Source organism: Stylophora pistillata, chromosome 2 (genome assembly GCF_964205215.1).
Source record: "Stylophora pistillata chromosome 2, jaStyPist1.2, whole genome shotgun sequence".
NCBI lineage: Eukaryota > Metazoa > Cnidaria > Anthozoa > Scleractinia > Pocilloporidae > Stylophora > Stylophora pistillata.
In genome coordinates this window covers 41,803,654-41,874,561 of record NC_142520.1, presented here as the reverse complement: position 1 = coordinate 41,874,561, position 70,908 = coordinate 41,803,654, and the positions used below count along the sequence as shown (strand labels likewise).

Sequence of the window (70,908 nt, the reverse complement as noted above, 5' to 3'; positions counted from 1 at the left end):
TTTTTGTTCGAAAATCAACTTCTTCTACGTTGCTCATCCTCTAACTTAGAGTATGCATCTTTGGACCGAGAGGCCGATAGGTAAATAAACCTCGCACCAATAATGGAGCTACGTTATTTTCTGCCTTTAAAAGCACACACAACCCACAATTCCTCTATTCGCTCCGACGAAGGGCTAACGCTCGAAACGTCAGCTTTTGTAATCGTTACGGTGGCCAATTTACCATTTGAACTTTGTTGATATATCCAAATTATTTCGTTACTCCCACCGACGCAGCCCCAAACAGTTTCTTTAGAAACTATCAGCCTTTAGTCATTGGTAAATAAACCTGTTTGGTTTGGTAGAAAAAACTGAGAACGAGGCGAGCTAGAAACGAAGTCCAGTGAGGTTCTTTTGATTTCAGGTTTTTCGTTTTACAATTTTAACGATAAGTTTGACATATTTCTAAAAGACTTGTGAAAGATCTTAATATATTGATCTCTGAAAATATAATGATTGCAGGGGGCTTTTCTCATTTGACTGTGCAAATAGACCCCAAGGGCTCCAGTTGCGTCAATGCATTAGCATGACATCTTAGTCTTTACCAGCATTTGAATACAGAATAGCTGGAGATATAATCTGTTTGGCTACTGTCTCCGCTTCATTTTTTTTCTGAAATTTCTAGCCTTCTTAGAAATGAATGATCCCCACCCATCTGACTAAATTCCAAATACAGGTTTATCTACTGAATTTTCGCCGTAGTCCTTGGTCGATCGGTCTACGGCCAGTAAAATTCGGAGAAACCTTGGCAGATAACTTGGCGCGAATTTCACAAGACAGCAAACGTCGAAATTCTGCTTTGAACGAGTTGTTCATTCCAGCATAAATGAATACATTAGTAGAGCTGCTTAGGAAGACTAGTGCAGTGTGAATTAGAAAAAATTCTCTGGGCAAAGATGGAAAAGCACTAAAGCGCATAACCAAAGCGAGAATCCATGCGGGTATCCAACACATTCCGAATCCTAACACTACCACGAACAGAGATTTTGAAATTTTGATCTCTTGGGCGGTGATGTGAGCGTCGCGAATTCTCGACTGTAAATTTGGGGCTACTTCGAGATTGTGGTTCTTAATGGTCCTAAACACCTTGACGTAACAGAATGTCGCCAAACTGAATGGAAAAACAAGAAAGAAGAATACAACAATGCAATAATGAACTATCATGCCTTCCTCACTCGCGTGAGTCACATGGCAGGTGGCATACTCGGGAACAAATTCAAAATTTTGCAATCCAGTCAAGCCTGGTATGGCGATATACGAGGCTATAATGATACAAAACGTCCCCAGTAATATGCGAGATTTAAATCTCGAAAATAAAGTATTGTATCTGTTTGTATGGACAATTCTCATGTATCTGTTGAAGGCTGTGAGTCCCATGATTGAAGTGGAAGTAAATAGTCCAAAATTGACCAGAAACGCTTGTATGTTGCAGTAGAAATTTCCAAACGGCCATTTTCTTGTTACGAGGACGCCAGCAGTAAACGGCATCACGAACATGGCTGAAAGCAAGTCGGTTAGTGCCAATCCGATAATGTAGATGTTAGTCGTGGTTCGCAAGCGAGGGTTTTTATAAACAGCTAAACACACTAAAAGATTCCCGTTTAGCGATATGAAGTTCATGAGAAGACAAACGCTGGTTTCGGCGATTGTAACTGTTGGACCAAGATCAGCCATTTTGGAACTTGTGTCATTTTGCATGTTGTTCGTTCTGTATGCAGTGCTCATGCTTTTGACCGACAACAACTGAACGATTACAGTTTTTGGATTTTGTCGGTGCTTCGGTCAGCCAAAGTGAGAATATCAATGTTGCAACCTGTCTCGTCAAGACGAGGATTCAGTCTTCGTGAGCTCAAATTACCGTTTTCATTTTAAATTTAGGTACCAGTTAGCGTTTCTTCTGCTAAAAGGTAGCTTATGTGAAAGGCATAATTGTTGGGGTGAACGCTGTTCTTCAAGAAAACTTTGAAGCAAAACTTTCCACTATCATTCTAGCCAACTTGCTCAGTTATCTTTTCACTCTTGCACATAACCGCAGCAACTCTACATTGATTAAAAATTTATATATAGTTTGTCTTTCTCTGTATGTCCAGAACACAGGTGCCGACGAGAAGCTTTCTCACACTTTGACAGCATGTCCACTTGTAAATGGAAAACGAGATGACAAAAGGGTCACTTTGACAGAAGCGCCATTACAAATTGCCGACGTAATATTGTTAGAAATGAAGCACTAATTAGAGAATGCCATACGGCTTCACCTCTTTGTCAATTTGATCGTTATCACGCAAATATAGACTGTAAATATTTTAAATTTAATAGACGGCGAATTTTTCGTATTTATTCAGCGACTGACGTGAACAACAAAGACAGATTAGCCACTAACTAAAAAGAACATAAATTACATTGTGTTCCCTTTTGACGTAACCTCCAGATGTTGGTTCATTTGCGAGTATAGTTTTTTTAAAGGATTTTTATTGCAAGGGAAAGGAAATCAACAAAGATGATAATAAATGAGAACTAAATTAATTTAGCACTTTTAGTCAAGCTAAGCGATCTGGATGTAAGGTCATTTTATCCATCAAGCAAATGACCAAAACAATTGTTAATTTTCAGAGCGACCTTCCCTTTGCAATAACAACAAAATTAATATTGCGCTAGTAGATAGGTACTTACAATAGTTTTAGGAATTCTATCTTCTTTGTTGTCACCTCTCTAGGCTACGTCTATCCTTAATTTAAAAGTTAATGAAAACAATTAATTTTGACAGCTACCTTTGAAGTAGATCGGCAAACAAAAATTGAGGAGGAACCAAAACAAGAACACGTAAACTACTTCTTTAAAACCAATTAGAGACAACCTCGGAATTTATCTCGGCAGGTTAGACAAAGTGGAACGACATCTTGTGTCAACTAAATAAAGCCGATAAAAATCGAGAGCGAATCTTCTAATTTTCTTCATTTCCCATCACTATCGAGCAGTCTTTACGTAAAAGCTACAATAGCGTTTGCACCTGCCCAGAAAAACTCATGATTTGCACTTAAAAAATCAGTAGAACTTAGCATCTTGACAAACGAGAAAAAAAAATATAATGATCTGTTATAGAAATGTCATAAGAATATCTCTCACGGGAAATATTTGGCTTTTCCATCCTTCTATTTTTTAACAGCATAAATTCTCAGATTTGCCATGTGGGATACGCTCCTGTCACTTCAAGGGCACTGACAGTCAGGAAAGAGCTATTATATTGTATAACCAGAGTTCCCTCTATTAACTCTGGTATAACGAATTAAAAAACACAATGCATATGAACCTACTAAATTACTAACGAGAGAAACACTTAACAATTGTAATTTGGGGGTCTAGTTTCCTTCGATAAGAGAAACCCACGTCAGTTCAGTATTTCTTAGTGAAAGGATCCGATTGGTTCGCCCACGAAGGTTAATTGCGAGAACTAGCAAAAAAACATAATGTATATGTTCCCACTAATTTACAAGCGAGGGAAAACTTTAAAATGTAAAAAACATAATTGGGGAGGCTAGTTTTCTTCCATAAGAGGAACCCACGTCAGTTCAATAATTGTTAGACCAAGGATCCGATTAGTTCGCCCACGAAGGTTCATTGTGACAACTAGTGAAGTTAATAAAACTTTTAATTCATTCTTAAAAGAAGAGATTGAGAATCCGTTCTAGAAATGATAGGATTATTGCAAAGTAATAGTATTGTAACCACGTTTTTTACAAACTAACTGTGCAGCATCATAAAATTGACAAGGCCAAAGAGTACTTTACAAAAGTTTCGCGAACATCGATCGTGATCTGTTAATTTCTCTCTCGTTAATAGCAATGGTCTGATCGTCCGTGTAAGAGTAATCCTCATAATGGAGTATTGTCGATGATAGCATCCGGTGTTACAAGAGCGTTAGAGGAGGTCATTATGTGAGCACATATTTTCAAAACAACAAATCCTGTCTTCGAAAGGGAAAACTTTTTCCGCTCCGGCCCAACCCAACTCAGTTAATAAGCATTTTATCATATAACCTCTGTATCTTCTTCTCCTTGATATGTACTCGTAAGAGTTGCATCTCGCTGAGCCAAACACAGGGTCTGCAGCCTCTCCCGGCCTTGCTTGCCCCATCACCTTCGACCCTAATACGAGGATTTTTGTATTATGTGTTCATATGAAGCGCATGCAGGCCTTGCTGCCAGTGGCCACTAGGGGCCGTTTTGTGATTTTGGCCACTAGTGGCCGTTTAGCGATTTTGTCCACTAGTGGCTATTTGGCAATTTTCGCTTCTAGTGGCCGTCTGCCGATTTTGTCCACTAGTGGTCGTTTTGTGATTTTGGCCACTAGTGGCCGTAATTTGGCAATTTTGTCCACTTGTGGCCGTTTGACGATTTTTTTCAGTAGTAGCCGTTTGGTGATTTTGTCCACTAGTGGTCGTTTTGCGATTATGGCCACTAGTGGCCATAATTTGGCAATTTTGGCCACTTGTGGCCGTTTGGCGATTTTTTTCACTAGTGGCCGTTTGATGATTATGTCCACTAGTGGCCGTTTGCCGATTTTGTCCACTAGTGGTCGTTTCGCGATTTTGGCCACTAGTGGCCGTAATTTGGCAATTTTGTCCACTTGTTTGGCGATTTTTTCCACTAGTGGCCGTTTGGTGATTTTATCCACTAGTGGCCGTTTAGCGATTTTGTCCACTAGTGGCCATTTGGCGATTTTTTCCACTAGTGGCCGTTTGCCGATTTTGTCCACCAGTGGTCGTTTTGTGATTTTGGCCACTAGTGGCCGTAATTTGCCAATTTTGTCCACTTGTGGCCGTTTGCCGATTTTGTCCACTGGGAGCCGTGTGCCGATTTATTCCACTAGTGGTCGTTTTGCGATTTTGGCCACTAGTGGCCGTAATTTGGCAATTTTGGACACTTGTGGCCGTTTGGCGATTTTTTCCACTAGTGGCCGTTTGGCGATTTTGTCCACTAGTGGCCGTTTGGCGATTTTTTCCACTAGTGGCCGTTTGGTGATTTTGTTCACTAGTGGCCGGTTAGCGACTTTGGCCAATAGTGGCCTTCTGGCGGTTTTGTCCACTAGTGGCCGTTTGGCGGTTTTGTCCACTAGTGGCCGTTTGGTGATTTTTTCCACTAGCGACCGTTTGGTGACTTTGTCCATTAGTTGCTGTTTGGCGATTTTGTCCCCACTAGTTGCCGTTTGGTGATTTTGTCCACTATTGGCCTTTTGGCGATTTTGTCCATTAATGGCAGTTTTGCGATTTTGGCCACCAGTGGCCGTTTGGTGATTTTGGCCACTAGTGGCCGTTTGGCAATTTTGTCCACTAGTGGCCGTTTGATCACTTTATCCACTAGTGGCCGTTAGACGATTTTGGCCACTAGTGGCCGTTTGGCGATTTTGTCGACTAGTGGCTATGAGGCGATTTCGTCCACTAGTAGCCGTTAGGCGATTTTGTCCACTAGTGGCCGTTTGGCTATTTTTTCCACTTGTGGCCGTTTTGCCATCAGTGGCCACTAGTGGCCGTTTGGTGATTTTATCCACTAGTGACCGTTTGGCGATTTTGGCCAGTTGTGGCCGTTTTCCGATTTTGTCCAATAGTGGACAAAAGTGGCCGTTTGGTGATTTTGGCTAAGGTGGCCGTTTGGTGATTTTGTCCAATAGTAGGCATATGGCACTTTTGTCCACTTGTGGCCGTTTGGTAATTTTTTTTTACTAGAGGCCCTTTGGCGATTTTGTCCACTAATTGCCGTTTGGTGATTTTATCCACTAGTGGCCGCTTGGAAGTTTGGCCAATAGTGGCCGTTAGGCGATTTTGTCCACTAGTAGCCGTTTGATGATTTTATTCACTCGTGTCCGTTTGGCGATTTTGGCCAATAGTGGCCGTTAGGCGATTTTGGCCACTAGTGGCCGTTAGGCGATTTTGTCCACTAGTAGCCGTTTGATGATTTTATCCACTCGTGTCCGTTTGGCGATTTTGTCCATTAGTGGCCGTTTGATGATTTTGTCCACTAGTGGCCGTTTGGCGATTTTGTCTATTAGTGGCTATTTGCCGATTTTGTCCACTAGTGGCCGTTTGATGTTTTTGTCCACTATTTCCCGTTTTGCGATTTAGGCTACTAGTGGCCGTTTGGTGATTTTGGCCACCAGGGGCCGTTTGGCGATTTTGTCGACTAGTGGCTGTTAGGCGATTTCGTCCACTAGTGGCCGTTAGGCGACTTTGTCCACTAGTGGCCGTTTGGCTATTTTTTCCACTTGTGGCCGTTTTGCGATTAGTGGCCACTAGTGGCCGTTTGGCGATTTTGTCCACTAGTGTCCGTTTGGTAATTTTGTTCCCTTGTGGTCCTTTGGCGATTTTGTCCACTAGTGGCCGTTTGGTGATTTTGGCCGATTGTGGCGTTTCGCGATTTTGTCCACTAGTGGCCGTTTGGCGATGTTGTCCTCTAGTAGCCGTTTGGTGATTTTATCCACTAGTGTCTGTTTGGCGACTTTTTCCATTAGTGGCTTTTTGGCGATTTTGTCTACTCATGGCCGCTTGGTGATTTTGTCCACCAGTGGCCTTATGGCAATTTTGTCCACTAGTGGATGTTTGGCGATTTTGGCCACTAGTGGCCGTTTGATGATTTTGTCCATTAGTGGCTATTTGGCGATTTTGTCCACTAGTGGCCGTTTGATGATTTTGTCCACTATTGCACGTTTTGCGATTTAGGCTACTAGTGGCCGTTTGGTGATTCTGGCCACTATTGGCTGTTTGGTGATTTTGTCCCTTAGTGGCCGATTGGCGATTTTGGCCAATAGTGGCCGTTTGGTGATTTTGGCTACTAGTGGCCGTTTGGTGACTTTGGCCACTAGTGGCCGCTTGGTGATTTTGGCCACTAGTGGTCGTTTGGGAATTTTGGCCACTAGTGGCCGTTTTGTGATTTTGGCCACTAGTAGCCGTTTGGTGATTTTGGCCACTAGTGGCCGTAATTTGGCAATTTTGTCAAATTGTGGCTGTTTTTCGATTTTGTCCACTAGTAGCCGTTTGGTGATTTTGGCCACTAGTAGCCGTTTGTTGATTTTGGCCACTAGTGGCCGTTTGGTGATTTTGGCCGCTAGCATCCTCGGAGACTGAGGGGCAGCTCTGAGTCGATTTCAAGTTTGGGGGGAAGACCCCCTGGGACATTGTGTTACAAGACGAGTTCCAAACGGTCGTAGTCGTCCTGGCATCTAAATGGTGCGAGAAAATCTTTGTGTTTTTCTGCCCAATCAGAGTGAAGTGTGGTTTAGAGTCCTTTCGTGTATTACGCATCTTTCTGTGCGCGCCAAAATCTAATCTCCTTCGGCTAGTTGTTTAGGTAAGGTTCAAGATTTTTTCTTGCGATAATGAAAATTTTTCAGATCGTTGTCGAGTATGCTCTTCCGTTTTTATCACCATTAAGAGAAAAAGAAATTTTAGTGGCGAGTTCATGAAAATATTTTGAAGAAGTTTTGAATCAAAAGGTCCTTCCAGACGATGGTCTTCGGCGTGCAGTTTGGGACACTCGTTGCTATAGAATTGAAACATCATGGAAACGTAATTGTAACAAAGAGGCATCGATACAAATTTCCCGTGGACAGAGTATCCAAACAAGAAAATCGAACTGTTGCTGTTTCCCAGTTTCTACTAGAGGAACATTTGTCAAGGTATATGCAATACAACCTATGTTGAAAAAAAAAAAAGAAAAGCTAAGCGTGGAAGCTTTTGTTTATTAGATGTGGGTAGATGACCCTGTACTAAGCTGACAATTACAATAAAGAAAACCCGTCCTTTCCATCCAATATTTCTTGGTCTTTGGCTTTGTTTTCCCCAATGAAAGCAGCATCGATTCCCAATGATCTAAGGTATTTAACTTGGTCTTCAACAATCCACAAAAAAATGTGAAATGACAATGACCAAGGGACTAGAAGAGAATCCGTGGCCTTTCGAGCTCAAGAATTTTGAACACTCTAGGCCGCAGTTGAAAGATTAAACTCCTTCCAAACCCTGTCGGTAACTGTCCGATAACATCTCTCCTTCCCACGATTTTCTCGATAATACGTTTTGTTCAGATTTCAATCCGTTGACCGAAAAGACAGCTAAGCTTTCTCTAATCGCTTGCTGGAGGTCGTCCACGAACTTAACGTTCTCTGCAACCTTGGCCATATTGCGAAAGACTTTACTACAAAGCGAAGATTAGACTTTGGCTCGCACATAAAGCTACATAAGCGTAAACCCGCTTGACATACCTGCGTGGCCCGTGCGACGAAGAAACTTTACGGGATTGGCAAAGTTTCAGTAACAGCAAACTGTACAAAAAATCTAGAAAGATTTCAGCTTATACCTCGTCTAACGTTTAAAGCGAGATATTTACGCCTGCAACCATTATGTTTTATACGAGCCTCGCAAACTTTTAAACACGTTCTCTTGTGATACCTGCGAAAGTATTCAGTATAATTTCCGGTAAGATTTTTGCGGACTTTTCATCTCGAGCAGAGCTCCGTCTCACGGCCCAAACAAACATGGCGAGCAACTAAGCTTCTTGTCCATCTCCGTGTTAAAACACACGAAAGGACACTTCACTCCGACTGCGACCGTTTGGATCTAGTCTTGTAAGACAATGTCCCCAGGGGCTCTTCCGCCCAAGCTTGAAATAGACTCACAGTCCCTAGGTCTCCGAGGATGGGTCACTAGCGAAGTAGAGGAAGAAAAATTTTAAGGGGATATTAACGGATTTTTTAAAATCAATCAGTGTACAGTAGACTGCAATGAGGATTGAAACTTAGATATTCGGAATGAAAGGGTTAAATAACTACACGGTTTGAGCTGTGACCAGGGTTTTCAGAAAAGTGTAAGGAAAACTTTTTACTGTTTGCCTTCGGAGTTTTTATGGAAATAATAAATGAGCAAGAACACAGAGGTGTCACTGGGCAGCAAGGCGGAGTTAAGGTAAGGAAAGGGAGGAGAGGGTGGAATGTGAAGTTAAAAAAAAGGGAGGGGGTGCAAAGTGGAGTTAAGGTGAACAAAGTGAGGGGAGTACAAAGTGGAGTAAAGGCAAAGGGAGGGGAGAGTGCAAAGTGAAGTTAGGGTAAATAAAGGGAGGGGAGGGTGCAGAGTGGAGTTAATGTAAGCAAAGGGAGGGGAGGGTGCTATGTGAAGTTAAGGCAAAGGGAGGGTAGGGTGGAAGGTGGAGTTAAGTAGAGCAAAGGAAGGGATGGGTATAAGGTAGAATTAAGGTAAGCAAAGGGATGGGAGGGTGCAAGATGAAGTTAAGGCCAGCAAAAGGAGGGGAGGGTGTTTGTATGAGGCAGTCAGTTCTGTCGTCTCTCTCAATCATTATGATTATATATTCTGCATAATGCTCACTGTTTTGTCTTTCCTCTAGGCATTGATCTCCCTTGCTGCCCAAAACACAGAGAAAGGATCAGACTTTGCAGCGCAATCCGTGTCTAAAATTGCTATCACTATTAACCCGGAAGTCGCATTTTCTGGATAAAGAGTAAGGAATATAGTTGATGAGTTTTGCCTTCCCGACTGCACGTCCATTATCGTGAAAATTGCCCCACCCATTTAACAATAATAAGAGCTTTACGGGAACGCATTTATTTCTAACTCAAGGCTGATAATTTTAATGAGTGATTTATTTCGTTTCTTGACAGTCTTTCGGCTTGGTTCGTCCTCTTCTGAGGTTACTGCATCCATCGAAAACGGTGAGACATTTTCTTCCTTGATTTAAACATGTTATATTCTTGGAAACTTTTTAACGATTTCTTATTTATGTAATTTTGTTTACCTCGCAGGCCTTGCAACAGTTTGAGTCTCTCATGGCTCTGACAAATCTGGCGCAAATGAACGACGAGATTAGGTAAGAAAAGAAAGAAATAAAACCTCGATTGTTTAAAAGTAGTAACTCTCTTTCTCCATTGCATGGGAATTAGTCGAGCAACAAAGGGATGACAGTACTATTCCGCCCCAAAATGTATTGTTATGTTAGGGGGACTGCGAACATATCATCACATTTTACACAATGACTAATTGTCCTTGGTGCTGTAACATATGCACTAGACAATATTGGTTTTAAATGTAAAATGTAGATTGGCCAACTCAGTTGTTAAAACCAATATTACTTTATTACTCCCACTAACGCAACACCCCAGTTTCTTTAGAAACTCACCCCTTTATACACTAGATAGTTACTCAGTTTGCATTACAGAAGTTTTTTGCAACGAAGGTTTTATAGGTGAGTGGCGGTTGCGTTGTATGATCAAAGTTCACAGTTTGATAGCCACAGGGCAGGAATACCTATGAATGTATGTCACTGAAAGGTACCATGCCCCAGAAACCAACAAGAACTTCCATCGAGGAACACAAGATTCACTTATCGCGAAACAACTGCAACACTTATAGAGTTCGCAAGAGCACTTTTGCTCGGAGGAAAGGATGCCTAGCGACTGGGATTTTCCGGCTCTTTATCGCAACACGATCATATCGTAGCGTAGCCTTTCCCTAGCCCCACGAACACCTTCAAAAGTAGCTGCTGCTGCATTGATTTTGTCACTAGCTTTTCTGTTTGTGAATGTAGGCGGCATATTGTGAAAGAGCAAGGCATTTCTCTGATCGAAAGTCTGATGTTTGATGAACATGATCTGGTCAAAAGAGCCGCAACTGAGTGCATGTGTAACATGGTGCTCTGTGAAGAGGTAGGAGGTGAAACTGAGAATAGAAAATGGCTGAGTAGATTTCGACGAACTTTATCCAGTATGTAGTCCTTTGTCGTAACATCTAACCGAACTCCAACTAACCGAACTCCAACGTAGTTCCGTAGCAGTGCTTAAGCTTGCTGATAATGCCCCCCCTTTCTCCATGAATTCCTTTAACCCAAGGGGTGACTGGAGTCTGATTTTTATCATTCCTTGAATCGCACGCAAAGGTCACGACTCAGATCAAAGAAAAGATCTGCAACTTGAGTAGGTCTTGCTGATTAACCCTTTCACCCCCAAATGTGATTGGCTACTAATTTCTCCTTACAACATCACCCCGGAATCACACATTAAGGTGAGGAGAATAAAGGTAATGATCACAATTTAGGAAGCTCCTGGCTGAGGAAACGTAAGGAGAGCAGTGAGGAGATCACGAAAATCAAGGGGTGAAGGGTTAGGAAAGTTATTCATTAACCTCTCCCCTCCCCTCCAAATGACAGTTGCATAAATGATTTACTGTTCGAGAAATGGGAAGAGAAATTGATTTAGGACTAATTGACACATGGTACATTTAGCCATCATTAAACTGACTGATTGACGGAGTCACTTACAGCAGATGGACGTAAAGAAAGCCAGGTTCGTTGACTGACTGACAGCCTGACTGACTCACTGAATGACTGACTGGCTGGCCGTCCGTCTGACTGACTGAGTGTCTGACTGACTAACAGACTGACTGACTGATGAACTGAGGGACTGACGTGTCGACAGCCTGGCTGACTGGCTGACTGACTGACTGTTTGTCTGACTAACAGACTGACTGGCTGATGGACTGACCGACTGACGTGTCGACAGCCTGGCTGACTGGCTGACTGACTAACTGTCTGACTGACTGACTGGTTGATTGACTTTCTGATTGAATGTCCGTCTGACGAAGGTCGTCTTGACTTTCGGAATTGCAGGATGACAGACCAACTTACTATATGAATCAATCTATTACGTCAAAGCCTTCATTGAAGCAATTTGGTTTATTCTATAAAATGTAATATCTTTCTTTTTTCTTTTGTTGTTCATCGCAGCTGATCGAAAGTGAAACTCACGAGATCCTAATGGTTTTCTCTAAAGACAGTAATCCTGACATGTCAATGGTTAGAGCATGCGCTGAAAGAGCTTTGAAGACCGCTGTGAAACTGAATCTTATTAAGGAAAATGACGGCAAAGATGCCAGTTGATGACAGAAAAAAGATATTCTATTAGCATAGCTAGGAGAATTATATAAAATCAAACTGATAGAGTCATTCTAAAATTAATTTGACGCATGATACGATCGAGAAACAAAAGGCTGTATCAATGCGTGCCTACAAGCCTTAGTCCTAGTCGATGCGTTGGTTTTTTTTTAACGCTGATAAAGCCATGTTCCATTTTGCTGTTGCTATAAAAGCTAAATTTGTGCACTCCAAGGTCCTGAGATTACCTTTCAATATATGGCAAAGTAATTTTTTTTACGTAAAACCAAATTGTTATAAAAGCAAACGTATTAGTAAATTGTTTTTTTATTATGCTTTATAATGGATCTGTTTTGTAAAAAACAAACAAACAAACAAACAGACCAACAACATACAAAAAGTTTAAAACACTCTATGTTTCTTGTCAGGCCGTGCTTCCCTTCCGGATGTGAAAAATAAAAAGAACAAATTTTATGGCGCTTTTAAAGCCAGTAACAAGTGACATATGCACCGTCGTTGGGGTAAAAAAAAATAAAAAATTGAAAAAAGCTTTTTCTCGCGAAAGAGGACGTGCATAAACGTTTCTAACCGTAATATTTCTTCTTGTAGTTTCGTTTAATTCCATGTACTTACAAATCGAAATAGTATGAAAATCATGGTATGTTATATTTTCGAAACGGTCGCTTGACGATTTGGATGAATGTTGCTTATTGTTACACATTTCAAACAAGTGTTACTTGAATTTTTTGTAAATATATATTTTTTTCCGTTAAGATAGACCTTGGTGTGAATTTCCAAACCTACTGAGACTATCCCAACATATTTTAGTATATTTTATAACAACTGCAATTGTTTGTGAATAAAATGGGTGTGGTGTATGCACGAATTGTTCAGTTTGTTGTCCGCTGACATTGTTAGATTACGGTTTTTTGATTGCATACAACGAGTATTCTGCAGGCGATAAAAGGGCTCGAAGTTAACTTTTCGGTCCACTTGCAAAGTTTTGCGAGTTAGATATTTTTCCACTGACTAACTGGTAAGAGGACTAGAAAATTCTTTCCCTTTGAAATGTCAATGACCATATCTGATCGAAAGATTATAATTAATATTTTGCACAGTCTTTTGATGAGTTGAAAAGTTCAATAGAAAAGGTGTCAGATATTTGGTCTCATATCTCGTTGTTATGACAACCACCACCTATCTACTGGCAAACGTTTGCCAGTGGATATTTTTCTCATTCGCGGATTCTCAAAGTCACTCGCATTTTGCGATTTTGTGAGTGTTAATTTCAAGTTCTGGATAAGATGGACTATGATTTGTTTTTTCGTACGAAGCTTCTAAGAATTAAAAAGAGGCCATGCTGACTGTTTCTTTTTTACCAAAGGGTATCTAAATCTTCATATCTAGGAAACCATTTCCAACTTGGGAAGTGGATTTTAACATACAGCATGCTGTTATGAGTGAGCAAAAATCTAAAATTTACAACGCGAGAGAAATTATTAATATTTCAGATATCTTTAAATTCGTCTGTTTATTTCAGGATAGGACAGGATATGCGTTCATTTCTTTTTATGGGTAATTAAATGACCGATCTCTCTAGATCTGTACGGGTCTTTCTGTTTTGTTTTGTTTTGTTTTTTAATCAGCTTCAGCGTCTCGTCTTAGAATAAGAGAATGATCCAACATTTCGACTTCAGGTTCGACTGTCGCACTGCGCTTCTGAATCCCACAATCCTCCGGCGTCCTTGGGTATGATTCAGGCCAGTACATGAAAGTTGTCCAAACATTCATGTGGGTGAATAGTTCTCGCTGATGAAAAATGAAACAAGATAATACAATCGTTTGATATATTTTGAATTGGTAAAAGATAAATAGGGGAGGGAGGGGAGGGGGGTGGGGATGGGAGATCAAAGGAAGTCTCATACTTAAACCCTCCACAGCCAAGCAGTGGTAACATTTCAGTACACGGTAGGTCCTGGGTATGATATAAGGTCCGAGGATTTTTGACTGTGCCACAATAAAATTTACCTGATACCTCCCTTCCCCCCACAAAGCTCTGTTTTCTAATGATCCCTCCACTCGTTCAGTGTCAATTTTCTTTATGCTCTATTATCGGCGATCGATCCCCCTCCATTGCTCCTGAAAACCATGCCATCCCCCAAAAGTCCCACTAACACCCTCCGCCCTTTCAGGCGATAAATAATGACTGGTGCCTTAATCACAATCACTAGCCCCTCCCCCCCTTAATGACCGAATTTAATACTTTCCCTTTACAAGCACCAGCCCTTTAATTTCTTCCTTCTCTTTTTACCAGGCCGCACCTTTCAGAGGTTGGGTATGTAACGCTATTTTGTGGATACTTCTTTTAACAAAAAAGAAACGTTCTTCGTCATCTACGGGATAACTTTATCCACTCTTTGAACAACTGGATTCCTTTGGGCAAACTTACATTCAGATTTTTGCAGTTTTTGTAGGTTATTTGTGCACTGCAATCCAGTGTCGGATCAATTGGTATGGAAATGTTGTACACTCCAAACACACTTCGACATTCTTCTTCCCCCGCCAAAGCGTCATCACAAGTTGCGGCGATCAGTGGGTGACAACACATCCCTGTCAGGCGCGGATCGTTTTTTGTCAAACAGTAAAAACCGCCATCTAGATGTAAAAAGAGCCAACTATTTAAAAAAAAATCGTCTCTTAAATTCCTCAGCATAAAACCGATGCATTTTGTAGTCGCAAGGGACAAAGCAAAGTGAGTTACTGTAAAAGCCTGCGGATAAGCCGCACTTTTTTTCCAAAAAATCGTCGCTAGAAATTGGGAGTGCGGCTTATCTGCGGGAACATTTGAAAAAGGTGTTGTGAATGTTCATTTTCGCGTCCGATCTAATGCCTGATTACTAAGCTTTGAATGTTCTTCTCACATTCTTGTTGCAATGCAAAAATCCATGGAAAAACTGTGTTGAATGAAGAAATTCCTGTCAAAAAATACCAGAAAAAGACTACTCATACGTCAAAGTCGAAACAATATTCATTATATTACAGTGTTAAAACTGTGCGTGGGTAACAGTTTGAAGTATTTTTCGTTGCAATGTTAATGATGAGTTTATGTTCGATGAACAGTGGATGAAGAAGACTTCTCAAGACTCGACTTTGGATATCTTTTGATCTCTATAAAAAAATTTTTTTCCCAAAATTTTGGCTGCTAAATTCGGGATGCGGCTTATCTGCCAGTGCGGCTTATCGGCGGGCTTTTACGGTATTTATTTAAGCGAGCTTTTCTTAACGCCTGCTTGGTGGATGATTAGGGCTCCATTAAAAACCCACAGAACACATGTGCAGGTGTTCTTTAAAAAAAGAATTCACTCTCTTTCCCAAAGCACCAGCTTGCGCTACGTTAGATTCTTAAGCTATCAGACAAGGCCATTCAAATTCAAGCGCGTTGCACGTCCGTTTTGCTTCATGTAAGTTCTGTCCAATGGCTTATTCGACTAGTGGTAATTCTCTCTCCCTTCATTTTTTTTTTCGCACTCTGAAATAGGGCTGAGAAACTCGCTGTTCATCAAATTCTATCAAAATGATTAAAAGCTGTAATTTTTCACATACGCAGGACACGTTGTCATATATCAATATTATTTCTTTAACATCTTTTTTTTTTAAATTCGGTTGAAATACTTAAGTGAATGAACGAATAAAACATTGTCAAATGTAGCAACTCCTGGAAAGTTTTCTGTGCCTTTGGTTACCACTAATAAATAACAATTTGTTAAATATCGAGAAACCGAGAATGGTTTTTAAAAGAGACGGATTAAACCAGATTAAAAGAACAACACAACAAATCAGTCGGGCTGTCTGTCAACCTACATATGTGCAAGACAACCGCTGGCCAAATATATCGCTCAGTTTTAAACATATTTAACCGCTTACCCTTCCTTGTTCTATTTTACTTACCCTGTCTGCACTTGACGCTATCAGTTATTTTGAAACGATTGAAGCTCAAGTATCGCCAAGAGGCCATTGGCTGATGGAAGTCTTTGATCTTATCGCCAATCCTGAAGTAAGACCTCCCCAGTGGTCTAAGTTTCAGACGAACTTTATCTGGGACGCTCGGATCTTGGGGTGTACCGTAAAGCTCCACATATATCTTTCAAAAATAAGAAAATATCTATGCTGTAAAGAATAGTAAAGTTTTTGAATCATCTCCTTTTTAGTTGGTGCATGGCTGTTCCGCAATTTTCTAAATGCTTTTGGTTAACACCAAAAAACTCTTTACAAAGTAATTTATATTCACCTTCCAACAGTAGTATAATATGCTAACTTTCTATCCAGGCGTAGCAATCTTCTTCATTACGCTACTTGCTGTCTTTTCTGTCTTATCTAATAAGCTAAATCATACAAGGATTTTGATTGGCTCTTTCATACATATGATATATAAGGTTCTCAATGGGCTAATGGCTTTTATGGCTAACGGTTAAATTTTTAGCCATTTTACAGCAAAAGGTTAACCCCATTGAAACCCTGATTTATATCATTATTCAATAAAAGCACGAGCCTCTCTTGTCTAGGAGTGTTTTTTTTTTTACGATTAGTAGATTAGAACTAAAAATGAGATCCGATTATTCGTTGTTGAAGTCCATGGATGATTTTATCGCGCTATGAAAATCTTGAGTTCAAACAGTATAACTATGCAATAGGGACGTCATGGCAAAAGCCTAAAATACAATCGACATCTGTTAGGAAAAAAAGTCACAGCTTTAATTCAAACTGTTTAGGTATTTTTGAAGGAAATTGAGGATCATATAGGGTAAATCATATTTAGTCTTCCATTAGTCTTGATCTTGGATATTTTTGCAGATCTCTCAAGCATAGGAAAGTAAATGACAACGTCAACGCAAGTAATTGTATTCAAATCTGTTAAGTTTACAACCTTTCTTTAAACAGCTCTGTATCTATGTACCTTTAGGAGGCGCACATTGTAGCAATCTTTACAGGCCTGGTCCATATCCAAGGAAAACGTTGTGTAACTTTGGTACAACTCCTTGAACATCTAAATGAAGGAGGCGAAAGGATCAACTACGAAACTTCTACGTAGTTAATAAGTGGTGATACAAATGTTCACTGTAGGAATGCTTGTTAATTTATCAAACAAAAGAGAACATGGAAAAGCTAGGAATAAGAAACCGGTCACTATTTTTCCTCCAGATGGAAAATGGGGCGTGGAGGATTTTGGAAGAATGATACGGTTTTCAGGAGGAACAGGGGGGATCAGACGTCGCCAACAGACTGTAAGGGGGGGGGGGGGACCATAGAAATAACTACCAAGGAGGAGGGGTCATAATAATGTTAGAGAGTGTTTTTATGACACGAAAATCCCTCGACGGTTTTTCCCCCGTGATAAATAATACCAATAACCGGTCCCTTAGGGAGAGTGTCCAACGAATGCTAACTAGAATCAAGTGTAATAGTTATTTGGACAATTGGTTATGTTGTACGGTAAAATAAAACGGCGAAAGAAAATGGACGACATTTTCATATAAATATAGAAGTTGGATAATATATATCTTATGAGACGATTCAATGTCTAACATCGCCGTGTATTTTCACTCGTTGTTTGTATCATGACTTGCTTTGATGAGGGAAAGCCAGTATAGTTAGCGATACTATGCAGCAAAACGTCTTATGAGATTTAGGTATAAACTATTTGGCGTATATACTCCAAAGTGTCTTGCCCAGGAACCTGTTAGGGCGACTTAGCCAGCGCTTGAAAACCGAACTTTTGATCTGTAGTAAGCACACCAACCATCACAGATCCTTGCCTCCTGTTAGTTTAACGATTCGTTATTTCTCCCCTCACGATATTTGTGTTATTTATTGAGGTAGGAGTAAAAACTGAAGTTCTTACCGTTGGATCTTTAGTCTTGTCAAAAGACCATTTGTGTATACCAAAGTTGGGCTTTTTACTGGTAAAACAGCTTCTTGCTGCCATTTCGATATTCTTTATTTCTTGTAAAGCCTTAGTCAGGGAGGTAACTCCTTGAAGAGGGTTGCAGCGCGAGACTGAAACTTTGCCATCTTTTTGTCCATGTTCCACAAGGACCGGAATTCAAAACCCTTGTAGAACGAGTACAGTTGCTTGGAAAAACTGCTCTCCAGTTCTTCGTAGATGTTCAAAAGGTTATCAATAAACTCCTGGCGTACGTTGTCGGCTATTGGGGTCTCTGGAAAGTAGTCAAGTGAAGTAAATATGTAAAGTTGTGATGATTAGAAAATTATGACGTCCCATATGACTCTCATAATGCGATGGTAGCATGGTCTGAAAACTAGAATTGCCATCTCAGTGCATGACGTGTAACGTATTGTTGGTTCTATTTTTCAAAGTATCGAAACATGACGAAAATTGCAGAAGGGGAGGGTGGGGGGAGAGCTCATTCATTTTCCATTCCTCGTAACACGGTGGAGTTGTCAGTAAGTTGGAGTGCGTTGGAGTTAAATGTAATTTCATTTCCAGCGACGTAGCCATGCAACTCATCGCTGATATGCTCACGGGTGAACATATAGATAGTCACAAGAATACGGTAATAGTCTGCTTCGGTAGCATTGATGGTTACCACACAGTTAAAATTATTTTCTTACGCGTAGAGCTCCGCTAGAGCGCACAATGTTGGCGAAAACCCACTTCAATCAAGATCAGTTTATATTCTCTCTAATTATATGGCTGTGTCTCAAAAGGACTGAGAACTACCGAATTCACGAATTTGATTGGCTGAAATCAATATTGAAAGCGGTCCAGATTTTCCCATGTAGACCGGCATCTAGACCGGTCCAGAAAAAAAAGGTATAAAGAATATAAAAAATTGGCATATAAGACACAGCCATATAATAAACATCTTATTAACCGAGCTAGGTCGGTCTGTATGGGAGAATCTTGACCTCGGTCGCTGGTACAGACCTCACAGCGTTCGGTCTGTACTGGCGACCTAGGTCAAGATTCTCCCATACAGAGCTCCCGCTCGGTTTATAAGAACTAGATATAGTTTCTTTAAGAAGAAAATTCTTACCCTTTGCTTTATTGACAGCTTTAATTTGCTTTTGTGTTTCTCTTAAATTGGCGATGTCGTAATTATAGGTACCAATGTTGTTATCTAACTCCATGACCTGCGCAATGAGATCAATCCTTGTTCCGCCATCGATAAAGAATTTCTCGATTTCTTTCTTAAATTCTGCCGTCTTGTGTTCTGGTAAATCGACGTCCAGCAGACAAACCAGGTCTGCCAGGAGCGCTTCCTTGTTTATTTCTAGTTCTGCCTTTGGTGATGCAAAACGACACAACACAAATCCAATTAAAGGTATGGTGTTAGATGTAAGTACCGATTAAATCGCTAAGCTAATGCCATCAACTTAGTAGTTGGCTTGGCTTTGTCTGTATCACATCGCTTACATGTGAGCTTTGTGTTCCGCCCATAAAGAGCCAGAGATACAAACTTATGATACCCCGCTGGCATGTGAATGTGTTGACAGAGCATGCACAATGAGGAAACAATGTGGTGACTCTTAAGTCCTTCTTTTTTACTTCGAAAAAAAAAGAAAACACTCTCTCACGATTGTACTATATTTATCAAGCTGATTAGGCTTGGTTAGGCTGGAACCACTGGCATGGCTTCACGCCTCCGTAGCTGAAGCAAACTATTTGCTATCAATGTAATTTTTGGGTTAATCAACTAAGTCGATAATGTAAAATAGCCACCGTAAAGAGTTTCAAAGCTATCAGATTTCAATTTGCTATCAGGTGATTTACAGAGGCTCATCCCACCTACATCATACTTGTATCTTTATAAATGAACTCAGGATATACTTTTAACTAAAAATTAGACAGCGGTGAATTATGTTGATAAGTACATGTATCATCATGATAACATGTAATGCTCAGCTTCAAAGAATGCTTTTTTTTCGAAGGGGGGAGGGGAGGGAAGAAATTGACAATTAAAAAAAATCATATGCGTTACGTTACCTTCATTATTTCTGGAACAGATTGTACATCCATTTCGTCAAAATTTAAGTCACTGGAATCTTCCAGAGCCTCGTATGCCTTTCCAAATTTCACCCATTTTTCTATTTTTGCCTTGTTTTGTTGAAGCGTACCTCTGTTGCATCTCAGAGCCTCGTTCTCAATGAGACTAAAGGCGGAACTAAGTGCAGCAATAGGATCTTTTCCTTTAAGAGCATCCACGAAGCCTGTCACCCCTTGGAGCATTGCGAAGAAATGCTGCATATTTTTTTGAGCTTGTAAATCAACCAGCGTGGCCTTGAGCGTTTCTATAGTGCTGGTCATGCGTTTTTCTACCTGAGCGATGGACTAAACGGGTAAATGTCATAGTAAGCTGAGGCAAGGTAGACTTATTTGAGAATGCTTTCAAGTGTCATTTGAAATCACCCCCAAAAACTTGAACGATGAACATTGAATCAATAAATGTAGGAAAAATAGAATCAATCAACTGAACAAGAATTAACTGGTCGATTAATTAATTGATCGATTGACTCACTGATCGATAAATTGAATGAATGAATAAAGAAAAGAACGCGCGAATGAGGGAGAAAATAAATGAAACGGATTCATTTAATAAAAATTTAAAAAATACATCGATGGAAGAATAAATGCGTAAATGGATGGATGAATAGATGGATGTATGAATGGATGGAGAAATGAATAAATAAATGAATGAATTAAAAAATGTGCAGATGAATGAAGGTAGGAATAGGTAGATCAAGAATGTCAGTTTCATGAAAGAAATACTGATAGTAAAGATGGAAAAAGGTGATGACGTAATTCTAGAATATATCTGAAAAAAAATCTGTTTCATCTTAAGCAACAAGTACCTGCAAAACGCTATGTTCATGTTTCCACGGTCAAAAACCAAAAATCCCACAATGCATTTTTTAAAACTTCAGTTTCACAAACCATTACATTACCTCTACGTAAAGCCTCTTTTGGCTTTCATCGACTGCCCTTGCTGCTTTTAGCCGCGTTACTTGATTGCGGACCTGTATTCTGGCTGCCTTAGGTGCTAAGTCCTTCAGTATGTCTGTAATATCCTCTTGTTGTTTAATTGAACTTTGAATTCTGTTAAAAGCGTCTTGGTATTCCTTAGCGTATTTTTCGATGCCTTCAGCGTTCTCCTTCAGGCGTTCCCATTTCATCAGCGGAGCAAACAATTTATTATTTCCAAATCTGTCGAATCCTTCTTTGTCTAGAAAGCCTAGCCTTCGTTTTGCATCTACAGATTTTTAAGAAACAACAGTAACGTATTATGATATTTGTTTTCCTTAGCTGACATACCTAAGAGAAAGCCGTGGCGGGTCAATTCCCCCGAGGCTAGTAAGGAGAGAGACCCCTGGAACGAGATCGTGACGTCAGAAAGCTGTTGGAAAATTTAAGATAGAATTCGTAGCTCCGAAGAAAAAACTTACCTTTTCTCATGGCTTGTATACCGTTTCTTCCTTTCATTAAAGTAATTAAGAACTTCAACACACTCTTGCCTTCTTGGGTATCATTTGCCCAAATGCGATCCTCGGCATATCTTTTCATCAACTTCAACAATGCTAGGGGGTATTTGCTCCTTGCATTTTCAGAGAGGCGGGATGTACGAAGGTAAGTATCATCTATTTGACCGTCGGCGCCAGGATCCGTTGGAGCTGAAAGGATAAATACATCGATGAAGATGAAATCTGAGGTGATGTCGTAGCTCAGAGCCTAGTTCCTCAAGCGAAGGATCGATAAGTTCGCGGAAGTGCGATGGGTCATGGTTGGTGTTGCGTTGCAGGAAATTTATTTTACCCTCACAGGGATTCTCTCCACACAGGAAACAAATGGTTACTGCTGAAATATGATGGCAGCCTGTGGAAATGTTTGCTGGGTAATGGGTACCGTGATGGACTGGCATCTCTCTGGCATCGATATGAAAACTAGCAGCAGAATTGGCAGATTGGCAATTTTAGGTCAGCTTGAGCAAGTGATCCCGTTCATCGGGAAGAACATCGAGGATGAAAGTGAAACTGGAAAGTTTTCTCATTTGGTCATATTATACTAATTCGGTTTTTTGAAATAATTTGCCTGCCAATCATTTCATTTCGTGATTATCATTCCTATTTTCATGGGCATACAAACAAGCTTTCTTACTCTCGATTTTGAGCGAAAAAATCTATCTTTTGCCAAGAAAAGCAATAAGGCCTGCCCGAAAGGGCCATCCCAAGGTGGCTCATGTATACTCAACTTGTTCCGTCCTTTCCTTTAGGTCCTCTTGCTCCTCTGCTTGCTCTACCTGTAGCCCCTTCATTTCTACACGAGGTGTGGCACGAGGGACTCAAAGGAGCCCATGGATTGCTCACACATGTCTCTCTCATTGCACATCTAAACCCTGTCCCTCCTAAACTTCCGAGACCCCCTAGGGAGAAAAAAAAGAAGCTATGGTGGAGTCGTGGATATAATTTGCAGAATATTATTAGAAAATACAGCGATTGGGCTAAAATATATATATTATCTCAGGCAGAGAGACCACTACACCTTTAGCCAATTACAGTGGATCCTGCGTTAACAATGACAAGGCCAGACCCCACTCCCCCAATTACTAGTAAACAGGCCGGACCACATCGCAATAATCTCGTGAGTGAGTTCTTTAACGTCCCTTTCCTAACCAAATTAACTAATTACTAGAAGCAGGAGACGGGACCTAGGCTTTATTCGTCCTTATCCGAGAAGACTAGAAGCCAAAAATCCTGTGAATTCAAGAAAGAGAATAGATCCTCCAGACCCCAGTTGATCTGCCATATTTTGCAATCGGTTCTCCACCCTAAATAAGTTGCATGCTCTGCCCCAGACTCCTAAGGTTACGAAAGCTGTATATCGATTGCCCGGATTGCTCGTTCCATTGCTTCACATATCCACAGTTGACAAGAAATAAAGGAAGTTAGAAGTTCTCTGTCACGAGGTGGCACTGATAGAAAACGTCCAAGTTCCCCTCAAGGAATCAAATCCCGGACCATCATAAGGGAACTATTAGTTGAAAATCAAGCTGGCGTTTTACTGGATCCACGTGTAAAAAAACTCCATGGATCAGCCGTGTGAAAAGAGTCGAGCGCGTAAATAGATAAGGAAGGAGTATTGTTAATCTTTAGCATCATGGTCAAAAAAGGAAGAGCCTTATTGACTATCATAAAGCCAAGGAGAAAGGATCACTTTTTTTTAAGGATAAATGAAAAAGAAAACAACGGCAAGAAGAAAAACAAACCAGTGCTGAAGAGAAATAGAAATTAACAAACAAAGCTTTTAAACCCAAATAAAAGGAATATTTGTTTTTCATTGGAAGCCTTTTGTGCCTAAATGGACGGATTTTGTTCCTCTTACGGGTCAGGGTTAAACTTCCACCGATACACTCCTTCGCCTGATTTTCTTCTCTATATTGGTGTCCCTCCCCCAGCCCCTAAATCTGATCCTCCTCTATGGTAAGTACGTTAAGTCACAACCCAAACGTAATCCGCGTCCCAATGCCTTAATCCATACCTATTCCTCCCTTTCCATTTATAGGTGCTGCACCTCCCTGGCCAGGGCATGTTTTTAGCTTGATACTTCCAATTACTTCGTTCATATATATTCTTTGTTTTCCAGCTTCGCCACCGTCTCCTGTTTATTTATAGAAGTAATTAGAGTAAATGACCATTGTTATAAAGCAGGAAAATTTTTCTCACTAGTATGCACTCTCATTGGCTGATTTGAGTCACGTGACATTCCAAAAATGAAACTGTTTCTAGTTCAAAGACTCTTAGAGAGCAACATTGCAAAATATTTGACGCTAGAGGGTAACAGTGCAAAGTCACCTGGGAGTATAAAATAAGTATTCGAGTGGACGAAACGTACATGCATGTTTTCATATTTTTTTCTATGGAGTTAACGCGTCTCAAGTCTTGACTCAGGCGTCACGAAAGTACACCTGATTTAAAATGTGCCTTACCTGATGTTCCTGCATTTCCACCATCTTTGCCGGGATTTCCTTCATCTCCTGTCCATCCAGGGACTGTTCTGCAGCGGTTAGCCTTACACTGAGCAAATGTCCGGGGTGGTTTCTACAAATAATCGTAATTAAACACAGCCATGTCACCTCCAGTATATGATGTGGCTATTTCAGGGCTTAGATGCCATCTTGAACTGGCTGACCTCTCGCCCCGATTGCATGCGAGAACTTTAAATCTTGCGTGGTATTTTTCGCTTTGGTCTGGATGCCATTCGAAGATGAATTAATGAGTTGCAACCATTTGATCAAACAAAATGAGTTACTACAATTAGAATTGTGGACCTCGCCACCATTCGATGTTTTTAAGATCAATTATACACTGGATTTTGTTATACCGAGACAAAAATATCCATACCAAAGCGAAATCACTCGTACTTTACCTATCAATGATTACTCTCAGCTAAACAGTTATTACTCTTACATAACCATACCCCGTCAATCCGGTCAACTCCGTTTTTGCCATCAGCACCTTTTTGTCCTTGATTTCCGTTTCCACCATTGTTTGTAATATACATGTGGCCTTCTGATAGTTGGGTGTACACTTCCACTTTGAAACAGACCAAAACAGTGTAAAGGTTCAGTCCAAGATCTCGCGTGTTGTTTTTTTCGTTGAGTAAAATAATGATAACCTGATTTAGCCTTTTTTGAAGGGGGGGGGAGGGGTGGGGGGCCAAGATGTGCTCACTTGTACGAATCTACTTTTACCATTCCTGTTCTCATATCTATTATTTTTACCTGCATCACCACTGTCATCATCACCATCATTATTCTTCCATTACTATTATTATCATCGTTATCATTTTTTTTAATTTAATCATCATAACTATTATCTTTGCAATCATAATTGTTATAATTCATTGTTTTTATCATTATTTTTGTAATAACTTCTTGTATTGTTATTATAATTATCTTTATTATTAACATTATCATTATTATTAAAATTATTACTTGTATTATTGTCTTTATCACCTAAGAAAATTGTTCTCAACCCAATTTGGTCACATAACTAGTTCAACCAAAAATATAGTTTGTTGACCGCTTATAATTTGGATATATCAACAAAGTTGAAGTGGTAAATTGGCTACCGTAACGGTTACAAAAGCTGACGTTTCGAGCGTTAGCCCTTCGTCGGAGCGAATAGAGGAATTGTGGGTTGTGTGTGCTTTTAAAGGCAGAGAATGGAGCGACGTTATTGGTGGGAACATGGCAACGAGAAAAACAAGAATAAATTAGTGGAATGAAAAGCGTTCGTTGATCCCTGAGGGATTTAGACTGCCGGTTTGAAAGATGAGCTTTTTTTCAAGATTTTTACGGCTTTCCGTGCTACCTAAGAGTAAGGAAAGACCGCAGATTGCCATATGTTGCTTAGAATGATTAGGCAATCCCACAGGGATTAACGAACGCTTTTCATTCCACTAATTTATTCTTGTTTTTCTCGTTGCCATGTTCCCACCAATAACGTAGCTCCATTCTCTGCCTTTAAAAGCACAGACAACCCACAATTCCTCTATTTGCTCCGACGAAGGGCTAACGCTCGAAACGTCAGCTTTTATAATCGTTACGGTGGCCAATTCACCACTTGAACTTTGTTGATATATCCAAATTAATTCGTTACTCCCACCGACGCAGCCCCAAACAGTTTCTTTCGAAACTATCAGCCTTTGTTGACCGCTTAGCCCGCTCAGCCAATCTTACCGATCCACAATTTCCGACAACGTTATAGTTGACAAGTAGCATCCACGTAACAACGTTTAGTGGATTATTTAGAAATAAGGGTTTAGAATGAACTGCAGCCAGTTCTCGACAATATTTTACATTACCCTGTATAGTTTTAGATATGCTTTTACCTATGAGATTATTAGACTTTGAATCTGTTCAGATTTGACTCCGTTATTTATAGTTTTTCCAGACGCTTTAACATTAAAAAAAACTAGTAGATGTGAGCCAAAAGTGAGTTATTTTGGATCGTTTTTTACGCTGTTAATATTTTGTATTATAGAGGATTTTATGGAAAGATTACCCAATCAATGTTGTATGATCACAGAGAACAAAATGCAACATTGTACTGCAGGAGAGGAGATAAAAGGGAGGGAATTAGGGATGAAATTAGCAGGCTACTTCAGATTCATATGAATGAGCTAATAATGTAAGACAAATGATATAATCTGATTGGCTACGCTGCTTGCTATCTATTCCATGATAGTCTGTGTTTAAAATGAATGACTTTACACAGTGTGGTTGTGTAAAAAATACAATGAAAATATGTGATGGTTTTCTTGTTAAGTTTTAAAATTCAAACTAAAACATTCATATAAATCTCTCTCGATTTCTTTGAGCGACACAGTTCTTTAACTCATAATATGGTGGTTAAATATTGCGATTTCAGTGGTAACGTGTTGAAAATTTTGTCCCTAGTTGTTGTTACCAACGTCGTTTAGGAGATTTCAATAGAAGGTCAAAAGTAAAGCTGACTTGCTTTTGTTTTGCTTAATCCTCTTTGTGATTAATCTAGAAATTTGGCCAGTGTAACCAATCGGGCGCAAAAGAAGCAATTTGCCTTTTTCTGCTCAGACTCTCATTGGCTATATTGAAGATGCTGATCTTTGCTCTGACCAGCTGTCATGATTAATTTGGTTGTAGTTTTTTTTCGACAATCAATCAGCAATTACTTTAATGGGTTTGGACAAGTGCATTAGAATACTCTATTTCTCTTTACTTCGTACCTTTAGGACCTGCTACTCCACTCTGCCCCGGTACCCCAGGAGTGCCAGGAGCCAATGGTAAACTAGTATCAAATGGCGGACTCAAAGTTGGCGCTCTGACATCCAGCTGACTGTCTTTCCCGGAGACAACTTTGCGGCTATAAACTGTGAGTTTTTTAATTCCACGCATTCTGATCATGCCCTAACAAAAGGCATTGATTCAAATTTGTTTTTGAGATTCCTGTTCATAAGAGGGTACAGGTTTGCAAAGAAACTTTGGGGTGCGTCAGTAGAGGCCGCATTACAAGATGATTTTTTTTAATCAACTGATAAGTCCATAAATTGTAATAAAGTTATCATTAACTCTACATACAATAAATCGTTAACTATTGGACTCAAATCCTTTCTGCATGTTGCTGAAAATGAATAATTCTTGCATGAACGTTCCACTATTCATACTATTCTTTATACACACCTCGATGTACACAGTATCGGCCAGGACCTCAAGCTGAATACGGTTTGGCTTTCTCTGGACGTTTCCAAACTTCATGTTCTCTTTGGCAGCAAGATATTCTCGTACATAGTTCATATGTACAACTCGTCCGATAACCTGGTATTCACCTGTTCGAGTTTGGAGGGTCGTGAAATTAATCGACAAGGGGATAGAACTAAGTGAATTAAAGTGAAATATTTTAAATAAAAATAAACCAAAGAAAACAAACCACTTCATTTTAATAGTAGTTCTATTTCTAATGATTCCTTTGCGTCAATTTCTATGAAAGCAAAGTTTCATGCGGCCAGTTTGATTGGTTCTTACTTGTATTATAATTTAATCTTTCCGCCCCTCTCTCGCGCCACGGGGGCGGGAAGATGAGAGACCCTGGGAACTAAGTTGATGAGGAGATGACGTCAGCATAACAGTGTTTTGGTTTTTTATCATATAAGACAAATAAACTGAATGTTGCCTTGGTGTTGTAAGCAGTAGATCACAGATGACGTCAGAACGTTGGAAGAACGTCAGTGACACACTCGGTGGCGCGTCACGTGGCACTTTTTTGTTCTTCTTACGTTTGACGTCATCTGTGATCTATTGCTAAATAGACGCACGGTAACATGGAATATATTTGTTCCAGCAAGGGAAGTGACATTACGTTTTCCTTTAGAAACAATAGCCGGTGTCTCAGTCCATTTCATCTTGGGGATGGTGATACTTTCACTGTAGGACTCATCTCCTTTTCTGACAGTCTTGCATCCACGATCTAAAAATATGATAGATGTAAACCGAAGAACTTCCCTATGTGTTTCACGACAACAATAGTATTAACTAACTGATTAAGATATTGTAATAAGTTTGTGCAGGAGCCCATTACCCGGAGCTTCCATCTCAGTTGTACCCTTGAGTCAACTCTGTCCCGTATCGTGTTATTTTTAAAACTGAGATATCTGCGGGGGTTCTTTAATCTTTCCGCGCTTTCCGCCATTATTGAAATAATTTCGGGCGGCCTGCAAGTCACACAATAGAGACGTAACATAACAGAGACGTAACACAATAGAGACGACAGCTCTCTTATGATTGGCTATTATAAAAACACCCGCGAAAAAAGCCGTGGGAGGTGCTTCTAAAAATAGAAAGATACGGGACAGGGTTGGCTCACAGGGTCAGTGTGGAAGATGGAAGCTCTGGGTAATGGGCTCCCGGCTTGTGTAAATGAAGCTATTTTGTTCATTCTTTTACTGCCAAAATCTCACTAGAAATTCTCCCTCCTGTCTTCCATAAAATTCTTATGATGTTAGTACGAAACATTTCTTTCACTCTCATTTCTTGTTTGCTTGATATTGTCTTAATATTGTGAGGTGAGATCCTCTTAGGAGTGAGGGAGTTAAGAGACACAGTGTATTATTCAAAACCTTCTAAATAAACTCTTATTAGATGCAGCCGTCCTTATTTGACGAGCGAATTCGCAAGTTGCCAATTTTCTTTATTTGTTTACACCCAAGACGCTTTCAGCATCGCCTATCCTCTCAGTTTGTAGGACTTTTGTCAAATTTGAACCTCTTTATATATATCAGGCACTTGGACATAAAACCTGAAGGTACGTATCAAGAATAAACCATCCTGGGAAACTCGGAATTTTTTCTCATGCCACACTCACAATAAGTCGAAGGAGGACGTTTTATTTTCGTCTTGTCACAACCGTGGGACATCATGTGGCGAAGAGTAGCCTAACATTTGATATTCCTCCTCCGAGATGATAGCTTTTTTCATCCTTTTTTTGAACAAATTGATTTTGGCAACTTTCTATAAACTATAACTTCGGTAGGATATTGAAACGCTTGCCTTTTACTAGGGGGAGGGGAATGATCTTAATGGAACCATTTAATTTATTTTATTGCCTCAGCAACCATCACCCTACAGTTCGACTCCTCTCGTGATAGTATGGTAGTTTTGACATATTTTATTGCAAATGCCAAGGTACGTCCCCTCAATTTTTTTGTAACAGCTAACACCCATCTTCGCAACGTCAAGGCTTGCAAATGGTACGTTTGTTCTTTCAAAACTCTTGAGAGAGAGGAAGTAACAATTGAGTCAATTTTCTGCTTTTTCCTAACTTTACTACCTACCTTTTTAAGAAAAGAGACAAAACAAAATGGTCGATATTTATCATTGAAGTAAATTTAAAATGTACTCTCATATCAAGAACAAACATAATTTTTTCGTCAAAAACAAATAACATGGTGCGGCAATATCAGTTTTGCTATAACCGGTCTTCACCTCTTTGTTTCTCTTTTCAATAAATTTGAGTTAAGGACTTTGTCAGTGCTTGGCTGAGTGATAAACTTACTTGTAAAGTAAATTCTTGAATTCAATTGTTTTTGCAGCTTTCTCTTGCAAGCCATCCTGTCTTCTTTTAGATTTCATTCATAATTCAAAAGCAACTTTGGTCAAAATATTGATCCACACTTTCCTCAGTTAACCGCTCCTCAAAACTAAGGCATAGATTTGATTTCCTTTTATTTGACCCAACATCAAACAGTAACCTTTAACTCATTGAGAAATAAATAGTATAATGTCTCCCTTGTATACGGCAATCTTGATTGTTAGACATGTCTGAAAAGTAGGGGACTGATACCACTTACCTGCTCCTATAACCATGTCCAAGGCTGAGAGGAAAAAACATTTTAACACAATAACCCAATAGTTCATCGTGTAAGAAAAAAATTACTTCTCCTTTCCAAAAAATCTTCCTCTGACGCTGAGGTGCTCCACGGAACAATGATGAGCAGTAATTGAATGTTTCTCAGCTGTATTTGTACGTTTAATGAGGTAAAATATAAGGTGACATAATTGTCACGAATTTCCCAGCCCATGAAATCCTGCAGGTAAGACCTGTTTCCTTAATTGTTTGTTTGATTAATTATTACTTAGATAGTTTCACTACTTGAGACAAACTGTTTTTATTTTATTTATTATTTTTTTTACTCTCATGAGTTCTCTTTGGGATTGAACAAATTTTAAAGTAAACTACGTTGGGTAAATTTATTTTACCTTGTCAATTCTTAAACCTGGCGCCGAAAATGAACCCCCACCCACCAAACACGTTTGTTAATCGCGTGAACGATATTCTTAGTTCTTTACCATAGATTAAGGTGTCTTTGTAACAAAATAAAACCGTTTTCTGCAAAAACTCTTTAATTTGTCTCAAAACCCTTGGCATGACGAGCTAAGCTGATCTATCGTTTATGTGGAGATAGTGTTCGGTCCAAATTCACTTCAGTATTCTTCTCACATCGAACCATCATTAGTGATCAATCATTCATTTATATTTGGATTGCTTTCGCCTAACTCCTGTTCATTGCCGTTTTGACATCCTTTAGGCCAAGAGGTTGATATTGATACTACGTACATACGGAAATTACAATTTTTTTTGACAATTTTAAAACTAAGGCCGAAATGAAATTCTTGTGAACTAGACATATTCTATCATTGTCATGATGATATGTTTTGTAAGGTCGAAATCACGAAAGAGGTTCTCTCAGCTCATATTCTCTTGAACAACTCAATCACCAGATATGCCTTTTTTCCCCATTATCAAGGTAAAACAGACAGTCATCGCTACTCATGAAAAAAAAATTTTTTTTCCCTAACCTCATGCAAAATGTCTCTGTACTTGAGAATTCCAGGTGGTGTTCGGTGGTGGAATTGTAGACGGTCTGGCGAGAGTGTACAGTTTGGTTTGTTACTAGAGGTAGAATGACACTTACTACCGTTTCTGCCAAAAAATCCCTCAGCCTTTCTTGTTTTTACTTTCTGTTATTGTATTTGTTCCGCGGTGTTTTCAGAGATTGTTTTAGTACATCGCCACCTTGATGATGAGGACCAGAAAATTATTAAAAAAAAAACTATTACAATCAGATATCATGGGAGAAGTTACACATCGTCAAAATTTTGTGGTGGTCATAGAAGGCTAATTCAGAAAAATACTGAGGGAGTGCCATCAGCATTACTATGATTTTAACTCAAGTTGGGTGTTAGAATCAAAGTACGTTGCCTCTGTTATTTTTGATAATCATTGGAAGTAGATTTTGACATTGTTATGTACTGTAAGTATCTTTGGTAATGTAATATCTTTAGATACAATGAAATATATGAAGTTCATATATTTGCGGTATTAGATACATATGATGCACGATCCTCGCAGTAGATAGCGCTATTTAAGCAATAGCGAAAATCAGACCTAAAAAAAATCAGGCCTGTACGGGATTCGAACCACTGACCTCTACCAATTGAGCTAACAAGCCAACTGGGAGCAGGCCGTTAAGTTGATTCGCAATAAACCCGTAAAAGTGATAAATCAGATACAATGAAATATATGAAGTTCATATATTTCATTTTATCTGATTTATCACTTTTACGGGTTTATTGCGAATCAACTTAACGGCCTGCTCCCAGTTGGCTTGTTAGCTCAATTGGTAGAGCGCTGCACTAGTATCGCAGAGGTCAGTGGTTCGAATCCCGTACAGGCCTGATTTTTTTCAGGTCTGATTTTCGCTATTGCTTAAATAGCACTATCTACTGCGAGGATCGTGCATCATATGTAATATCTTTAGCTCTACAGCTGTCATGAAAATTAATTCATTCTATGTAAAGCGTAACCCGGTTGTAATGAAAGAATCTTAACGTTTGCGAAATAAAAAAGGTTATTTTTTTTTCTCCTAGGCAAGTTTTTTTCTTTTTAATTTTTTAGTTGTGTCTATTGTGTTTTGAAGTTTTAATTTTTTCAAAGAATAGTGATTGTAATAATAAAAAAAAGGTTGCTTTGGTGTGGTGTCAAAATAAGTCAATGGACGTCTCAGCGTGATATTTTTTATTTCATTCACTCGTCTCTTGCTAAACTAAACTAGACGGTCGTGGTCATTCGCACGAAAAGCATCTTCTTAATTCATAGATTTCGTCTCAGTGTTTTCAGGTGCGTTCATGCTGGTGGAATTCAATTGTATTCCACTCCTAACAGGTTACTATGTTAGTTAACTTGAAGATTCAAAACGCTATTCCCTTTTAAAAAAAGAATATATCCCTTTTTTCCCTCGTGGAAATGCGAACCATTTTTCTCGGAAATGCTTATTTAGTCATTTCTTTAAGTTAATTTGTTCGTGACTATAACAAATCTTAAGCATAAATTGCCGCTGTGATTCCATTTTGTTAATCAATTGTGTGAATACAGACCGACCTTACACTCTGCTCAGTGCCACTGTCATCGTTATCCATCAACGGTATCCGGCTGTTACTATTGTTAGTGCTATTGTTGACATTCACCCCCTGGTATTGCTCTTGATTTTCTTAGGATCATGATTAGTAGTTGGGAACAGACCCTTATATAAAACTAATGAACGCCTCTTTATGTAAATCGTCATTGCAGAGCGATAATAAAGAGGTACAGATAGAAATTCCCTGGATATAAGGTACGAATTTAAGATCCCCCTGGTTGTAAGGAAAGCATTTACGAATTCAACGCCTGATATTGCTCTTTATTTTCGGAAAGAAACCTGAGGAGTTTTGGAATAGTCAGTTCAGTTTTGAAAGAGTACTAAAATGACTTCAACAGGGCCATCGATCTGTTGGACAATATTTCATCTGATTGTTCGAATGTCTCTTCTTTTAGTTCAAGAGAAATGAATATTTCATTTAGTTTTAGGTTCAATCTGGTCATCTTTTAAGTGTTCATTTCTTTTTCCTTTAATGCACTTACAACAGGCCAAGGTAAATATATCAACGCGTCGAGATATTAGTCTCGATCGCTTGGTCCACTGGACTGCACTTATTTACACAGTATCTGAAAGATACTCATATCTGGGTTACTTATTTGTTCGAAAAATAGCTCCCCCTTTACAAAAAGATTTGGAGAACCTTAGTACACGGGTGTTTACAAGCGAAATGCGAGGGAAAGGCAAATTCATCTGCCTTTTTCTCTGGGAAAAAGTTTTCAGTTTTAGAATTAGACTAGAGTTAATGCCAAATAAATTGATTGTGGCAAACGCCAGGGAAAGCACTATGCATCGGTTTTTGTTTGAGTTTAGAGATGGTGCAAGTTTTTTACTAACTTATCAGTCACATAGAATGAATATATGAAGTTCATATATTTTGAACTGCAGTATTAGATACGTATGATGCACGATCCTCGCAGTAGAGAGCGCTATCTATGTAATAGCGAAAATCAGACCTGAAAAAAATCAGGCCTGTACGGGATTCGAACCACTGACCTCTGCGATACTAGTGCAGCGCTTTACCAATTGAGCTAACAAGCCACCTGGGAGCAGGCCGTTAAGTTGATTCGTAATAAACCCGTGATGACAAATCAAATAGAATGAATATATGAAGTTCATATATTTTGAACTGCGGTGTTAGATACGTATGATGCACGATCCTCGCAGTAGAGAGCGCGATCTATGCAATAGCGAAAATCAGACCACAGTTTATCTGACTTGTTTAATCTCATTTGATCTCGAAATAGAGGAACTTAGGGTATATGAGTACATTGACTCATGTCTCACTCTATTGAAGTAAATGAAATGACATGCCTCTCGTAGAATTTGATTTGCAATTTCTATTAAAAAAATCTTTTATTCTGACGCCACGAATGTTTTCAAAAGAGCTCTTATTGTGACGAGTAATTATAGTTCCATTTATCATTGTTATTTCTGCAGTACCCGTGGATCTCACATATGATAATGAATTAGATGCCAACTGAAGATAGATAGATCTCTTTCGCTATTGAAGTTAGCAATCTAAAGGTGACCTCAAAGTCTTTTTTTTAAATACTGACAATTTAGAGTAGAAAGCTTCCTAGTGCATAGGATAAAAATTAAAGATAAGAAACAATAATTTTTTTCGCATTAAGAAACAAAAAGAAAAGTCTTTGGGGGTAAAATCTTTTTTTTTTCTTTATTCATTTATTTTTTTGTTCGAAAATCAACTTCTTCTACGTTGCTCATCCTATAACTTAGAGTATGCATCTTTGGACCGAGAGGCCGATAGGTAAATAAACCTCGCACAAATAATGGAGCTACGTTATTTTCTGCCTTTAAAAGCACACACAACCCACAATTCCTCTATTCGCTCCGACGAAGGGCTAACGCTCGAAACGTCAGCTTTTGTAATCGTTACTGTGGCCAATTTACCATTTCAACTTTGTTGATATATCCAAATTATTTCGTTACTCCCACCGACGCAACCCCAAACAGTTTCTTTAGAAACTATCAGCCTTTAGTCATTGGTAAAAAAAACTGAGAACGAGGCGAGCTAGAAACGAAGTCCAGTGAGGTTCTTTTAATTTCAGGTTTTTCGTTTTACAATTTTAACGATAAGTTTGACATATTTCTAAAAGACTTGTGAAAGATCTTAATATATTGATCTCTGAAAATAAAATGATTGCAGGGGGCTTTTCTCATTTGACTGTGCAAATAGACCCCAAGGGCTCCAGTTGCGTCAATGCATTAGCATGACATCTTAGTCTCTACCAACATTTGAATACAGAATAGCTGGAGATATCATCTGTTTGGCTAATGTCTCGGCTTAATTTTTTTTCTGAAATTTCTAGCCTTCTTAAAAGTGAATGATCCCCATCCATCTGACTAAATCCCAAATACAGGTTTATCTACTGAATTTTCGCCGTAGTCCTTGGTCGATCGGTCTACGGCCAGTAAAATTCGGAGAAACCTTGGCAGATAACTTGGCGCGAATTTCACAAGACAGCAAACGTCGAAATTCTGCTTTGAACGAGTTGTTCATTCCAGCATAAATGAATACATTAGTAGAGCTGCTTAGGAAGACTAGTGCAGTGTGAATTAGAAAAAATTCTCTGGGCAAAGATGGAAAAGCACTAAAGCGCATGATCAAAGCGAGAATCCATGCGGGTATCCAACACATTCCGAATCCTAGCACCACCACGAACAGAGATTTTGAAATTTTGATCTCTTGGGTGGTGATGTGAGCGTCGCGAATTCTCGACTGTAAATTTGGGGCTACTTCGAGATTGTGGTTCTTAATGGTCCTAAACACCTTGACGTAACAGAATGTCGCCAAACTGAATGGAAAAACAAGAAAGAAGAATACAACGATGCAATAATGAACTATCATGCCTTCCTCACTCGCGTGAGTCACATGGCAGGTGGCATACTCGGGAACAAATTCAAAATTTTGCAATCCAGTCAAGCCTGGTATGGCGATATACGAGGCTATAATGATACAAAACGTCCCCAGTAATATGCGAGATTTAAATCTCGAAAATAAAGTATTGTATCTGTTTGTATGGACAATTCTCATGTATCTGTTGAAGGCTGTGAGTCCCATGATTGAAGTGGAAGTAAATAGTCCAAAATTGACTAGAAACGCTTGTATGTTGCAGTAGAAATTTCCAAACGGCCATTTTCTTGTTACGAGGACGCCAGCAGTAAACGGCATCACGAACATGGCTGAAAGCAAGTCGGTTAGTGCCAATCCGATAATGTAGATGTTAGTCGTGGTTCGCAAGCGAGGGTTTTTATAAACAGCTAAACACACTAAAAGATTCCCGTTTAGCGATATGAAGTTCATGAGAAGACAAACGCTGGTTTCGGCGATTGTAACTGCTGGGCCAAGATCAGCCATTTTGGAACTTGTGTCATTTTGCATGTTGTTCATTCTGTATGTGGTGCTCATGCTTTTGACCCACAACAACTGAACGATTACAGTTTTTGGATTTTGTCGGTGCTTCGGTCAGCCAAAGTGAAAATGTCAATGTTGCAACCTGTCTCGTGAAGACGAAGATTCAGTCTTAGTGAGTGCAAATTATCGTTTTGATTTTAAGTTTAGTTACCAGTTAGCGTTTCTTCTGCTAAAAGGTAGCTTATGTGAAAGGCATAATTGTTGGGGTGAACGCTGTTCTTCAACTAAACTTTGAAGCAAAACTTTCCACTATCATTCCAGCCAACCTGCTTATATATCTTTGCACTCTTGCACACAACTGCAGCAGGTCTATATTGATTCAAAATTTACAGTTTGCCTTTCTCTGGATATCCAGAACGCAGGTGCCGACGAGAAGCTTTCTGACACTTTGACAGCATGTCCTCTTGTAAATGGAAATCGAGATGACAAAAGGGTCACTTTGACAGAAGCGTCATTACAAATTGCCGATGTAATGTAGTTAGCCTTGAAGCTCTAATTAAAAAATGGCTTACGGCTTCATGGCTCACTTCACCTCTTCGTCAATTTGATCGTCACCACGCAAATATAGACTGTAAATATTTTAAATCTGATAGACGGCGAATTTTTCGTATTTACTCAGCGAGCGACGTTAACCAAGACAGATTTGCCTCTAACTAAAAAGAACATAAATGGCACTATGTCCCTTTTTGACGCAACCTTCAGATGTTGGTTCATTTGTGAGTAAAATTTTTTTAAAGGACTGCCATTGCAAAGGAAAGCAAATCAACGAAGATGATAATAAATGAATGAGAACTAATTTAATTTAGCACTTTAAGTCGAGCTGAGCGATCTGGATTTATGGTAATTCTATCCGTCAAGCAAATGGCCAAAACAACTGTTAATTTTCACAACCGCCTTCCCTTTGCAATAACAACAATTTTGCGCTAGATAGGTACTTACGTTAGTTTTAAAACTCTTCCTTCTTTGTTGTCGCCTCTCTAGGCTACGTCTATCCTTAGTTTAATAGTTAATGAAAACAATTAATTTTGACAGCTACCTTAAAAGTAGATCGGCAAACAAAACTTGAGGAGGAACCAAAACAAGAACACGTAAACTACTTCTTTAAAACAATTAGAGACGACCTCGGGAGTTATTTCGGCAGTTTGGACAAAGGACAACGACATCTTGTGTCAACTAAGTAAAACCAACAAAAATGAAAGCGAATCTTCTTATCTTCTTCATTTCCTACCACCATCGAGCAGTCTTTACGTAAAAGCTACAATAGCGTTTGCACCTGCCGAGAAAAACTCATGATTTGCATTTAAAGTAGAACTGAACATCTTGACCAACGAGAAAAATTAATCATATGTTATAGAAATGTCATACTAATTTCTCTCGGAAAATTGTAGCTTTTCTATCTTCCATTTTTTTAACAGCATTAATCCTCAGATTTGCCATGTCGGATACGCTCCTCTCACTTCAAGGGCACAGACAGTCGGGAAATAGCTGTCATCTGGTATAACGAAGGAGAAAACACAATGCACATGTCCCCACTAAATTATAAGCTAGGGAAACACTTAAAAATTGTACTTTCGGAGTCCAGTTTTCTTCGATAAGAAAAACCCACGTCAGTTCAGTATTTCTTAGTTAAAGGATCCGATTGGTTCGCCGACGGAGGTTGATTGCGAGAACTAGCAAAAATACATATTGTATATGTTCCCACTAATTTACAAGCGAAGGAAAAACTTTAAAATGTAAAAAATTTAATTGGGGGGACTAGTTATCTTCCATAAGAGGAACCCACGTCAGTTCAATAATTCTTAGACCAAGGATTCGATTGGTTCACCCACGAAGGTTCATTCTGACAACTAGTGGAGTTAATAAAAGTTTTAATTCATTCTCAAAAGGGGAGATTGAGAATCCGTTGTAGAAATAATAGGATTATTGCAAAGTAATAGTATTGTAACCACTTTTTTTACAAACTAATTGTGCAGCATCATAAAATTGACAAGGCCAAAGAATATTTTACCAAAATTTCGCGAACATCGATCGTGATCTGTTAATTTCTCTCTCGTTAATAGCAATGGTTTGATCGTCCGTGTGAGAGTAATCCTCAAAATGGAGTATTGTCGATGACAGCATCCGATGTTACAAGAGCGTGAGAGGAGGTCATTATATGAGCCCATATTTTCAAAACAACAAATCGTGTCTTCGAAAAAGAAAAATTTTTCCGCTCGGGCCCAACCTAACTCAGTTAATAAGCATCTTATCATATAACCTCTGTATCTTCCCCTTGATGTGTACTCTTAAAACTTGCATCTCGCTGAGCCAAACGCAGGATCTGCAGCCTCTCCCGGCCTTGCTTGCGCCATCACCTTCGACCCTAATACGGGGATTTTTGTATTATGTTTTCACATGAAGCGCATATGGGCCTTGCTGGTCATATGACGATATCTCTTAGCCTTAACCTTCCTCGATCTAGTCGTTAGTTCTCTCTCCTAGTTGTTACAGACTTCCTTAAGAGATCTGTTAGGAGAATAACGTATTTTATCAAGTTTCATCTAGTACTGAGCGGACTAGTTTTTCAATTCTTGCAAACTGCTTACTGGATAATGTATTCCTACTGCGTGAGGAACTAACGTGATAATGAGTCCAGGAAGTTGGGTGGTTAACCACGTGCACCCCAAAGTGATAGCTGGAGACCAAGTTACATGATTAGATTAAAAATGTGTATTATTATCCCCTTCTCCTTCATCCTTTTTTTCCTGACCATCATGCTCAGCAAGCTGTCCGTCAGGCTGGGCTGGACTCGCGGGCGTAAGGACTGGTCGTGAATCCTCTGTTTCTATTTCATAATCGGACAAAAACTGTTCTGGTATTCGACTGAAGCGGACCTCGTCATACGGAGTATCCTCTCCTTCTTCTCCTTCCTCTGCTGTTTCGTCTCCTAGCTCCAAGTAGTCCTACGGCAGAAGATCAATAGGCAACAAGCTGTTAAACTAATCTCGTGCCCAGTACAAACCGTGTAACTAACTGAAATGTAAGAACCTTACAACCTATTGGCCGTGAAAGGCCTGGGTACGAGGCTATAGTGTTGAACAGGCAATGTACTACCTACGAACGAAAACAGCAGAAACAACCAAAAACCAACAAATGAAAAGTACACAAGTGGACTTCCATTGGGAGTCATGGAAACGTTAAAGTCGTGAACTTACAAGGGAACTTTGAAAAGGAGTAGGGCGATAAGCTGTACTATAATATGGGTGGCAGCGCCCGCGAGCTAGATAAGCGAATCCTGTGTTCTGATTGGCTACCCGAGCGGGCAAGATTGGCCGCAAATAAACGCTAACTTATAGCTTCAATGCCAATCAGTTACTGTTAATCACCAAAAATCAATGAAACAGAGTAAATATTGAAATGGAGTAATGCTCATAAGAATTCACCAGCAAGCGTGCCGCTGCAACTTTTTTGCTATTAGTGAAGTTAGTTCAGAATCAGTGTCAAAATTTTTACTTGTAAAGTTGCTCACAAATTAAGTAAAGATGGCCAAGGCGATTACCATGCCACCTAAATTGGGTGCGGTCATGTGCACTATCGGTAGGCCATTGGCCATAGTAACCTCGATCGATATCTAGACCGATTGTCAATTGATATCTCTATCGATAGTCAATCGATAAATCAGTCACTAGTCAGCCAAGACATCGTTAGATCATCGGTAAAGTCTCAATCACCCATCGGCCGACTATCGGTCGACAATCGGTCGACAATCAAATCGCATGTCTGGGAAAATTGGCCGTCGTATCGATCGACTATCGGTGCATCGACTGTGGCTAACAACAGAACACACGATTTGATAGGTAAGATACTTTGAAATTACGACTTACAGAATCCTCCAGTAAGAAACTTTCGGTGAGCTTTACAATATCTTCGAAAGTTGGCCTTTTCTTTGGGTCAGCGTGCCAGCAACCTATCATGATTTCAAACCTGAAAAGCGATTAAAATGAGCTCAACACGTTTTAAAATGACACAAAAAGCAATAAACAGGGATTGATTTTTGTCCGATTATAGGTGACAATCAGAAAAGAGGTGACGAGTGCGGCCTCACATTGTACCTAATAGAGACATTTAGCAGTCAGGACGGAAACAGCTATGAAAACGTCGATTAAAAAATTAATTTGAATTTACAGTTAGAATTTCCTGAATAGCTGGATGTGTTTACTGTGTCTAGCGGCGCCACACCTCACGTTGTTAGGGAGCTTTAGCAACGACGACGGCGACGGCAACGAAAACGTCGTGTCGAAATCTAACTTTTCGTTTTTGTAACTCTGTCGAGGTTATTCCGATGTGTTTCACTTGGAAAATGCTGGCGAACTATTCAGGAACTATATCATTACGAACGGCGTTAAAGTAAGGAGAAAGAAAGAAAAATCAACCGTCATGCGCTCACGTTCTCGAGAAAACCTAAAGTTTGGTTATTTCACGTTGTTGTTTTGCCGAGAACGGCAAAGAAATGTTCCAAAATGTTAAACGCACGTGCAGGCCGATTGTTTTTGCTCATTAAGCCTATTATTTTCTGCCGTTCTCTTTGCCGTAGCCGTCGTCGTTGCTAAAGCTCCCTGTTGTTTGGCAGGAGACGGCTAAGAAATGCACAAAGTTTTAAAATGCGCGTGCCGAGGTATTACCAATTAGATCCTTTGTTTCGCTACGTCTTCATTGCCGTTGCCGTCGTGGTTTGCTTAACTTACTTACTTACTTACTGCCCATCATGGTAATGTGGTACATAGGTTTGCTTAAGATCACTAATAACTTACTCGTGTTCAGTCACATCAAGTGATTGATAACTATCGGAAGAAACTGAACTTTTACAAAATTCCTTTTATAAAAGTAGATCTTTTTTATTTTCCTACCACTAGGATTCAACGATTACAGGAATCGTAAACAAATTCAGAGTCCATAACTCCCGTTTGCTGTTCCCATTTATTGAAAAAAGTCCATTAAAATGAAAACATCCGTCTCAGAAATGTTGAACTACTCAGTCAGTCAGCCAGCCAGCCAGCCGGCCAGGAACCTGCTACTAGGCTCTCAGTGGCACTGGGAATGAAACTGTGAAACTGTGAAACCATCCAGCGGTCACCACTAATGGTGACACCTTTACGTCCTAAACTTATTTCATCGATTTAGGTCTAGCAACCGTTCCGGTTTGTGTGCGAGCGAGTTAAAAGAAAATGGCAGAATCCCTCACACTTATTTTACGTACATTTTGTCAGTGCATCCCTCAGGTCTTGGCAACCGTTCACCCCTCCTTAAGGCGTCAACAATTTCCAGTCCACCCAGACCAGCATACGGGACATTGGCTTTAAAAGAAACAAAGGCAAACAATAGAGGGTACTCTTGATTTATTTTGATGTGCTTTTATAGGGACTGGGAGTAGATTTGAGACATATTAGCGAAAAAAAACAAAAACAAAAACAAAAACAAAACAAAAAGAAATAACAGAAAACAAACAAACTTAGAAAGTCAATCCAACAATAAATAATGGCGATAGGACCGAGTTTTGTCCAATTCGGTCTGTAATAATAGGAGTGATTGACGGATGAAACACGGATAAAATATTAAACAGAAAAAAGGGCCAGTGCAACTCACCACCAGTTTCTACCTCCCACAAAGTAACGCCGTACGCCCATCTGATGTAAAAAAGAACACAAAATAAATAGATAACCAAATGTCGTTATTGGTTTACACAAGCACGACAGTTTCGAAATTATTGTCGATCACAGCTCTGCGCACAGATCTTCAGTGTTACATTTTAAAGTGCTACATGAAATACGACTCAGCTTACCACTACCTTAACTCTAGCTATGTGGTAAAATATCGTACTGCGAAATTTTGACGCTTGATACCCTCTTGGGGTTTGTGCCTAGCTTGTAACCAACTGAACCGACGGAGTTTTACCTCTGAAGAAGAGGAAGCACTCTGGAAAGTTTTCAGCAATAAAACACTTACACGTCACTTTCGGAAGTAAAGGAGTATTCCTGCAGTGATTCCAAAGCCATCCAACGGACCGGGAGTTTACCCTGCATTAGGTAAAAGATAATTTTGAAAAAAAAAAAAAGCTATATAAAACTCTTTAAGGACACAGAATACCTCTATTAAAGGAAATCTCACAACAGTTAAAAATGCCAAGGTCTGCAGATCAAAACAGTTCATCAATTCATACACCTTTATCAGATATTGTAAAACACGACTGCACGATGAGACAACGGAACTTTACTAAGTGAGATGCATGAACGCCATATTTCGAAATGAAAGAACTACAAGTCTTACCCCGGTTGTAGTTTCGTACGCCCCACTTTCGTAGATATCACGAGCGAGTCCGAAGTCAGCCACCATTGGAATGCGGTTTTTCCCTAAAAGTACGTTTCTGCAAGCAAGGTCCCGATGTACACACTGAAGAAACAATTCAATGGGCATTTTTATCAATGAATATTTTTGAGTTTTATATCCATTGGAGCCCCTGGAAGATGGAATTTTTGTTATCAGAAAATGTGGAAAGAGAAATCCTCAAAGACCAACAGGATCAAACGAATTTCTGTCTTGTCAAGATTTGGTTTTGAAGCTAGGACGCCTTTACCGTGTTTTACGAAGGGTGATATCTATTATCGTAGTTTCGACAGCCGCTTCTGTCTCTCCTCAGTTTTTCAAAACGGTTGACACGAAAAAGTTACATTGAGGACAAACCCGTGGTGTTTGGGGAAACTAAACATTCATCGCTAGGTATCCATGGTGGCGTCATATCTATTTGCGTGTTTTCTCGCCTCGAATTTTGCGCTGTCGTTCCTATGGCAGAATTTTATAATAGATATAAAATAGATTGATATGAGGGGTTGCGAAAAGAGAAATTGCCCGACCACTCTTTAATTCGCCTTGCCCTCTTAAAAAGGCTTTAACAAATACACCAATAAATTACCAACAGATGAAAACTTTGTGACTCGAATGAAACGCTTATGAATTTTATCATGGTCGTTTCCTACCTTCATTGTTGCCAAGTGATTCATTCCCTTTGCAATGCCGTGCGCGAAGCGAATTTTCTCAAGATCGGTTATTTCCTTGGACTCCACCTGCTCACTATCCTTTTTTTCTACGTTGACGTAATCAGAGTTTTTGTAGTTCTCTTCTCTATGCTTCCGAAGGTAATCCAGCAAGCAGCCGTTTTCAGCAAATTTAACCACGACCCACAAAGGACCTGGGGAAGAAACAAAGACATCCCGACTTGCGCATTTGAGGGTTAAGTTTACCCCTAGCAAAAAAAGGCACCGCCCAACGGTTTTTTATGGGCTTAGAGAGGCTTCTTTCACACAAACACACACACACACTCTCTTTCTTTCTCTTTCTCTCTCTCTCTCTCTCTCTCTCTCTCTCTCTCTCTCTCTCTCTCTCTCTCTCTCTCTGCTTTCTTATATTGAAAACTACTGCCAGATGTCAGGATCGCGGCGTCAGGAAGCATCAAAATAGCGTCACGTTGCTCTTTTCCCTGGTATGTACACCGAAATGTCGTCGTTCTACGAGCATTATTGTGAAATCTACTTGCTCAATTCAAGCACTTTGGCCTATCATTTGCCTACAAGTGTTGATGGGAGCATAACTTGACAAACAGTTTCTAAGTTGCCGTGTATCTGTTCAGAAAAAGATCGAAGATAGCGGTGAGAACAAGAAAAGAGGCACACGAAGCGCAGCCGAACGCAGCCAAGCGCAGCCGAGTTTGTCACTGATGTTCTCCCTACATTCGACGTCTTTCCTACATTGGACGTCTTCTGTGATCTAGTGCGGCACAGACCCGCGGCAACATGATATTTATTTGTTTCATAAAGTAAAAGAAAAACCTTTAACAAAATTTTGTTAATGGTGACGAACATCATGTATCCGTCTGGCCTCCAATAGATCATATGCAAGAGCCAATCAAAATGCATACATAAATATATTAAAATTTGTTAATTTAAATCTTATCTTTGTATTTATTTTCCTTTAAATGCATTGTTTAAGTTAATTTGACTGGTACTAATATGATGAGGCCCAGAAGGCCGAAACAGTACTGTCTGCAGTTAGTTATATATATATATATATATATATATTTACTTACTTACCCTACCCGTATATATAATGTATTATTGATACGTATGATTATTCATACTAGGAGACGTATATATTTTTAGCTGTTTATTAGTAGATAGCAGGTTCACATCAGCATTAGCTGCCATTTTTTCAACCTGCTTGACCAAATAAAGGATGTATGTATGTATGTATCAGCTTATTGTCAACGTTTGTGAATATATGGAAATCAAATATCTGAACCGCAGTTGAAGACATAAGTATGAGACCGATCTTAGCAGTGATGACCACTCCTTAAGCAGTAGTGAAAGTAAGGCCTGAAAAAAATTCAGGCCTGTACGGGATTCGAACCCATGACCTCTGCGATACCGGTGCAATGCTCTACCAACTTGGTTAACGAGCCCGTGGTCATTACTGCGAGGATCACTCTCATACTTATTTCAGCTTGTTGTATAACTCCTCCTGGAGTATACCACACTAAATCCTTGACGCGTGATAACGAGAAGGTATCAGAAAATGTCTAATTGAAACCATCTCCAGTCCAGCAGGTCGCGGATGTTTCAGTAAGCAAACGTGAAATGAAACAAAGGAAATTTTTTGAAGCAGATTGTCATACCTCACTCAAAGGAATCAATACAATTTCGATCTAATTTTGTAAAGCAAAGATTCTCACCATCGTCCGAGCATGCTCCAATCAAGCTGACCACATTCGGATGATTTCCGACAGAAGCCATAATGTTCAGCTCGTTAAACAAATCTCGTAACTCTAATTCAGTACCATGTTCTGGCAAAAAAAAAAAAAAGAAAAAAAAAAAGAAAAAAAAAAAAAACTCCCATGAGTGACCGAGACAAAATTTTCTCCTCAAAGTGTCAATGCAATATCAAGCAGACAAGTAATATGAACAAAGAAAAACATCAATGAAAGGATTAGTTTATCCAGTAACGTTAGAAATTCGACTCTTACTATCTGTCGTTTTATTGTTCACGCAGTTGTCAAATTCTGATATTTAAAAAAAGCCCTATATTGTAGACTTAACATAGTACTTACTTTTCAACATCTTTACAGCGCATTCAATGACTTTATTGTTTCGATTTAGGAATCCTTTCTTAACGACACCAAAAGCCCCAGAGCCAAGCTCATCTCCGATTTTGAGGTATTCCCGTGGGATTTCGGGCCAATTTCGATGAAAGTCCTCTGGCGGTCGGGCTGAATGGAGTTGTTGAGCATTAAACTCGTAAAGGTTTATGTCACTAGTTGGGGGACCGTAAGTTCTTCTCCCCTGCCTTAGTTGTAGCTAGACAATTGTAAATTACAAAAAATATATTAATAGAGCAAGGACCATGTCAGGCTCATGAAATAAGGGGAAATACAGGAGTATGACCACATAAAGAACAAAAAAACAAAATACAAAACAAAACACGCCACTGTTACCGAGAGTAACTAAAATAAGTTTCAAGGAAATTTCTAGAATGTTTAGTCATGCTGACTTGCACGCATGAACTTTCCGTGGAACTTTCTAGAAATTTTTTTTAGGTTTTGTTGTTATGATGCAATAGTATTGAAATAGATAAGTTGTAAGCTTCTGGAATGTTCAGGAATACTTTGTAAATGTGTAGAAGGAATCGGTCGTGTAGTAAGCTGTCGTCGGGAGTGACCGTAAGCTGTCGTGTAGTAAGCTGTCGTCGGGAGTGACCGTAAGCTGTCGTGTAGTAAGCTGTCGTCGGGAGTGACCGTAAGCTGTCGTGTAGTAAGCTGTCGTCGGGAGTGACCGTAAGCTGTCGTGTAGTAAGCTGTCGTCGGGGGTGACCGACTGTTTGGAAAGCTATACCAAGAGAGAGAACTGTTGTGGAAGATTGTTAACTTCAAGGAATTTGGGGAAAAAAATGTGAGTTTGTGAAGCGGTGAGCTAAGATATAGTTTGTAGAGGGCTTAAGTAAGATATTTAGGATAGCTACTGTATTGTCTGTTGGAGTCGCTCCTAAGTACGAATTATACACGTCATTTAAATATAAAAAAGGAATTGAGTTCATAGGATAACATAGTGTTTTTCTGTCGGTTGAATAATACCGTAACAACACAGAGACAAACAAACAACAAACAAACAACAAACAAACAACAAACAAAGCATGAAAATGACATCTCAGATGCTTTTTCAGGTGTTTCTGTGGAGTCAACGTTTTGAACTTCGATAGATTTCGCTTCATTGGAAACCATTGTCCAATTTCATACGATAAACAAACGTCTCAAACGGCAATGAAAAATCAGCAGTCACTTTGAGAGAAATTCCTCGTAAGAGGCTAGACACAAGATTTATAGATTTTGACGCAAGGAAGACAAGAATTACGGACATTAAAAATAGATGCAAACAAACCTCGTCTAGAGTAAACCTTCTTTCTTCATCCTGCTCGTTAGGGGGCAATTTGTGATGTTTACGGTAATACACAACAGCAACCACCACCGCAACTAATACAAGAACTGCTACAAGTACACCAACGACTATGGCGACAACTGGTGCGCCTGTAAGGCGAGCAATGCAGCAGGGTAAGAAAGGAATTCAACTAGGAATAAATTGATCGATGGAATCGTTTCCAGAGGCAACTTAGGAGAAAGACCATGCATTCATTGAAAGAAAAATACTCTTAACGCGGTAAGAACCAGGAACCGAGCTGAGGATGTTACAGAGGGGGGGGGGGTAGAAATGTACAAGCAGCATCGCTAAGTGGAGGGAAAAACAACAACAACAACAACAATAAAAACAGCAACAACAACAAAAATACTGAAAACACTAGCTAAAATATTGAACCAGCCAGCAAGAGCCCCGTCGACCCAAAGAAAACAGCAGCAATGAGAAATAATCATCAAATCAATATTCAATCGACAGCTCCAGTGGTGGATCCGAGTCTTGAGTTAACGGGGAACAGGAAGGGTAGAGGAAGGCCCGTTTTTGTTTGTGTGTGTTCACCTGCCGGCTTTTCTTCCCTCTGCGTCTATTTCTTTTTTATTTTTCTCTAAATGGGGGGGGGAGGGGTGGGGGGGTTACGGGGAGCCCGTGCCCTTCCCTGCATCCGCCACTGAGCTCGATACAAACACTTTACTTAGCACCTTTCAAGGTCAACATTTCCAACGGCTTCGACTCTCCCAGTCCTCCATCATTCTTCCTATGAGCCCTGACTCGTACAAGGTATTCGGTATCAGGTTCGAGATTAATCAGTGGTGCTTTGGTGACGTCAGCGCCCACAGTCATTTCGGTGACATAACCAGCGGTTCCACCCAGAACCTTTTTCATCTGCACAGTGAACTCACTGACTTCGTATACTTCAGCGTGGTGTGGTGGCTGCCACGTGACAGTGGCTTCTTTAGCTTGGATATCATCAAGTTTCAAGTTTGTCGGGGGAGGAGGTGGTAAACCTGCAGCACAATCAGAAATAGTTATCATCTTCTTTGCCTGTTGGACTTTTATCTTTTCGATCTCATCATCAAACTGTAAGGGTCCGTTATCTAAACAAAGTTCAGCCTGTGTTTAACAGAACCGCATCCTAAACAATCTCCAAATTAGCCAGACCTTTTATATGAACGTTCAGTTTTGTGAACAGTGTCAAGAAGACCGAAAGGTAACAGTGGAGGGACATATATTTAATTAAATGAACCCTCTCATGGAGAGAACCTGATGCCCACTGATTGCGTACATTCGCGGTTTAGGTTAAACCTCGTGTAAATAACCGGCCCCGAGTAATTTGCACGAGAGGTGCTCTGAAGACTTACATACCATATTCATAATATCACTGTGAAAAGAAGAAATAAAAGGCATACCCAAAATGGTGACGCTTTTAATAGGTAGCACACCAAAATATCCTGAATCTTTCATATTCAGGATTCCTTTTACTATTTCATCAGACGGATCTCCTTCTGTCGTGGTCGCATTGAAAACAAGTTCCATAGAGATTCTGAAGAACGAAAGCGCCATTAATATAAAGTTGTTTTCATGGGTCCAATAAGAATCATCACAGCGTTGTATTTTGATAAATACTCCGCGCTCAGCAAGCGCATCTTTTGTCCCTAACCTCTCTTGTTTCAAGGTTTCGCCGTTTTACCCTTCAAACCGCTCAAAAATCCGCCAGTTCTGAAGGAGTTTTTTCTTGTGACCTTTCTTTTCGTCTTCTGTCTCACTTTTGTTTTCATTCAGTAAAAGTTAATTCTTTCGCGTTCTATAACGCTTAAAACATTGCTTAAATCTTACTTTTTCTCCATATCTCTCCATTGAATAGACTTCCAAAAATTGATGGTTCTTGTAGCGCGTTAAGGACGCGACGCACATAATCATAAACCTGCTACTTATATCATGTTGACTTGTGTCTATAGAGTTGCCGAACTGCGAAGCAAACCACGATATTTTTCAGTTTGCTGTGAGGGAAGGGTATTCATTAAATCGAAGGCTTTGAAAATTGGCCATGGTTTATAAGCTCGGTCAAATGCAATCGGTTAAATGTATTACACTGGCCGAGCGTGGCGTTCATTGGAATTATTAAATTAAAAAAAAAAACAGATGTTAATAGATTTCATGGTTTGAATTTAGCGGTAACAGTCGAAGGATCTTGTATTGTAATCGTCCCGTTGAGAGTGAAAAGGTCTCTTGTCGGTGGAATTGACCGATCTTTCGAAATTCTCCTGACACGACTAAACTACTATTAATAAATGCAGAGCGTAAGTTTCTAAAGAAATTGTGGTGTGCATCTGCAGGGGTATAACCCGATAATTTTGTTTAATCAATTGAGTTGATAAAGTCAGTTCAGTAACCATAACAGAGAGATTCTAAAGCTTTGTGTGTAAGCCCTTCGTCATAGCGAACCACTATCCTCTGATTTGCTACGTCCGACAAAGAGCTAGTTAGTCAGCCTCGGAATCTCTCTACGGTGTCAAGTCACAACATCAACCAAGTTTATTAAACCAAGTTTTGTTGACTTCCTATGACTGCATCGCTCTTCGGCTCTGCTTACCGCCACATCAGTCCCTCACCCTGGTTCGGGTGAAAACTAAAAATGTTTTCACCTGGACGGCGAGACTACAAAATCGAGAAAAAAGGAGTAAATGTACATTTTATGCACCAAAAATCTCTTGAATACTTACTCAACACCTACACTTAGAACTGTCCGGGTAAGAAACACTCTCTTATCCTGTAGCTTTGAGGAGAAGTTTGCCACCTATAATGATATCACATATTGAACGATTATTTTATGAGCGTGAGTTGAATATAGTAATAATAATCTCATTTATTACACGACTCGGGCAGTCAGAGGGCCAATAACTAAAATCAACCAATCAAAATGCTCTATTGCCGGTCAATATTCTCTCAGTATTGGACTGGGCACTGTCCCGAATGGTCCCGAATGATACTGTACTTGTGTCCCTTTGAACATCAGTCGTATAATAAATCTCTTATTAACCAAGCTTGCTCGGGACCGTACTGGAAGAATATCGGCCCTCGGTCTTTTTTGTACGGACCTCGCTGCGCTCGGTTCGTACTGTCAAGACCTCGGGCCGATATTCTCCTAGTACGGCCCTCGCGCTTAGTTAATAAGATATATATCCAACAAGCGCGAGTGGAGTAATTGTTTTATCAATAACGCCCGAAAATATTGATAAATCTTCCCAACTTTATTTGTATAAAGAAGCGGACTGTTACAATGTACAAAAACGCTTTCGGTTTAACTCGTCTTCGCGCGCGCGCATGGTAAAAATAAACAATAGCCTCCACTTGGCGCGAAAATATGCACGGATGCTTGTCCGCGGACATTATCGCTTCCGAGATGCGAACGGTTTTCCGAGAGTTAAGCTCGTGGAAAGCAGTGAGCTCCACGGTCATTAGGCACAGACGTCGCTGAGCCCGGTGCGTGCGTCATGACCTCGAGCCAAATATTTTCCCGTCCAGCCCGACAAAACTTAGTCGATAAGTATATATATCTTATTAGAAGTTTTGTTGTGTAGTATCGCTGAGTATTTTTACGAGTTGTGCCGTAGTTTGACGAGCCCGTGGGGCGAGTCAATTATACAAATTACGAGTAAAGATACTCAGCGATACTACCCAAAAAACGTCTTATAAGTTATTTATTATCCAACATGCCAAATTGTTATTTCAGTGCGGGCGAATTTCGCGGATATTTATTTACGGGAAGTACGTGACAGAAGTACGCGAAGCGGAGCGGAATTGGCGCGTTGTCGTGTTATTGTTTCTATTTTCTTCAATAAATGAAGAAATTTCTTGGTTGTCTAGCTGTTTTTCTTCGTTCGATTCATCCAATAAACTTGGATCTATATTTGCCTGCCATTCCGACTCTTCTTCGTCAGAAATATGATTCAAATTGTCCGCCATTTTTTTTTTTGTAACTTCAATCCAATTCTTCGCTTGCGCGATGCGAACAGATATGTCTAACCGGTTATCTGGAGTACAAATACCGCGTGATATTTCTTCTCGTCTATGGCGTTATTTGTACTCTACGGAGTGTAGTTGGATAATAAACGGCAGTATTGCACCACCAAGTAAGGTCATGTGAGAACGCGCAAATATACTACTGCAGAACAGGGCAAAACTGATACGAAGCAACAAAATGGCCGTAATAAAAAATCTAAAGTTGTTGTTTTTTTTTTCGTTTTTTAGGCTTGCATTTTAAAGAAACGATCTTTTAAGCGCTATGGGAATTTTATTGTTGGATACAAAGAACGCTTTAATGGTTTCGAATGTTTTTTCGTCTTTCGCGTACTCCTTAGTTGATCGAAACGGATACACGGATAAAGTCATAGGACGTCTTTTGAAAACTAAAAAATCAAAAGAATAAAAAGTGAAATGATAGTGAGATAGTAATTATAATTTCTAATTCGAACTAACGGCAGGAATTTGTGCTCGCCCCTTCGGGACACGGAAAAATACTACGCAACTCGCAAAATATCCGCGCTTAGCATATGTTACTCCCGAATATAGTCTATATTTTAGCATGCGTCCCAGCATCACTACATCATCCACAAGTTAGAACGTAATGTTTAGCTTCTAAATCAGATCTAACCTCCGATTTAAACTGCTGAGAAAGGAAGCTGGTGGAGTCGTTATTTTGGTAGTGCGTTTGGAGTTCTGGGGTCCATTCCACTTTAATTTTCACTTTTACCGTCTCATAAACTGCCGATAAAATAATAGGAAGCTTGAATATTAGCCCAACAAACAAATAACACGCACACACAAAGAAAGCAACCAAACAGGTTTTGGCTAATACATCAAGCGGCATCATGATTCAGCAAGCTAAGTAAAGAGAGATTAAAATGTAACAAAACCTCTCAGGGTTGTCTGTAAATATATGGGAACTGTGTAATTAATTAAAATCTACTGTTTGCGCTCTATGGTTGGCTGTTGTCTGTGAGCGATCTTGCGTCAAGCGTTTGCAAGATTTCTCTACGGTTTAAAGTGCACCTAAACCCAAATTTTTTTTTCCGCTTAACGAAATAAGCTTATTTTATGGAGTATTTCTGTGCAAAAATTTTTTAATTTGCTCAAATCTTTAATTTTCTATGCCCAGTCAAAATACGGAGAATCGGCCGCCATCTTGCCCCACGACCGAGTTTAAAGAAGAATGGCTCTAGCGGGTAATGTGACGTCAAATCGAGAACACGAAAGTCTGCATCTCACACATTTTCACTTGTTTGGGAAGATTGTCGTCGATATTGTTCGAAATATGCCGACTAGGTGTGTTGTATGAAGAATGTATGAAGCGCGATACCCTCTTGCAAATTTCGCACGTTGCTACATCCTTCTACAACACACTTAGTCGGCATATTTTCGGACAATCATCGACTACAACCTTCCCAAACAAGTGAAAATGTGTGAAATGCAGACTTTCATGTTCTCGATTTGACGTCACATTACCCACTAGAGCCATTCCTCTTTAAACTCGGTCGAGGGGCAAGATGGCGGCCGATTTTCCGTATTTTGACTGGGCACAGAAAATTGAAGATTTGAGCAAATAAAAAAAAATTTGCGCAGAAATACTCAAAAAAGTAAGCTTACTTCGTTAAGCGAAAAAAATTTTTTGGGTTTAGGTGCACTTTAAGAAAGTTGCAAGTTTGCGAAAGAAAGAAGAGATAATGATCATAGTAATTATAACAAAAAACGGGCAAAAACTGTTCTTGATACCTATTTTGTATCAAAGTATTAAATTTCACGCCTTAGTTTTTCCTACTGCTCAAGTAGTGTTCATTACGGCCGAGATCACTTTGATATTCAACAAATAAATGTATGGTTCAGCGTTCTTCTTTTTATGGTTTAAATTACTAAATTATGTCGAGAAACCGATCAGTCCAAACTGATGGTATTTTGTTCCGTTCAGGAAGATGTAGGGACCAAAGAATACCTTCCACGGTCAGAAGTTGTCTTCAAAATTGTTGGCTTTATTGTTGTTAATAAAAATGAAGAGAGTCAATCCAAGAAAGTAAGTTTGCAACTGATTAATGGTAATTATCGCTTCGAACACTCAAATTCCTCAGTCAAGCTGATAATTTAACACGTAGGGTGTTGGTCCTTAGAAATAAAAAAACAAAAACAAAAACAAACAAAAAAAAACTGCGCTAAGAGTAAACCCCATACCTCCGACCAAAATTAAGCTAACATCGCCTGAAGCTGTTCCCAGACGGTTTTGAACCACGCACGTATAATTTCGCTGTTTGTCCAAATCCTCGACACTTGAGATGTGCAGGTTTCCGTTTTTTACTGTCAGCGTTTGAAGTATTGAAGTTTCAGGATCATTGGGGTCGAGTAAAATCACTGGAGTTCCCTGCCTGACATTTTTATTCGCACCGGGGCCATTCACTCTCCAATATAGAGACGGTGTTGGGAACCCTGAGTAGTTGCATGTTAAATTAACTGGATTGCCATGGTGCACATAGATCTTCTGCGTCGCGGGCGCTATTACAGGTGGGGCTAGGAAGAGAAAATAAGCGAATATTACCAATCAATATATATCACACGAACATCGCGGATTAATGACCCTATCCACTATACCTATTTTTATCGCCGGAACGATATATCGTTGGAACGATTTATCGTCGGAACGAGTTATCGCAGGAAAGCTCCGATATCTCGTCGATTTACAAAGTATCTTTCTGAGGTGACGATAAAATAAACGATGTATCGCCGATATATTGGGAGAACAAAGCGCGATATTCCACAATAATCGTTTGCATTACAATTGCATAGTACTGCATGGTAATAAAACTTGATAGCCACTTTGCCGACGCAAAGGAACCTTGGAGTCTGCGTAAGGAGAGTTGCTCGACGATTGCCAAAATGAGTTTAGTTTTCATTGCGTCCCCCTCCCCCCTCCCCTTCCCGTGTTTTTGATAAAATGTCAAAAGAAATTATACTCACCGCAGGGAGTGATATACTGATAAGTAGCATATTCCCCTGGTGCTGGAGTTGTTATCACCGACCCGTTCCTCACGGTTCCAACCGCCTTCACAGTGTACGTTTTACAGTAATCCAGAGAGGGGATAATCACGGAACGTGTGCTATTGTCCACAGTTATATTTTTCAGTTCAGTATTTCCTTCTAAAATAATGACCTCATAGCTGGCGACCTTTTCATTGTCAGAGGGTGCATTCCAACTCACATTAAGCGCGGTTTCATTTGGGAAGTGAGCCGTTAAACCAGGGACCCCTGCATATGAATAAATCAAAATCGAGTTAGTGTTTCTAATGGATTGATTCTTACAGATGCGTGGAAATAGGTCTCATGTATGTTTACGTCAGAATGCCATTCTTCTATCCTCAAGCCTCGCTTACACGGTGAGGAATGATAAATTCTTATAAAGGGCGTTCCCAAAATAACTGAAATCCAAGAGCAAACAAACACACAAAAGGATCTTCATGAAAATGACAAGGAAGTGGCAAAGATTCATGAAAATTTTAGTGCAAATGAGGTTTGGGGGTATACACTATGCATAAGAGCTATCAAAGAAATTTCAGAGATTGAACACTAAAGAATACATGTACTCAGTGGGCATCACAAGACCAAAATTACGAGGCCACAGGTTAAAAGGAAAGCAATATCTGCGATTTCTGTGATTTCAATTAAACTGTAAGTTTAATTTCGTCATTTAACATCCTCAAGCAGAAAATGATCTAACCTATAATCCATTCGTGGGTGCGCACTTCTTCCTTAAGATGGAATAAAATTAGTGATCCAAGACAAACAGAGTCATCATGAATCTGAGAGCTACTATCGATGACTCGACATTGGACCACAGGCAAACCAAGGTCAATGCTTCGGGTTCGTTTTCTTTAGTTGTTACATGGTTATAGATTTGTTTGTTTTGTATGTTTTCTTTGTATTGTTTTGATTGTGGTTTTTGTGGCTGTTGTCTTTTTTAATGTCATTTTCTCGTTGTTTTGTCCCTGATTGATTGTTTGTTTGTTTTTGTATGACTGTGCATTGTGCTGTACCTTGCGCATTCGTCAGGAAACCAATCTTCAGGAGTAACAGGAAAACGATTACCGTTATCCGTGACGTCATCTTTGTGGAAGATTTCCACGCTTCACTCAACATCTGTGCTGAGAGGAAAACAATAACTGTTTCATAAAACACAACTGATTTCTTATTTAATCTCTACGGGTAGCTCCAAATCAAAGTTAGGTAGAAAAACAAATTGAAATCGCGGAAGAAAAGAAAACCAATGGAAGAAACGAGGCGATGGTAGATGAGTAGCTTGTGTAGCTGGCGGTTTTGTGGGTGCTTGTACTGTGCGCAATGAGGCTTGGTACGAAAAATAGTTTTCTTCCACTTGCGGTTTCGCCGCTCATAGCTCTGCAAAAATCTGTAAAGCGTACACAAAAACACCAGCAACGCAGGGTCATAGGCAGAAGTGTCTTCCTAGCATTAGAGGGTTTGCATTCATCCTTCCCATAATTGCTGTACACTCATGAAAACCCTTCCTCACTGATCTCTATTACACTCTCCGTCGCCTTCAGCCATATAAACTTTAGGCTTCCAGATTACAATAACAGCACAATATAGTCTAGGCAACATGTCAATATTTATCGCTTGGAAGGAGAGGGGTTTTGGAGGTTTTAGGCTGTGTCACGATAAAATTTCTCTGAGTTCTCCCTTAGGCTTTATAATATTCTCATTCGCCCTCCCCCTCCCCCCCTCGCTCTCACTGGCAGTTCCCCCTCCATTCCCCCTCCGGTGACCCAAGCTCGATAAGGAAAAATATCGGATACGAGGGGGCGTCAATGACAGACTCCTAAATGTTGTCGTAGCGTGGTTTCCGCATTAGAGATTGAAAGCAAATGATCAGCCAACCGTAACAAAGGCACACATGCATTCCTCACGTAGCTTTAGAAGGAAAGTTGACATATTCCTCACGTAGCTTTAGAAGGAAAGTTGACATATTCATTTAGACCTTCATATGATTTAGAATCTAAGCAATACTTCTCTTTGCTGATCGTCGCTCAGTTTGATTTAACTTAAAATGTACTTCAAGTTAATTAAGTCGTTCACCGTCTCTGTATTTAAGCATTCCGCCATATGACAAGCTACTAATTATAGCTTATGTAAGTGATGATGCATTCTGTCAACCGAAGAGCCATCAATACTTCGAAAAATTGCCAAACGTGCATTTGCTCTAAATCCTATTGAAAAACCTCTCGGTGAAAGAAAGTTTAGAAAACTATCAGACAATACGAAGAGTACTTCGATTGGTGAATGCGTTGTTTGCCAAGTAGCAGCAACATACGTAAATATCTCAACCCCTCGGAAATTTTGATTTACTGAGACTTGTTTGGCGGACAACAGCAAGTTACAAGAACGTAAAAGTTGACGATTGACATTGAAATCTGAAATCACCCTCATCTGAAAGGACACAGAAGAATAGAAGTCCTAAAACTCGGCGAATTAGCTTATGATTACGGTATCACGATTACTGTTGTCGGTGACAGACGGAATTGTGTATTACAGCTCGACGTTTTTCACTGTCCCGCCGTGTCAATATTGCAAGACATTGCTCAATTCTTTTCTAAATTCGTTTCGTAAAAAGCATACACGATATCCAAAATTACTCATACTATCTTACCTGATAGTTAATGTACAGTACAACTGTTCGTGTTCGATGTTCCGTCTTGATGCTTCAGCACAAATCGACTGAAAGAAAAACCCTAACCTCTTGACTTCCTGCTCAGATTAGTACTGGATTAGTACTGGTGTCTAGAAACACGCAAGTTCCTGTTGTAACAATCATCGTCACGCCAAATGTCACGCACCTGTTTACATCTTAGTGTTGTCTCCTCACTCAACAATTGCCACGTATACCACATAAAATAAGGTTTTCACCGAATCTTAACGAAACAGCGTAAGTTGTTTATAGTAAAGGATCTTTTTGGCGGAAGGATTTTATCAATAGGCAAGTTTTCAGTGCATGCCAGAAACACGAGTTATCCCTGATAATTTTGAACAGCGGATACTCCCCAAAGCGATGGCATTAACATGGCGGACAAGATCTCTAGTTGTAGGACTTTGTGCATTTTCAGTCATAACCACCTTAGTGAACAAGGTTACCGATTTTTGTTGTTTCGAATGTAATTTATATTTGTTATGAATTTAATTTCTACCTCAATGTTTCAACTTAACGGGAGTGAATATCGCTTTTTCCCTTAAGATTCGTCATTAAACGATCGTTCACTGAAATATAGAATCAGCACCATAGCATTGATACTTTTTCGTTTCTTTGTAATCTACAGCATGTTTTATCAGACCTGAGGTTTACCTATCCAACAGTTTTTCAAAGGTAAGCCTTAAAATTCTCTCTAATTTAATTAAAATTAGCTCTAATTTGATTAGTACTTGTGACTCTTCAACTCTAAAGATCGATATGGTAATTCTCCCATCTACAATCAGTGACAAAATTGTTCACAATTTTATCTTTTTAACCCCGTTACTTTAATTTTATCTCTTTTGCTGTCACTAAGTTAACCTATTTCTACCTTCCCTCCCCCCCCCAAAAAAAAATAACCACATAATTGATTCCATGAACTTTTTAGCCAACATTTAATGGGGGAGGGGGTCAGTTTATGATTAACCGTTCAAGTAGAAACAGGACTGTTCTTTTTCATATAGATACAACTTTTCACGTATGATGTGTCAACTAATTGCGATGCTGATTGTAGCTGCTACACATTTCCCTGTAAATTAGTTATGAGAATTCGGTGTGAGATCAATGTAACGTACCACTTCTTCCTGATAAGTTTGAATATTCTCATTACCTGTTTGCAGGATAATGTATGGATATTATAGGGAGAAGTGACATGTTATCGCTTATAGGAGTTAAAAAGTTAACTCCGGCCCCAAAATCATTAAAGCTAACTCTCCCAACTCGTTACCATACATTTCTTTGTGAGTTAATTATGAGAATTTTGTGCTGAATCCTAAAGAATGACTTTCTGTGGTGGGTGGTCTCCTTACCTTACTAACAGTGTACTGAACTTTTAAGAAAAATTAGAATAATGATCTTGGTTAATTTTAAAATAATAATTTTTACAATGGATTACTCCTGCCCCTCTTACGGTCCTCTATGGAAGCGTGATTTGTCACAGATGTGATATACACTGTGATGATATTCTTGTATTTCACTACAGTAAAATGTTACTACAAACTATTTTCTTCTGATGATGTTGTTCATTTGTTTTGTTTTTTTCCAGTTGGCAGACAGGAACTGTAGCTCTGGTGTTACTTTCTTTGAATGCTCTAGGATATATTGAACTTACCTTTTTGCCTGTAACCAGGTACAAGTGTACACTGTAGAGTCTTGATAATTTGGTAATCACTTGTGTACTGGTGTTAATTAATTATTACCTAATACAAGTGGATTTATATGATTGTACACCCACTAGAATTTACTTGGCATTTGGGTTTAAAGCAGTATTTTTCCTTGTCTTTTTTGTACACGTTATTACTTGTGATGTGGCTGAAATATATATGGCTTTCCTTCTTTAACTCATTGGTTTTATAAAAAACTGGATCATTGGATAATGCAATTCAAGACTTTTTATTGGCTTAGCCGTTATGGTATATGAACCAATATACCATAATCTACAAATATGGTAAGCATACGCGTCAGTTTAAAATTAAAAGGGAGCTAAAAATGTAGTAAAATTTAATCATTTAATTTAACATTTTTTATAAAACAATTATTCCACTCGCTCTTGTTGAATATGAGATGATTATAGCCAACAAGGTGCGTAGCGCTTCGTTGACTATCTATTATCTCATATCCAATGCGCACTCGTGCAATAATTGTTAATTAATATTTTAGCCCCACTCTTGCATCATGGCTCCCTGCCTCAGTGCTGTTCAGTGGAATGATTTATTCAGGATCAGTTGCTCTATCAAGACTGGTTAGTGTTTTGGTTTTTTTATCAGGAGTACAGTGAAAGAGATGATCGTATAACTTTACTTTACCTGTAGATGACTATTAAAAGAAAAGTCGCCCATTTTCTTGGAAACTCTTCTTAAATGGATCGAAACACATCTTTCAACCTGTATATGAACTCATGTAAATTAATATATACTATATTTTTTTGCAACACATGTAAATATTTTTTGACCAACTGTAATTTTTAAATTTTGCTATCATTGTATATTACAACAGAATAGCCTCATAAGGGAAGTCGAAACAAAGTGTATTGTATTTTATTTAATCCAAATGTGCTTCATAGAGTACAAATAATGCGTGAGACAAGTACAGATTTTACGTGATATTTGTACTCCAGAAATATCCATGAAATTCACCTGCAATTAAATAACAATCTGGCATGTTGGATAATAGATCTCTTATTTAACATTTTGTTGTGCAGTATTGCTGATTAATTTTAATTGTTGTTTGTATTCTGACTCGCCCTATGGGCTTGTCAAAATATGGCACAACTCGTAAAAATGCTCAGGGATACTACACAACGAAATATCCAATAAGATGTGTATTGTACCATGGAACTGATCCCCACATGTAATTATATGATGATCAGATTCCTCTTAAGGAAAAATAAAAACCTTTAACCCTTAAAATATTAATTGATTAACCAGTAACTTCTCCCTATAATATCCATACATTATCCAGCAAACAGGTAATGAGAATACTCAATCTTATCCGGAAGAATTTGTTACCTTGATTGAACACCAAATTCTCATAATCAATTTACAAGGAAATGTGTAGCAGCTAGAGGGGAGAATTCATAATCAGATCTTGGGAATTAAAGGGTTAAACCCAAAGATCAGAATGCATATTCTCCATACTGTTCTCTATACATTTTCTAACATGCTGACATGGAGAATTTGTTTAACCATCACAAGCTTTTTCAGTCATTTCCTTTATTCTTTTGGCCTTAATTTGTGATTCAGGGGTAACAAATAATTTGTAAGGAGAAATTAGATACTGGTCACTCACAGGGGTCAAAACCATTAACCGTATCCTTAGCCCCTAACTATCTTAGTATCTGGGGGACTCCTGCAGGCTTGTGCTCCAGTGAAGCTGCATTGCTTCAGGAGGCTTTGTTCTCTGCAGTTTCTTTCTTGCCTGGCACCTGCGTAGATGAGTTCCTTGTCAATAGAAGAAACCTTCAGAAAAGCCTTTGAATTGTAATTCACAGGTGCTGGTCATATCTCCAAAGCTTCTGTGTAGATCGACATATTTGTTTTCAGACATGGGTAAAAACTTTTTCTTTCTCTCTTAATTTTTTCTTCTTAAACAGCTAGTTCCAGTTTTCTGTGGCATGTGTTACTTACAGAATCTATTTGTGGCATTATTAGAGTCATTTATACTTAAAAAGGTGAGGTAGAGATTTCTTGAACTAATATCTTGTCTATGAAAACTAATATAGCTCTGACTTGCTTTACTTGAAAGCAACATTATTCAAGCAGTATTGATTTATTTGAAGTAGTTAGTGTTTGTGAAGCTAAAGTTGATCAACAAGTCATCAATCCCAGTTCAGTGTGGCAAATGCAGTGGCTGAAGCTGGTGCAGAGAGGTCCAAGGTTTACCTAAGTTGTACGAGAGTCTTTGTGTTGTGTTCTTGAGCAAGACCTGGGACTGTAGATCTCGCATTTCCTCTTTCACCCGTGAGGGTGAAGAAGTACCAGAAAATTACTAATCTTGATTGGATACTGTGAAGTTAAACAGATCTGCTACCACGTACCAGTACCCCTTTCAGTGGGAGTGGCACGGCATTTCTCTCACCCTTAAAATTAGACAGCAGGATAAGCTCCACAAGTGTAGACTTCCTAATTGGCTCTAGAAAACTAAATGACTAATTCACATACACTTTCACCCAGGAGAGTCAGAAGAAGTACCAGCAAATTGCTAATCTTGATTAATAGATACTGTGAGTTTAAACCTGCTAACATGTACTCGTACCCCTTTCAGTGGGGAGCGGCAGTCCTCTCACCCTTAAATTAGACGGTGGGATGAGCTCCAGAAGTGTAGACTACCTAATTGGCTCAAGAGAACTAAATAAATATCTAATATACATACGCTATGTATCACAATAGGCTGATTCTTTAATGAGGAATTTTGTTGATAAGAAATTAAAACCTTTTTTTCTTCAGGAGCCATCAACAAACTCACAATTCAGGTAGGGTCATGATTGTAACTTGTCTCTCAGCCCTACAGTGAACAGATCCTTACACAAACAGATCCTTACAGTTATATACACTCCTTTGTCTTAACTATTTTCTTTCTTTTTGTATAAATTATTGTTATGTAATTTTCAAATTATCTACATTGAACCACTGAAATGATGCACATGCTCCATAAGACAGTATAGAGCATCAATCGATAAACTTCTGGACTGTCTTTCCATCAGACAAACATGTCTGAATAAATAGATAAAAGAAGTAAATACTGGGTAAATATTACAGGCCTGCATCCGAATGTGAGTAAGACCAAGGTTATGAAGGTCAACTGCACCAACAACAGACCAGTTAAAGTGAGGGATACCATCTTGGAGGAAGTAACATCTTTTGTCTACCTAGGCAGTGTAGTCAGCATTGACGGAGGTTCCGATGAAGATATCAAGGTCAGGATAAACAAAGCCAGAGTAGCTTTCAATATGCTGAGGAAAGTGTGGTCCTCCCATGTCATCTCACGGAGAACCAAATTTAGAATTTTTAACACCAATGTCAAAGCAGTCCTCCTCTATGGCTCTGAAACGTGGAGAACAACTAACCAAACGTCCCAGAAATTGCAGACCTTCGTCAATAAGTGCCTTAGGCGAATTTTAAAAATCAGTTGGACTGACAGGGTAACGAACGAGATGCTGTGGGAATTAGCAGGCGAGGAACCAATCATAACTCAGATCTCAAAGAGAAAGTGGAGATGGATAGGTCACATCCTAAGGAAACCGGCTAACAACATCACCCGGCAGGCACTACGTTGGAACCCTCAGGGCAAGAGAAAGAGGGGTCGTCCCAGGAACTCCTGGAGAAGAGGTGTAGAGTCCCAAATGAGAAACTGGGGCCACACTTGGGCCACTTTAGGAAGATTTGCCCAGGACAGAACCCGATGGAGGACGGAAGTGGTTAATGGCCTATGCTCCAACCGGAGCTAAGGGAATATATATATATATATTACAGCCATCGATGGGTAGCAGGGGTAACTTTCTGAAGAAACTGTGGTGCTGCAACAGTGGGGGTTAAAGAAAGTAATTTGGTTATTAACTAAGTGGAAATTGTAGATTGGCCACCTAGAGTTAAAAAGTTGATGTTCCGAACATTAGCCCTTTGTCAAAAGCTCAAAATAACAACTTTTAAACTCTTTATGGAGGCCAATTTACAATTTCAACTTAGTTGATATAACCAAATTATCTATGGGTAGCATTTCATTTGGTAATTTTACATATAGGTTATTATTTTAAACTCGGAACTCTAAAGTTTACCATCAACTGTTGTCAATAAGCTGCTTTCATCTGTTATTTCTGACACAATTGCATGCACTCAGGTTTGCATTGACTCAATATCATTATAGAGCTTTTTGGAAGCCTGGGATTTATTCGAGGAATCATCAACACTAACAATTAAGTTAACTCAATGCAATAGAATAGTGTACTCCTTTATTAAAACAGGTTTCATTTTCTTGACAGTTTGATATTTACAGCAATTGCCACAGTGTCTGTGGCAGGGACTGATGTTCAGGTAATTTGATGTACCGGTATTTTCATATTTACCTGTTAACTTTTCACTGTTATGATATTTAAAAATACATAATTGGTTGCAAGACTAGTGTGGAACAAAAGATGTTTGTGTGTCCTAAACAAGGACTTAAACAGATCTATTATGTTTATATTAACCATTTATTTTACCTCACTTCATGTTAGTTTGATCAGATGGGCTACAAATGGCTTATGATTCACTGTGGACTTTCAGGCAAGTATTGCTGGGAAATTTAGGTTTATATGGGTACTATCTAGCCATCGAGGAAGCCCAACAAATTGTTGGAAGATGAAGGGTTATAATAACTGGCAATGGACCGGCATGATCATAGTGGGGGAAGTAAATAATACCCTAATTCACTTGATGCTGCTGAAACTGGGAATTGTGCTCTGGCTAGATGGGCTATTTTTGGCTCAATTGCAGATTTGTTTTCATTTTTTCCAAGATTTTAACCCTGAAGTTTCTAGGAGTTAAATCGTTTTTAATTTGGGATGTGTGTTATAAATTATTGGGTGAAGCAATTTTTTTTTGAATCGATCAGTATTCTTTTTCATTTAGTCATTAAATATATATGCTATATTTTCATGGACTCATTTAGTGTAGCCATGTTCCAAGTTTATAAGATGTTTATTGCATTTGTTGAAGATAATCTCAGACTTAATGTTGTGAACTGGAGATGTTTTAAATCTGAACGCAATCCTCTCATTCGGTACAGCTACAAATTACATAAAACAGAAAGCTAGTCTCGAAACTGAAACAAATATTGAATTGCAAGAAAAAGAATAACACAAAAAGCGACAACTTATTTTGGCCATCTCCAAGCTAAACCGAACATCAACAACAAAAGACAAAAAAAGCAAACCTTACTCACAGGTGGCCCAGGCTCTAGCTGTCACAGGCTCTGTCACAGGCTCTTTCACAGTGGATTATTATAGAGCTTGTATAGTGGTTTAGTTGGACTTGCTTTTGAGCTCCGTAAATATAAAGTTGTGTGAAATAAGCAAAGAAATAGTCTTAAGTACAGAGTAGTCTGTGCTGTTCTTGTCGCGATTTGAGGCCGTTTTGCTGTGTTTCAGCTCAACGTCCTAGCACTATCAAATCGTGACAAGAACAGCACAAACTACTCTGTGTGAGGGTAAGATTTTATTTCTTTTACAATAATAATCATCCATGAAAAAATTTCTCATTTCTGATTGGTTAACATGAATGCAGTTTTCAGTTAATTCAGTGCAGAAGAGGGTTAATTTAGTGCAAAGAAAGTAGCAAACCAGACATTCTGATTGGTCAGAATGATTGGTCAATGTCGATGTCAAGGTCAATGTCGAGGTCAATGTCATTTGCCAGGTTTGAATAAATTATTTTGCACCTAATGCGCGCGCTTTCCTTCTGCGTAGTTATGAGAGGCTACCTCGTATTTTTTCATGTATATTATTAATACATAATCATATGATATTCTCGTGCAATTGAAAATAAATAAGCACTAGTCTTGTAAATGTTTTATAGACCACAAATTGCATGAGCCCTATGGGCTCATGCAATTTTGTTAGTCTTTGAAAAAATTTACTTGTGCTTATTTATTCCAAATTGCACTCAAAATCAGGTGATTACCTATACTTATTTCACGCAACTTTATATTTATGGAGCTTAAAAGCAAGTCCAAATAAACCACTATACAAACTCTATAATAATCCACTGTGAAAGAGCCTGTAACAGAGCCTGGGCCACCTGTGCCTTACTATGCACAAACAATGCACAACAGTTTGAGCACATGGTCATGTGATCTGCACAAGGGGGGACCGGAGGGGTAAACTGTCCCTAACAGCATTCTATTAAATAAATGGGGGCCTGTTTCTCGAACGTCACGGTAGCTTAACGGGCCCAAGGCAATATTTTAAAATCAAAATTTAAATGATAGGAAAGCAGGTTCTGGCACCCAAACCAGTCTTTTTTGTTTCCCTAGCTAAAAGTTTTATTGTATAATTTTCAAACCTTTGAAATCCCGATCTTGAATGAAAACAGAACGACCATTAAAAATGGGCCCGTTAAGTTACTGGGACTTTTGAGAAATGGGCCCCAGGTCCCAGTCGTTGGAAGGGTAGATAATGCTATCTACTGGTTAAATCACTCTCTGGTGGATAGTGCAATATGTTTTGTTATTTCTTATCCACTGGGTACTGATTAATCTGTTGGATAGTGCTTTCCACCCTTTGAACAACTGGGCCCAATTGGTTTGCTCATGATAAAGTTATGACTGATTTGAAGTTTATGTGACCAACTCATGTCTCTCTGTCTTTTATTCTAGCTATTTATGTTTATTATGGAAAATTCCAATATAAGAAATCATTAAGTGACTTGGATAAATTATTCTACAATGCCTTTGTCAGGTTTGTTTTGTCTCTAGGCAGTGACAATCTTGATTCTGATAAGTTTCATTCATTTGACGGTTTGGTTGTTTTTGTACATGTAGTTGTTGTTTTTTTCAGTGGTTCTTGACTCTTTTTCGTGTTCTTCCTAGTTTTTATTTGGACTGAAAGATGATTGACAGTTGAAACAGTCTAAGGCTACTTTTCTAGTCTATCAGGGTTTTCGTATGTTGTTATGTTCTTCATAATGTGACTGGTAATGGACTTTCATTAGCATCTCTATCTCTGAAAGTCAGAATCAAATATCAGATGGCTTTAGGAAAATCAAGTTTTTATGCACCTTGTTGTTTTTCTTTTTACTGTTGTTTTTGTCTCTTGGGCTGGTACTCAATTGAGATATTGGTCAATAACTATTTCTTGTCTCTGTTTTTCTTTCAGTGTAATTATTTTGATGGCAATTAGTGTTTTAACGGGTAAGAAGAGACATAGTTTTTGAATATTACTTTGAGCAAACTTTTCAAATCCATACGGGTACAATAGTTACCTGTGACCAGGCTCTCATTGGCCCCACAGTAATAGCGACAAATAAGCTAAGATTCAAACCATTGAGCAAAGCAAGTTTGTTAGAGGTAATGGGAGCAGAGTTCTCACACCCTCGCCTTTTTTACGGACTCGAAACTCAGGAACCTTGTCACTCTCATTGCACTCATGAGAACCTTCTCACAATCTTTTCAAGTATATACATACTGTTATATGCTACAGTTTTTTGGATAATTGAATTGTTTATGCAGATACGTTGGACTTGATTCGCAACATGATAATTATGTTCATTCATACTTCTCCAAGAGCAGTTCTGTAGACTGCTGTAGTGTATAACATTTAGAAACTCGCGTCCTGCAACCTAGCTGCTGTGTCCAAGCTCGCTTACTTCATATATCACCCTAATCCACTGAATGTAACCGGTGCATCCTTCTGTCAATTGATTTATTATAGAGCTGTCGTCCAATAAACAATAGAATGGATTGTGCAGAACACCAACAAAACAATTTTAATGAAATATTATAGAAAAATTATCCAAGCAGATGTTTTTTTTTATGTTTACTTACTTTGTTGTTTCTGTTTTTGTCCCTTTTTTATGAACTGTATTGTTTTTTTTTTTTTTCTGGCAGGTGAGCTGTACAAAATAATTGAGTTTCCTTTCCTATATTCCACACATTTTCACCTAGGATGCGTGGGAAGGTAAAGATCTCTTTTGCAAAGAGTCTAATGCAATGCAGGTAGCCAAATCTACAATATTGAACAACAAACTATATTATAATTATAACCACACAGGAGGTGAATACTCTTTCAAGCATTACTTTTTAAACGAAAATAACCGTTGAAGCTCTCTTTTTTTATGTTTATTTCAGTGGCGTATTTGGAGCAGCACTCGGGCTGTTAAAAGTGTCTCTGTTGAATACAGAAGTTTTCTTTTCTTTGGGAATAATTGATAGCCTCAATAAGGTCAGTAGTACAGTTCAGTTTAAATAACCAGCAGTCCGCTACAATACCCCCTTTCCCCGTCTGGTACTGTGCAACCACAGGAAAAAAGGTGCAACATTGAACTGGGAGAGTAGGGGTAAAGTAAAGGAAGGAGGAAATAAATTGGTTTAATACGCCAGAATATTGCAATTTAATGGCTAATTTTCAACAATCTTTCCGCTTAGTGTGGCTGACCTCATGTGCTCGCACACAATTATGGGAAATCCGAAAAGGGTGGGCGTGTCCCAATTTTTGCCCCTTTTTCGACACTATGGCTGGCCTCTCTTAGTTCGTGGGTAAAATAAGGTATTTTTATAATGCTATGGGTTTCGCCATTTTTACTCTTCTCTGAGGACCTAAAACCAAGCAAGTTAAGCAGCTCCATCCCCCCATCCCACCCCCTATCTCCACACTTCGATTAATCCACCTCCTCACCCCTCACCCCTCTCTCCAAAAAATGTCTATTATTAATTTATTGAAAAAATAAATCGGTTTTATTGAAGAAAATGATTGATTATGATAATTATTACTTAAGTTAATTTTACTACTCCACAGGTTGCCGTATCTTTTCTGTCGCTGTTTATTTTCGATATCACCCTTGACATTAACATGGCTGTGAGGTAAAATGGATGATTCCTTTTTATTTTGTTATATTTTGTTTTCGATTTATTTGTATTAGTAATTAGTAAAGTATAGCTAAGGAGTTGCTTTGAGATGAGCTATAAGGCCAATATAGAAAAATCTTGTTATGAGAAAATTATATTTGTTATATTGAAAAATCTTATCTTGTTTGTTTGGTTAATAAGAGATTTATTATACGACTGAAGTTCAAAGGGACACAAGTGCGGTATCATTCGGGACCATTCGGGACAGTGCCCGGTCCAATACTGAGAGAATATTGACCGGCAATAGAGCATTTTGATAGGTTAATTTTAGTTATTGGCCCTCTTACTGCCCGAGTCGTGTAATAAAACGCAATATAACCCTGAGTAGATTGGTCTGGTCATGCAGTCAATTCTGCCGGCGTAACGACTGATTGCGTCAAGATTTGAAAGTCTCTGATGCTATATTTATCACATAAACTCCCAGACACTATTATAATAAGTTTTGTTTTGTTTTATTTACATTCCCATCGGCATCGCCCTTCTTGTATGATGTTTATCACGACGATCCAGAGACATTATTACATTATGGAATTGTGTTTCTTTTATTTTCATTCCCAGTATCATCGCAGCACTTTGTAGCGGAGTATTCTATTCGTACACAGTCACTGTTCAGGAAGAAACCGAGCAACGTAGTGTTCATCCAATCCGCGACAGTTAATAGTTGCCAGTTGGCACAAGGATATGAATTGAGTTCTTTAAGGTCGGCACACACGAGGGGACTAGTCCCTGCGACTAGTCCGTGCGACTAGTCCCGGCGACAAGTCTTTGAAGGGTTTACACGAGGGGACCGGTAGCTGGGACTAGTCCCTTAAGGTGTTCACACGAGGGCACTCAATTGCACAAGAACATAGGAAAATTAAGAGGCAAACGATGTTTCTTAGTCTGGGGCGTTACACGAAAACAATGAAAATTTGGTAACTTTTCATTGTAGCACTATTAAACATCAACGCAAATGAACTGCACTTATTCAGTCGGATTATTCATGCTTTTACGTGTTCCGTTTTTGTTTTTGTTTTTTTATTTTTAACAGACACAGAGTAAAATAGGGTAAAAATTCCATCAAAACGGTTCCAAGACATCTGTATATGTTTACAAAACTAGAAATAGTTTTTTATTCTTCAGCTGTAGAAATCTAGAATTCAGGGAAAATTCATAGAAATTGCAATGTTTACAAATACCGGAAGTCACGCTTCATAGTGACCCGTGATTAGCTTATTTACCGTTTAGTCGCAAGGACTGGTCGCACAAACTGTTCACACGAAGGGACAAACATTTGTTTCATGCGACAAGTCCCTGCGACTGGTCGCACGAATTCAAACCAGTTTGAATTCGTGCGACCAGTCGCAGGGACCAAATTTTGGTCCCTGCGACCACAAAAATGTGTAGTTGACACGAAGGGACTAGTCGCATGAAACTGGTCGCTAGTACTAGTCGCAGGGACGAGTCCCCTCATGTGTGCCGACCTTTATAAAATATATGTTAAATTCTTAATGACATGAATTGTGCCAAGCTGTAGACGCGTCATCTAAATAGATGTAATTATTAAGGGCATGTATTACATTACAATGTAGGTGTCTAACCAACTTGAGGGAGTTTCTTTTGCAGTCTGTATTTCTTTTCTTTTTCTTTTTCTCTTAATCTTTGTTTTTGCCTTGGATACGTGGGGTGTTTTTTGGGATTGCGTTGCAACCAAGAAATGGTGTTAAATGCACGAAATAAGTGGAGATTGCGATCACATTATAAAAGTTAGCAGGTGCCAAGTTGTCATGCATGATCTCAGTAAAAGTAAATGAACATGTAAAGGCGAGAAGTCTGTTGGATACTGGGGCTCCCTGTTTTTTAAATGGATAATTTCTTTATTTTTGCTCGATCTGTTATTTAACAATTGGTTCATGCTTTAGCGTGCACTATCGAGTTATGGAGCACGTGGGAAGTTTGGAGAGCACGAAAGAAGCGTAAGAGTTGCCCGAGGCAATAGCCGAGGGCAACTCTAGCTCCTTGATTGCTCTCCAAACTTCCCACGTGCTCCATAACTCGATAGTGCACAGCTGAAAGCATGAACCAATTGTTTAGAACATAGCCGGTTGAATTGTGCATCAAATCCGACGCGAAAAACGGACAACAATATCAGTTGAAGCGAATCGTGACGGCGCTGATGCCGAGTCTCCTTTTCCGTTGTTTTTCTCTTTTTCTGCCTCATTTAAGAAGTCTAGCCAAAGGGAAAAGGTCGAAAAATTGTCTTCGTGTTGGGACTAGTAGGCCGAGTCTCTGTTTGTATCCATTATTGTCGCGAAATATATTATTTTTCCCCGCGCTAACAATGGCCGCTCGCGCACAAAAAAACAAAGAAAAAATTCTGGCGAAGCGATTTGCTGACGCTATCAGCGTGCACTATCGGGATTTATAACATAACCAAAGTAAAGCGCGCGCTCTGATTGGTCAATTTAGCGTCCCCCATTTGCCCAGGGTGTACGCTGCTGACGTGAGCAAATGCAAAGACTCTTTTTCCGCGCGCGCTTGTTTTTTCTGGTCACGTAAGATTTGTTAAATAAACGGGAACTCTTTAGCTACAATGTATCAATGTTATGTTATAAAACAAATGGTAAACACCACACCGTACACTATTGAGTTATGGATGCACTTGGGAGGTTTGCTAAGCACTCAAGAAGCTAGAGTCGCTCTCGGCTATCGCCTCGAGCGACTCTTACGCTTCTTGAGTGCTTAGCAACCTCCCGCGTGCATCGATAACTCAATAGTGTACGCTGTGGTGTTTACCATTTGTTAATTTGAGCACGCTTACGTATAATGAGTTTGATTGCGCGGCTCTGCTAGCTATGTTCTAATCACATATAGGAATTATCAGCATCCAGCAGTCTGGAGGGTTGCCACAGTTGATGCCCTCCGTTACCAATGAATACCACTAATTCTTATTTGTTGATATGTATTATATCATGTATATTAAATGAATGATCGTTTTGTAACCTGAATAGTGCAGGATTTAATGAAAATGAAAACGAACCGAAGTTATTTTCATCAGAGCACGTAGTGTGTTTAAAATTCCTATTTCCGTGTGTGTTTATGTTTGTAGTTCAGTTCGATATTGCTTTTAAACATTAGATTGGTTCTTAGATGTAACCCTACATTCAGCCTTTTGGTCTTGTTTTTGAATGTTTGTTCTCTCATTTAAGACTAGTTTTTGTCATGTTTTTTTTTTTTTCGGTTTCGTCTCACTTTTTGGTTTTTCTTTTGTAATTTTGCTTGTTTGATCATTTGAAGCTGTGCTCTGCCACATCGCGAAATTGATGATCTGACTTGAATACCTCGTTCTTTCTAAAAATAAATACTAGATATGCCTAGTTAGACTACTATTTGGCTCTTCCGTGTTTTTATTATTATGATTATTACTCTTATTTTTTTTCATGCATTCACCACGTTCCCGACAACGTTTTTGGAATTAGCTTTCTCTCCTACACTGGAACATGCTAAAACACATACAATTGTCATTTACTAGAAATATGTTTTTCGTCGCGCAGGAATTCCAGATAATTCTTGCTTCGAACGGTCAAGTGGGTGTTTGTTCCGTCAAGAATTGGCATGTGGTCATTAGATCGTACCATTCTTAAACTACTCATTAAGTTCATAAACACTTGAGTAGATATTGACGTGCCTGAAATAGGACTAAAATTTCAATCGAGTGTTTTGTTTTTTATCCTTGGTTTAATTCTGGCTAGGTGGCGGTTTTTTTGGGGAGGATTGCGTTACAACAATGAAATGGGTATATAAGTGGGCGGTTGCTGAATCATTACGTTGATCTTGGTAAAAGTGGGCCGGAAAGAACAAGATATGTATAGGCGAGCAGTCTGATGGATACTGGATACTGACACTGACTCTATCTGTTTTTTTTTTTTTTTAATGGAAAATTTATTCGTGTTTTCACGATCTTTTACATCCATATGGAAATATCAGCAGTTGGATTTTCAGAGAATTGCCGTTGTTGCTTTAATCCGTTCTCAACGAATACTTTTTTACCACATTCGTAATCATTGATATGTAGTATATTATTTTCATAACTTTCATGATCATTTTGTAACCTGAATAGTGTAGTATTTTATAAAAATGCAAAT

General features: G+C 39.2%; 4 protein-coding genes, 1 long non-coding RNA gene and 1 other non-coding gene across 9 annotated transcripts in view; 2 read left to right on the top strand and 4 right to left on the bottom strand.

Annotated features, from left to right (window-relative positions):
* LOC111328150 (melatonin receptor type 1A-like) overlaps positions 1–2,254 on the bottom strand; it is a 2,281-nt gene extending 27 nt beyond the window's left edge. The window contains exon 1 of the mRNA XM_022932530.2: positions 1–2,254. This exon is cut by the window's left edge and continues 27 nt beyond it. Within this exon, the coding sequence (XP_022788265.2) occupies positions 718–1,764 (1,047 nt within the window). The 5' untranslated portion in view covers positions 1,765–2,254 and the 3' untranslated portion in view covers positions 1–717.
* Positions 2,255–9,343: 7,089 nt separating this feature from the next.
* LOC148739589 (uncharacterized) lies at positions 9,344–9,940 on the top strand. Its single transcript, XR_015996074.1, has 3 exons — positions 9,344–9,536; positions 9,697–9,747; positions 9,838–9,940. It is a non-coding gene; the product is annotated as an uncharacterized LOC148739589 (long non-coding RNA).
* Positions 9,941–13,472: 3,532 nt separating this feature from the next.
* LOC111326351 (uncharacterized) lies at positions 13,473–30,022 on the bottom strand. The gene is made up of 17 exons (XR_015996068.1): positions 29,860–30,022; positions 27,873–27,980; positions 27,197–27,342; positions 26,743–26,923; positions 24,451–24,566; positions 23,960–24,071; positions 23,512–23,631; positions 22,226–22,396; positions 21,423–21,647; positions 20,925–21,229; positions 19,966–20,310; positions 19,016–19,262; positions 17,860–18,175; positions 16,915–17,004; positions 15,909–16,101; positions 14,410–14,615; positions 13,473–13,769 (listed from the first exon to the last, which is right to left on the bottom strand). It is a non-coding gene; the product is annotated as an uncharacterized LOC111326351 (transcript).
* A 4,498-nt stretch (positions 30,023–34,520) lies between these two features.
* Positions 34,521–37,633, bottom strand: LOC111327597 (melatonin receptor type 1A-like). Its single transcript, XM_022931818.2, has 2 exons — positions 36,960–37,633; positions 34,521–36,005 (listed from the first exon to the last, which is right to left on the bottom strand). Exon 2 carries the CDS (start codon positions 35,915–35,917, stop codon positions 34,871–34,873), a length of 1,047 nt encoding a protein of 348 aa, XP_022787553.2. The 5' UTR covers positions 35,918–36,005; positions 36,960–37,633; the 3' UTR covers positions 34,521–34,870.
* Positions 37,634–37,774: 141 nt separating this feature from the next.
* Positions 37,775–56,228, bottom strand: LOC111328130 (uncharacterized). 2 transcript variants are annotated; one of them, XM_088747106.1, is made up of 18 exons: positions 56,114–56,228; positions 54,486–54,593; positions 53,413–53,700; positions 52,633–52,965; positions 51,065–51,174; positions 49,134–49,207; positions 47,820–47,953; positions 47,112–47,417; positions 46,381–46,526; positions 45,057–45,303; positions 44,682–44,792; positions 42,934–43,145; positions 42,227–42,349; positions 41,906–41,976; positions 41,546–41,586; positions 41,160–41,256; positions 39,787–39,886; positions 37,775–38,865 (listed from the first exon to the last, which is right to left on the bottom strand). In XM_088747106.1, the coding sequence occupies exons 2-18, from the start codon at positions 54,586–54,588 to the stop codon at positions 38,623–38,625; spliced, it is 2,739 nt and encodes a 912-aa protein (XP_088603232.1). In that variant the 5' UTR covers positions 54,589–54,593; positions 56,114–56,228; the 3' UTR covers positions 37,775–38,622. The 2 variants fall into 2 exon arrangements, with proteins under 2 accessions (XP_088603232.1, XP_088603233.1); XM_088747107.1 differs by having other exon boundaries at positions 54,486–54,588; positions 56,114–56,218.
* A 244-nt stretch (positions 56,229–56,472) lies between these two features.
* LOC111328272 (UDP-N-acetylglucosamine transporter SLC35D4 homolog) lies at positions 56,473–70,152 on the top strand. Of its 3 annotated transcripts, XM_088747114.1 has the most exons (15): positions 56,473–56,590; positions 56,778–56,824; positions 57,735–57,818; positions 58,077–58,136; positions 58,349–58,430; positions 59,781–59,858; positions 60,634–60,659; positions 62,166–62,217; positions 62,400–62,448; positions 64,538–64,619; positions 65,037–65,071; positions 65,768–65,837; positions 66,008–66,101; positions 66,675–66,739; positions 67,343–70,152. In XM_088747114.1, exons 1-15 carry the CDS (start codon positions 56,513–56,515, stop codon positions 67,440–67,442), a joined length of 1,002 nt encoding a protein of 333 aa, XP_088603240.1. In that variant the 5' UTR covers positions 56,473–56,512; the 3' UTR covers positions 67,443–70,152. The 3 variants fall into 3 exon arrangements, with proteins under 3 accessions (XP_088603240.1, XP_088603241.1, XP_088603242.1); XM_088747115.1 differs by lacking the exon at positions 58,077–58,136 and having other exon boundaries at positions 56,474–56,590; XM_088747116.1 differs by lacking the exon at positions 56,778–56,824 and having other exon boundaries at positions 56,510–56,590.
* The last annotated feature ends 756 nt before the right edge of the window (positions 70,153–70,908 follow it).

Bases quoted from the DNA above. Each gene is read 5' to 3' on its own strand.
- LOC111327597 (XM_022931818.2), bottom strand. From the start codon at position 35,917: ATGAGCACCACATACAGAATGAACAACATGCAAAATGACACAAGTTCC.
- LOC111328130 (XM_088747106.1), bottom strand. From the start codon at position 54,588: ATGTTGAGTGAAGCGTGGAAATCTTCCACAAAGATGACGTCACGGATA. The intron at 53,701-54,485 runs GTACAGCACAAT...ATTCATATGCAG, and splicing joins TTTCCTGACGAATGCGCAAG to GGGTCCCTGGTTTAACGGCT. The intron at 51,175-52,632 runs GTATGGGGTTTA...TTTTATCGGCAG, and splicing joins TAGCTTAATTTTGGTCGGAG to TTTATGAGACGGTAAAAGTG.
- LOC111328272 (XM_088747114.1), top strand. From the start codon at position 56,513: ATGGCATTAACATGGCGGACAAGATCTCTAGTTGTAGGACTTTGTGCA. The intron at 57,819-58,076 runs GTACAAGTGTAC...ATGCAATTCAAG, and splicing joins ACCTTTTTGCCTGTAACCAG to ACTTTTTATTGGCTTAGCCG. The intron at 58,137-58,348 runs GTAAGCATACGC...TTAATATTTTAG, and splicing joins TACCATAATCTACAAATATG to CCCCACTCTTGCATCATGGC.